Source organism: Aegilops tauschii, chromosome 2 (assembly GCF_002575655.3).
Source record: "Aegilops tauschii subsp. strangulata cultivar AL8/78 chromosome 2, Aet v6.0, whole genome shotgun sequence".
Taxonomy (NCBI): Eukaryota; Viridiplantae; Streptophyta; class Magnoliopsida; order Poales; family Poaceae; genus Aegilops; species Aegilops tauschii.
The window spans coordinates 58,379,788-58,451,876 of record NC_053036.3 but is presented as its reverse complement, the minus strand read 5'-3'; positions in this window follow the sequence as shown (position 1 = coordinate 58,451,876).

Here is a 72,089-nt window from a genome sequence, read left to right as displayed (position 1 = left end):
GAGAGGAAAATGGATATTTTTCTTTTATGAAAAATATTGATTTGATTATTTTGGGGATTTATCAGAGAAATAATGTTGAATGAGGAGAAGATAGTTCACTTGGGTGAAAGTCAAGGGTATGCCCAAGTGACAAGTCCATTTGAAATGATTCCAAAATCCAAATCAAGGCAAGGCAAAAACCAAGTCTGGAAACAGAGAGAAGGCAAGTCCGGAAAAAGAGAGAAGGCAAAATCCAGGCTATCACAAACCTCCCCCACTTAGGATGAATCTCGTCCTCGAGATTCGGTTCCTTGGGAAAACAATTCTGGGTATGCAGTCCTTAAAAATTCCTCTCTTTCCCAGGTTGCTTCCTCTTTGGTGTGATGCTCCCACTGAACCTTGTAAAACCTTATTTCTTTGCTGCGAGTGACCCTTTCTGTCTGATCCAATATTCTGATTGGCTTTTCCCCATAAGTCAATTCCTTAGCCAATTCTATCTCTGCCATATCAGTCCTTTTCTCCGGTGGTGAGATGCGTCTCCTTAGCTGCGAGATATGAAACACATTGTGTACTTCTGACAGTTCCGGTGGCAATTCCAACTGATATGCAACTGTTCCGACTCTGCCCATGACTGGAAACGGATCGATGTATCTGGGTGCCAATTTTCCGCGGGTCCGAAACCTCTTGACTCCTTTCATAGGGGTAAATCAGAGACATACGTGTTCTCCGGGTTCGAAGCTGATCTGACGGTGTTTGGCATCATAGTAGCTCTTCTATCGTGATTTGCCCAGCTGTACTCTGTCTCGGATTTCCTTGACTTGATTCTCCGCTTCGAGCATTAAATCAGTCCCGAAAATATGGCTATCTCCGGTTTGAGACCAGTTCAACGGAGTGCGGCATTTCCGGCCATACAGAGCTTCATAAGGTGACATCTTTAAGCTGGTCTGGAAACTGTTGTTGTAGGAAAACTCGGCGTAGGGCAGACAGTCTTCCCACTTGGTTCCTTGGGCCAATGCACATGCCCGGAGCATATCTTCGAGTATTTGATTTACTCGCTCAGTCTGTCCATCTGTCTGGGGATGATAAGCCGTGCTGTACTTCAGAGCATTCCCCAAGGCTTGATGTAGTCAGGACCGAAATGCGGAGGTGAAAGGGAGATCCCCAGTCAGAAGTGATAGTCTTGGGTACTCCATGCAGACTGACAATTTGTGACACATATAATTGTGCAAGTTGATTTGCACGGTAGGTGGTCCGGATGGGAAGGAAATGTGGCACCTTTGTTAAGGTGTCCACTATGACCCATATTGCGTTGTTTCCTCGATGAGACCTTGGTAATCTGGTGATGAAATCCATGCAGACATCGTCCCATTTCCATTGGGATAGTGACAGAGGTTGGAGGAGTCCGACGTGTTTTTGGTGTTCCGCCTTTACTTTGTTGTATATATCACAACAGGCCACAAAGTATGCGTTGTCATTCTTCATTCCATCCCACCAGAATACCTGATGAAGGTCTTCATACATTTTGGTACCACCTGGGTGAATTGAGTATGGTGCTTCATGTGCTTCTGCCAATATCTTCTTCTTCATACCTTTGAGGTTGGGTACGCAAATCCTTCCTCGGAACCTTAGCGTACTTTGTTGATCCCTAGAGAAATCTGGTGCATGCCCTTTGTGCATCTTCTGGACATATATTTTCAATAGTTTGTCATCTGCCTGAGCAATGCGGATTTCTTCTTCGAGAGTAGGGGCAACTTCCAATATGTTGGCAAGACGGACATTGGTGCTCACCAAATTGAGCTGAGTGATTTCTTCATAAAGCTTAGGAGGCAATGAATCCATGAGAGCATTAAGGTTGGCTGGTTTGTGGCTGAGGGCATCAGCCACTACATTAGCTTTGCCCGGGTGATAATTTATTCCGAGGTCGTAGTCCTTAACCAACTCGAGCCATCTTCGCCATCGAAGGTTCAAATCGGGCTGAGTGAATATATACTTGAGACTCTTGTGGTCGGTAAATATCTGGCACTTCTTTCCAACAAAAGGGTGTCTCCAGATCTTCAAAGCGTGCACCACCGCGGCCAATTCCAAATCATGAGTGGGATAGTTTCCTTCGTGTTGTCACAGTTGTCGGGATGCAAAAGCCACAACTTTGCCATCTTGCATGAGTACACATCCAAGCCTTTTTCTGGATCCGACGCAGTAGACATCAAAACTGCGGTAGATGTCTGGAAGAGTCAATACTGGTGCTGACGTCAGCCTGATTTTTAACTCACTGAAACTCCGTTCGCAGTCCTCAGTCCATTCAAACTTCTTATCCTTCTTTAGGAGCTCGGTCATTGGCTTGGCAATCTTGGAGAATCCTTCAATAAAATGGCGATAAGATCCGGCTAGTCCAAGGAAACTCCGGATTTCTGAGACTGTCGTGGGTGCGGACCAATCAATTACATCTTTCACCGTGCTAGGATCCACTGAGATTCCTTCTGCCGAGAGGACATGCCCGAGAAATCGAACTTGCTGGAGCCAAAACTCACATTTGCTGAACTTGGCATAAAGCTGATGGTCGCGAAGCCTTTGCAAAACTGCTCATAGATGTTCCATGTGTTTGTGTTTGCTCTTGGAGTAAATGAGGATGTCATCAACGAACACCACCCCACATTTTTCCAAGAAATCCATAAACACCTTGTTCATCATATGCATGAAGAAGGCTGGGGCGTTGGTGAGGCCGAAGGACATAACGGTATACTCATAAAGACCGTACCGAGTGGTGAACGCGGTCTTGGGAATATCCTCCTTCTTTATCTTGAGCTGATGATATCCGGTCCTCAAATCAATTTTGGAGAATACTTTGGCCCCACTGAGTTGATCAAACAGATCGTCAATCCTTGGCAGTGGATACTTGTTTTTGATGGTGACGTCATTCAGCTGTCGGTAGTCCACACACATTCGTAGACTGCCATCCTTTTTATCCACGAATATCGCTGGTGATCCCTGTCGGTGTCAAAACCGGCGGATCTCGGGTAGGGGGTCCCGAACTGTGCATTTAGGATCGATGGTAACAGGAGACGGGGGACACGGTTGTTGGTGTCAAAACCGGCGGATCTCGGGTAGGGGGTCCCGAACTGTGCGTCTAAGGCAGATGGTAACAGGAGGCGGGGGACACAATGTTTACCCTGGTTTGGGCCCTCTCGATGGAGGTAATACCCTACTTCCTGCTTGATTGATCTTGATGATATGAGTATTACAAGAGTTGATCTACCACGAGATCGTAGAGGCTAAACCCTAGAAGCTAGCCTATGGTATGATTGTTGTTGTCCTACGGGCTAAACCCTCCGGTTTATATAGACACGGAGGGGGCTAGGGTTACACAGAGTTGGTTACAAGGGAGGAGATCCACATATCCGTATTGCCAAGCTTGCCTTCCACGCACGGGAGAGTCCCATCCGGACACGGGACGAAGCCTTCAATCTTGTTCATCATAGTCCAATAGTCCGGCCAAAGGATATAGTCCGGCTGTCCGAGGACCCCCTAATCCAGGACTCCCTCAGTAACCCCTGAACCAGGCTTCAATGACGATGAGTCCGGCGTGCAGATTGTCTTCGGCATTGCAAGGCATGTTCCTCCTCCGAATACTCCATAGAAGATTTTGAACACAAATATAGTGTCCGGCTCTGCAAAACAAATTCCACATACCCCCACCGAGAGAATAATATTTCCACAAATCTAATCTGCTGACGCATTTTGTAGCATGACATGACACCACGGCCCGGTCATTAGTCGAACCGTTTTTTCACAACCAGCCTCTGCACATATTGCGAGGCGGTTTCCTTGGCACGTCTTGTCGAAGCAGAGATCGTGTCCCCTTATCACGGGATTATCATCAATACGGGTGTGGGTAACCCAACCACGCCATCAATTACGGCGCTTGGGGAATAAGAGATTTTACCAGGTAGGTGGGGAGGCGCACAGCTTCCTCCGCCCTTATAAAGGGACAAGGATTCACCCTTTTCACCCGCGCCTTCTTCCTCCTTGCCATCCATTCTTGCGCACTCGAGCTCGAGCGCCCAATTTTGCGTTTTTCTCCTCAAACCACTCCAAGCATGTCCGGAGTGGGAGGCAAGTGGATGGTCTCCTCTGTTATGGAGGAGAACATCACAAAGCTGCGAGGAGCCGGATACCTGGCCGCGGATATCGTGCACCGGCTGCCCGATGCGGGGCAGATCATCCCTACTCCAGAACCCCATGAGAGGGTGGTTTTCCTTACCCACTTCGTCCGCGGACTGGGATTTCCCCTCCACCCGTTTGTCCGCGGGCTCATGTACTACTACGGGCTGGACTTTGAAGACCTGGCCCCAAATTTCATCCTCAACATCTCGGCGTTTATCGTCGTGTGCGAGGCCTTCCTCCGCATCAAGCCACATTTCGGCCTGTGGCTGAAGACCTTCAATGTTAAACCGAAGGTGGTGGTCGGCCAGCAAGCGGAGTGCGGAGGCGCCATTGTGGGCAAAATGCCCAACGTCTCCTGGCTCGAAGGCTCCTATGTGGAGATCATAAAGGGGTGGCAATCGGGGTGGTTCTACATCACCGAGCCGCGCGACACCAACTGGGTGGCGGCCCCCGAATTCCGATCCGGAATTCCCACGTGGCTCACCTCCTGGAAAGAGATGGGCCTGTCCTGGGGTTCATCGGTAGAGCTGACCGGACTCCAGAAATGCATCAGAAACATGATGAGCAAGAAAATCAAGCTCGTCAACGTGGTCCAGGTCATGCTCTTCCACCGGATCCTCCCGTGTCAACGACGGGCATTAAATTTGTGGGAGTTCGACCCGGCCGAGCACCAGACGCTGCGAGAGCTCTTCGACATGACGCACAAGGACGTCTAGAAGGTGCTGTTCAAGGGCACCGAGGTACCTCCTCCCCTTACCAAGGACCGCGGACTCAGCGCAAAGCGCCCTGCCAATCCGGCAAGTTTTTCATATCTCATAGGATGTTTATTTTCCTCAGTCTAATCATGTGCGGGATCTAAGCCTCCATGCCATTTAATAGGACTGGGTAGAGACAGTGGAGCAGATCAATTGCCCAGCCCCCCTGCCTGAAGATCCTGCAGACGCTCTCCTAACGGAGGTGCTGGTTCCGGCGCCTTACGAGGTGCCTGTGAAGAAGGCCAAGAAGAAGGCCACGGGGACCCGAAAGGGTCTCCGGCGCAAGGTTATATCGGACTCATCGTCTGAAAACTCCGAGGCGCACTCCTCCGATAAAAACGAGGAGGAGGAAGAGGAAAGTTCTCCCACCCCAGCCCGGGGAGACAAGAAAAGGAAGGCCGCCCCAACCAGGGAGGCCGAAGGGTCCAAGAAGGGAAGGACCCTCCTCCCGGACTGCTCCACGACGGCCGCCTACAGCGACGATGAGTGGTTGCTCAGGGACAAGCCCCTGGCGAAGTCGTAAGTATCCGGATACCATAATAATTCATGGTATGTTTTATTGCACTGCTTCTCATCACGCCGAACATGATTATGCAATCCGTCCTGAGCCCATATCAGCGTATCTTCGTCGGATGGTTCTTTGGACCCGTCGGATATGAATAGCGATTCACTTCCGACCGCCCCCACCCCTCGCCCTATGGACAACGTCGAGGTGTTGTCTCAAAGGGCACCGAGCTGAGGGGAGGTAGTCCTGGAGGCGCCTCAACGTGACATCCCGGACCCTGGGCGCATGGGGGCAAGACTCCCATGGGCTCCGAATTCGGCCCCCAGCCGAACACTGTGCCGGAACCTCCAGTGGTTCCGGACACTGTCAGGCGACCCCCCGTTAAGAGGCGCAAGCAGCCTGTGCCGGTGGCCTCTTTCCATCCAGAGGCACCAGACAACTTGCTGGAAGCGCTTCGGGGCGCTTCCATCGACGAAGAGCACCGCACTATCATGAGTGCGGTGATCGAGAAGGCTCAGTCCGCCAAAAGCGGACTAACTGAAGCCTGTGCCAGCCTCCTAACGGGCTTTGAGGTAAGTAACCAAATTATAAGAGAATGTTACCGCATAGACACTAGCCCGTGATGCTCTGTTTGGCGTTTGCGAAGAAAGGCCGACTAGAGGATCAAATAATAACCGCAGGAGTCTAATCGATATATGTCTATGTGCATATGCAGGCTTCACTGCTAGCCGCTGCCGCACGTACTGCGGAGGTCGCCGCACTGAAGCGGGACCTTGAGCGGTCCAAGGAAGAGCTCGGCCTTGCCAAAAGGTAGCTCGAATAGAACAAAGGTAAGTTATACCCCGTCTGTATGTTGATAAGAAAAAACAAGGGTGGTTGCTTAGATCATGGGATCCTCATGAATTTTTCCAGGGGCCACGACCGAAGTGGCGACCCTGAAGAAGGCGCTGTCCGAGGCCATGGACAAGGTGGCCAAGGAGTGCATTGAGCAGGAAAAACAAGAGGACCGGGTGGGCGAGGTGCAGCAAGAGCTCCAGGCTCTCGTCAAGAAACACGAGTCCTTGGAGCTTGACTCTAAGACGCGAGAGTCCGAGCTTGCGAAGGCCCTCGAAAGCGCACAACATGCCAAGGCCGAAGCCCAAAAGGCCCTCCAGGAAATTGAGGCGGTTAAGAAGATAGCGACGGGTAAGGCACTCAGTATGCAAAGCAAGCATGTGAAAGAAAATTTCCTTTTACTTACCTGAGTTCGGAGCTCTCCAGGAGCGTTCGCAGATCTACCCCGCAGTGTGTCAGATGCCACGGAGTTCTACCGGACCGAGGAGGGGAGCTCAACGGAGAAGTTGTTCTGGTCTCAGTATACTGGGACCGAACACCCTATGCCCTTGAGCGATCAGCTGAAGCAACTGGTCGAGCTCCACAAGGCGGCCGAACAGGCCATGAAGGGTCTTATAGTCCGGATGTGGCCTGGCGATCCCCTGCTTGATAGCTACTTCGGCATGGTGAGGCGGCTTGTGAATGCCTGCCCACGGCTTGACGTCATAAAGCGGTATGTCTGCATCGAGGGCGCGCGCAAGGCTTTTGCCCGAGCAAAGGTGCACTGGGCGAAGCTGGACGCCGAGAAGCTGGTGAAGGAGGGGCCGCCGGAAGGCAAGGAGCATCGCCACCCCGAAATGTATTATAACAATGTCCTAAAGGGTTCTCGCCTTGTGGCGGAGGAAAGTACTAAGGATGTAACATTCGAATGAATGTACTCATGCGATCCTGTAATATGAAACGAGTTCATTTGCGCTATGCAACGCTTGTGAATTTAAAATATTACCTTCTGTGCGGCCGTTTACAAAATCTGAGAGTTGGCCAGTCGTCGGCTTCTGCCCCCATGTAACTAGTACTAAGGTGTTCGGGATAAATCTGAGCACTCTTTATCCAAATTTTGGGTCCTTAGACGGAGGTGTTCAGCACAACGAACCAGGCAATCGGACTATAAGGCTTTATCACTCTCACTTAGCCATAGAAGTCTACAATTTTAAATTTTGGCGAAGCCCCTAGTATTCGGAGGGCCGAATTTGGGGTGCTATATATGCCTAAGTCGGGCAAGGCCGACTCCTCACCCGAAGCGAAAAAAGTCTTTAGGGACTTGAGACCTCTCGAACAGCGACCAGCTCTCGCCTTATCATGTCAGTCAGTTTTCGGCTTTCTCTACTGAGGTGCTCGTTTGGAAGAACCAGGACACAATCGCAGTAGTTCTCCCAGCGCTACCTTAGCCGATATTGTGGAACATAAGGTACCAAAACATGGGAGCCGGGCAAACCCAACTATTGACCCAAGACATGATTCGGAGCTGATGCATATAATGCTATAAGTACAGGGTGCCGCACTGTCGAAAGTGTTCGGACTTCTCACGCCGTATTATGGGGTATATTGAAGCCCCTGGCATACTGGTCGTACCAGAATGTACGGGTGCAAGTTGTCGTAAATAAACAGACAAGGAAAAAAAGAAGGGTAATGCAATAATAGACTAATGCTATGCATTGTTATTTAAATAATACGTCGAAGCGTACTGATACAAGTAGTGCAATAAGCAAAAATAGGACTATTTGACATATCCTATCCAAGGGCAAGTTGCGTATGGGTATTTAAAACGGGTACTTCGATCGTTATTAGAGACCACCTGGGGATTCCCTTGTACGTCTTAGCTTCTTGCCTCCTTGGTTTTTCCTTCCCGTAATGTGTGCCCCAATCAGACTGCGGAAGAGGGGCTTCCAGAGAGTAAGGTCCTGAAAGGGAAAAAATGATAAAGGTATACAACCCCTGGGGCGGTTGAGCCACATTGTGGGACGTGCCCTGGTCGTGCCCCCGCCTATGCCCATGGTATTTTTAGTGCGTAATTATGTACGCGCGGCACAGATTTCATCGCTTGACTAGGACTAGGACGGGGGCCGAATTCCTAGGCGAGCTCTGAACGTGCCAGGCGATCCTGTTGCAGGTTACTCCGGACTCGCTTGAAGGTATCTGGGGGCTTTATCGCCGAATTGGCGGTTTGCCTTAAAAGGCTGCTTTGTGCTTCGGCTGCGAGGGCCGCAGTGTGCTCCTCCGTGTGGAGCGAGCGTTCTGTGTTTCCATTGACTGTTATAACCCCACGAGGTCCTGGCATTTTGAGCTTGAGGTATGCATAATGCAGTACCGCATTAAATATGGCAAATGCGGTTCGCCTGAGCAGTGCGTGATAGCCACTGCGGAACGGGACGATATCAAAGATTAACTCCTCGCTTCAGAAGTTGTCCGGAGATCCGAAGACCACTTCTAGTGTGATTGAGCCCGTGCAATGGGCCTCTACACCTGGGATGACACCTTTAAAGGTGGTTTTAGTGGGTTTGATCCTCGAGGGGTCTATACCCATTTTGCGCACTGTATCCTGATAGAGCAGGTTCAGGCTGCTGCCGCCGTCCATAAGGACTTGGGTGAGGTGAAATCCGTCGATGATGGGGTCAAGGACCAATGCGGCAGATCCGCCATGACGTATACCAGTGGGGTGGTCCCTGCGATCGAAGGTGATCGGACAAGAGGACCATGGGTTTAATTTTGGGGCGACTGGCTCCATCGCATAGACGTCCCTTAGTGCAGGCTTTTGTTCCCTCTTGGGAATGTGGGTTGCGTCTATCATCTTCACCGTTTTCTCTTGTGGAGGGAATCTCTTCTGTCCTCCTATGTTCGGCAGCCGAGGCTCTTCCTCGTCGTCGCTATGTAGCCCCTTGTCCCTGTTTTCGGCATTCAACTTGCCGGCCTGCCTGAACACCGAGCATTCTCTGTTGGTGTGATTGGCTGGCTAATCGGGGGTGCCGTGAATTTGACATGAGCGATCGAGTATGCGGTCCAAACTGGACGGGCCCGGATTGCTTCTTTTGAATGGCTTCTTCCGCTGACCGGATTGAGAGCCGTTGAATCCGGCATTGACTGTCGTGTCTTCGGCGTTGTCGCCGTTGTTGCGGCGCTTGTGTCTATTACGACGTGGTCTGCCGTTAGTATCCTTTGTATCTGAAGTGCCATGACTTCTTGATGTGTTGTTGCTGCGAGCCAGCCAGCTGTCTTCGCCCGCGCAAAAGCGGGTCATGAGCGCCGTGAGGGCTGCCATAGACTTTGGCTTCTCCTGGCCGAGGTGCCGGGTGAGCCACTCGTCACGGATGTTATGCTTAAATGCCGCTAAGGCCTCTGCATCCGGACAGTCGACAATTTGGTTTTTCTTAGTTAGGAACCAGGTCCAGAATTGCCTGGCCGATTCCCCTGGTTGCTGAGTTATATGGCTCAAGTCATAAGCATCCGGTGGTCGCACATAAGTGCCCTGGAAGTTGTCAAGAAATGCATCTTCCAAATCCTCCCAACTGCCAATGTAGTCTGCTGGCAGGCTATTCAGCCAATGCCGAGCTGGTCCTTTGAGTTTTAGTGGGAGGTACTTGATGGCATGTAGATCATCACCGCGAGCCTTGTGGATGTCGAGGAGGAAATCCTCGATCCATACCACGGGATTTGTTGTACCATCATATGATTCAATGTTTACGGGTTTAAAACCCTCTGGGAATTCGTGATCCATTACTTCATCAGTGAAGCATAGGGGGTGTGCGGCGCCTCTGTGCCGGGCTATATCACGACGCAGTTCATATGAGTCTTGTCTGCTATATTCGGCCCGGCCGGATTTGCTTTTAGTGTATCCGACGTGACGGTCATCGTCCCGCGTTGGTGCGCGCCCCCGTGATCTGTAGATTGATCTTGCATGTTTTGCCATGTTTTCCAATACGTCTCGCAAGTCCCACGTGTTGCCCCAGGCCTTGGTATTTTTCTTTGAGTGGCGGCGGGGTGCGGGCTGGACTTCAGGCTGAAATGCCTCTCTGTCTCGGCCACGAGGTGGCCGATCAGCCGCATCATACACTGGTGATGTAGGTTTCAATGCTTCCTCCTCGAGTTGAGGTAGCAACCTGCGCTTTGGATAACTCTTGGTTGGGTGCTCGAGTTCATATTCCTCGGCTGCCAAGACTTCGGTCCATCTATCCGCTAGCAGATCTTGATCAGCTCGAAGGTGTTGTTGCTTTTTCTTCACGCTGTTTGCTGTGGCTATAAGCTGGCGCTTGAAGCACTCCTGCTCTATGGGATCCTCAGGCACGACAAATTCTTCATCGCCGAGGCTCACTTCGTCTTCGGAGAGAGGCATGTAATTGTCATCCTCTAATTCTCCGTTTGCTGCCTGTTCCGGAGGGCTAGCTTGTTCGTCCTCCCGCTCGAGGTCTGGCTGGAGGGGATTATCGTCGTCTTCGGCACTATCCGGAGCGTTATTTTCTCTTGTGTCGGTATCACTGCTTTTGCTACGGCGAGACTTAGAGCGGCGCCGCTGACGTCGGTGCTTGGATTGCTTCTTGGAGGGGTTATCCTCCGTTGTCTTATCGTCATCCCCTTCTTTGGGGGTGTCCACCATGTATATGTCATACGATGAGGTGGTAGTCCACCGCCCTGTGGGTGGTGGTTCTTGTTCGTCTGCTGCTTCGTCGTCCATACCGTCGATGTCTTCGGAGCCGAAGTCAAGCACGTCGGTTAAATCGTCGACAGTGGCTACTAACTGGGTGGTGGGTGGGGCGCGAATTTCTTCATCGTCCGCATCCCATTCTAGCCGGACATAGTTCGGCCAAGGGTCTCCTGACAGGGAGAGAGACTTCAATGAGTTTAGTACGTCGCCAAAAGGCGAGTGCTGAAAGATATCCGCGGAGGTAAACTCCATGATCGGTGCCCAATCGGATTTGATGGGCACGGACACCAGCGGCTCGGAGTCCGTGGCCGGGGACGAATCCAACGGTTCGGCAACACGGGTCTCGTAGGAGGTGAAGTCAGTATTCGGCGCTATCGCCACTGAGTGTGGGGCCTCTGTGGAGGGGTCCATCCACCCGTCCATAGATGGCACAATTTGTTCCGGATTGATGGTCGGAGTAGTTGCAAGTGTGATCTCCCGAACACAGTCCGATGGCAGAGCTAAATCATGCTCGTCGTGATCGTGCACTGCACCTGACATGGGCTCGAATCCGTCGAAGATCAAGTCTCCGCGGATGTCGGCAGTATAGTTCAAGTTTCCAAACCTGACCTGATGGCCAGGGGCGTAGCTATCGATCTGCTCCAGATGGCCAAGCGAGTTAGCCCGCAGTATGAAGCCGCCGAATATGAAGATCTGTCCGGGGAGGAAAACCTCACCCTGGATCGCATCGTTGCCGATGATCGAAGGAGCCATCAAGCCTTATGGTGACGGCACAGTGGAACTCTCAATGAAAGCACCAATGTCGATGTCAAAACCGGCGGATCTCGGGTAGGGGGTCCCGAACTGTGCGTCTAAGGCGGATGGTAATAGGAGGCGGGGGACACAATGTTTACCCAGGTTCGGGCCCTCTCGATGGAGGTAATACCCTACTTCCTCCTTGATTGATCTTGATGATATGAGTATTACAAGAGTTGATCTACCACGAGATCATAGAGGCTAAATCATAGAAGCTAGCCTATGGTATGATTTTTGTTGTCCTACGGACTAAACCCTCCGATTTATATAGACACCGGAGGGGGCTAGGGTTAGACAGAGTCGGTTACAAGGGAGGAGATCCACATATCCGTATTGCCAAGCTTGCCTTCCACGCCAGGGAGGGTCCCATCCGGACACGGGACGAAGTCTTCAATCTTGTATCTTCATAGTCCAATAGTCCGGCCAAAGGATATAGTCCGACTGTCCGAGGACCCCCTAATCCAGGACTCCCTCAACGATGTTTACCCAGGTTCGGGACCTCTCTATGGAGGTAATACCCTACTTCCTTCTTGATTGATCTTGATGAATATGAGTGTTACAAGAGTTGATCTACCACGAGATCGTAATGGCTAAACCCTAGAAGTCTAGCCTATGTGAATATGGTAATGAGTATATCCTTTCGGGACTAACCCCTCTGGTTTATATACACCGGGGGGATCTACGGTTCACATGGAGTCGGTTACATAAGAAGGAATCTTCATAGTTGGTCACCAAGCTTGCCCTCCACGCCAAGTAGAGTCCAATCCGGACAGGGTGCAGTCTTCGGCCTTCAAGTCTTCACAGCCCATCAGTCCGGCCCATGGATAACAGGCCGGACACCCGAGGACCCCTTAGTCCAGGACTCCCTCAGTAGCCCCCGAACCAGTCTTCAATAGCGAGGTGCTCGGCACACATATTGTCTTCGGCATTGCAAGGCGGGTTCCCCCTTCAATGATCTCCAAGTAATGTATTCGGCCATTGATCAAATGTCGCCTCCTTGGCTTCTCCGCGTTAAATAATCTTCGTCCTCCACGTGTCGAGCGAATGTGGAAAGTCAGGGTATTTTTGCAAATAACACCCCATCCACGCGAGGAAGAACGCCTATTAAAGAGATTGGATCCCAGATCCGTTCAGCGCTACGCGGAAGAAATCCCCAAAGACTTCTTAGGAGAAACCATTCCAGCATGGCTAGTGTTCCCAGCTCCTCCGCTCGTCCCAGCCCAGAGAAAGGCGAGTGGGAGAGGTGTTCTGTGTCTCATAGTCGATTGACGAAGTTGCAAATGCAGGGATTCCTTCCCCATGCAGATCTAGTCCTTGTTCGAACGGGGCTAGCTTACTTCAATGAGGGGACTCAGGCGGAGGACTTCTCCAATCCGTCCGGGGGAGAGCGAGTGGGTTTTGTCCCCTACCTGCTAAGAAGCGTTGGATTTCCAATCCATCCGTTCCTCCGAGGGTTTCTGGAGTATTACAGCCTCCAACTGCACAACTTCACTCCGGCCTCTATTCTGCACATTGCAGGTTACGTCGCTTTATGCGAACTATTCTGGGCGTCGAGGCTCATTTCGAGTTGTGGAGAAAGTTGTTCTGCCTCGTCCCGTGCAATCACGAAGGGTCAATATTTGAAGTGGGCGGAGCCGAAGTATGGCGCCTCGGCGATACTGGATATCCATCCGGCACACCAAGGAAGGCACCTGATGAATGGCCCTCCGAATGGTTTTATATAGAGGACGTTGCGCTTCCCGACCCGGTTCAAAAGGGTCTTGCTGAGTTTGCACGCATCCCGTTGAAGAAACGCCACAGTTGGCGTCCCCGGAGTCTTGAAGAGGATGATGGCGCCGAGGTTCGTCAGCTGATGAGCAGAATAAAAGAGCTCACTCATTCCGGACTCACAGTAATCAAGGTTATGGCAATTTCCATAGCGTGAGGGGTTCAGCCGCTCCAATACAGAGGGCTCCCAATGTGGCACTACAATGGGGAGGACGACACCTCTCGTTGCGGCCGGAAAGGTCCGGATACCCCTGCCGCTTTGGCTAAGATATTAGCCGAACTGTTCAAATGGGAGGAAAAGGAATTTCTCCACATCAAATTTAGAGGTGGGTACTCTATGTATAACCCTCCTAGCTGGGTAAGGCCCTACCCATCGGTTTTAACTCCTTCTATCTCCGAATTGCCTTTGATAAACTTCTAGCTTGTTTGCTTATGTTAGCACTGGCGAAAGGTCACCGAGGGATTTTATATTCACGCTCCACAGCCGGAGGACCACAACCGAGAGCTCGATCCCGGGTTCGAAGAGGATCCGGATATATTTGTGGTGCTCGTGGAGGGGGTGTTTTACCAAGCGAGCTATGATGGCACAGAAGTGGCCATCATCGCTGACTACCCTAGTCTTCTTCCTGCTTCGTAGGTAAGTAATCGAGAAACACTTTCTCTGAAAGGGTGCTCTTACTCTGCCTCACCGACCGCATTGTCGCGTGTTCTATAGGGGAGGCGTTTGACGATACCGAGGAAACCGGTTCTTGCGCCGGGCAGGCCTTCGAATAGGAGGGCCGGTGAAGGCACCGTCGGGCCCTCATCGAGGAGGAACGAATAAATATATTTTTCAGCGGCCGTGTCCAACTGTGACCTATGCACCTGTTTGATTACAGGAGAAAGGTTCGCCGAACTGTGTCCGGGGGCGGCCGGCCGCGCTCCCAACAACCAAGATTTAGATCTAGTCGGGGAGACAGGGGCCGATGTAGGAACAAAGCCGGACTGCCCTTCGGGCCAGGGTTCAGACAATATGTCTGTTACCAACTCGGAAGTAGAGAGCGCCATGAATCGTCGGCGCTGCAGAGCTGTTTTACGAGACTCGAAGTTCTCGAACGAGGCATTTAATGCCTTTAGCTCGGGCAACGCATACATCCGAGCTGCTCGAGACGGGCTTAGAGAATCCATGAGTCAATATCCGATAGATGTGAAGGTAAGTTCTCTTTGTCAAAAAAGATAGCCATATACCCGTAGCCCCCAAGACTGAAAGCAGTTGGCACAACTGATTTGAGGATTGTTGAACAACTAGGTCCTCGCAGAGAAGAATAGTCTGCTAGCCCAAGAGCTGGAGCAGTGTCGGGCGCAGCTAAAAGCTGCTACCGCCGAACTGGGAGACTTGAAGAAGTCGTCCTCTGGTATTGTTCCCTTCCATCAAGGAAGAATAATTGTGTACCCACTGTGCTAATGTTGCTGCTGATTTCTCATAATAGGGCCGTCTGACCAACTTGAAGGGAAACTGAAGGTCGCCCAAGAGGGAGAAAAAGAGGCGAAAAGGCAACGCGCCACAGGCGAGCGTGTGCTGACCCGCGTTAGAGATGAGAAAAACAAGCTACAGGATTCCAACACTGCCTTGGGTGAAGAGTTGAAAGATGTCCAAGCCCAGTTAGCTGCTTCCGTGAAGGAGAACAAAAAACTGCGGGGCGGTATCTTCAGTATGTGTCCGAACTATTTGTGGATCAGCTCAGAGATAAATGGGACTGATATAGTCATGTTTGCAGGTGTACTGACGGGCTGTCCTGAAGAGGAGGTGTCCGGATCATCGAGTGATCTGCTACAGAGGTTGTCATAGGTGCACGAGCATGCTCGGCTAGCCATGCGGAGTGTGGCTAAGGCTTTATGGCCGTCCGACTCCCCTCCAGGAAGTATGGAGGAGCTTGTAGAGCTGTTCAAGGTAGCACGGCGGCGTATCCGGCTATGGAAGATATCGTCCTGCCGAGAGGGTGCGCGGGAAGCCTAGGCCATGGTGAAAACGCGATATACGAAGCTGGACCCGAATCACATGGCCAGGGTTGGACCCCTAGGGTCAAATGGGGAAGAAATTCCCGTTAGTTTTGTATATGACCAAGTAGAGGTGGCCGCCAAATATTCCCAACAGGATTGTAAGTTAGACCGCCTGTTGGATGGTATAGAGAGGGAAGTGTTTGAGTTCAAGTGACTATGTATTTTCCTTGCCCTGTGTAATTCTAGCTGAATTGTATAGCATTTGTCATGGCAGACCTTTTCGCTTCAACCTCCGGACTCGAGGGTGCAGAGTGTTTCCGGATACCCTCACGGCCGAGTAGGCCGGGGCATGCCTGGAAAACTAGGCATAGGGGTCATAATTGCTTGAACAGACAAGTTGTATTCTGCTAGTTGTGTTATATTACATTTGAGTCGTAAGAAACATCTTCTAGAGAGAATAGTTCCGTTAAGGGTTCATTTCCCTGGGTGCGCATGTATTAATGTACATGTCTGAGTTGTGGTGGAAAACATCACCGTTTCTGTAACTTCTGGGGGTTACCAATGGAGTCAGTGAAAAAACGTCTTTAATTCACCGACCGAATATTCCCTTAAGAACGCTAGCTTTCGGCTTCACCCAGTCTGAGGTACACATCCGGATGACCCGGTAGTAACAATCGTGGAGGTGCTCCCTTTATGCCCTAGCCGAACTAACGGGAACGAAGGGCATAAGCACAGGAGCCAGGCAGCCCTTGGCCAAAACTTAAGTCATATCGATGCATATAGTGGAGAAGAAAAGGTACATATGGAAGAACTCATATGTCGAAAGCTTGATGCTCGAAGAGTAATGATAAAAAGCTTTTGTCTAAGAAGGCCCCAGGTATAATGGACATACATATTTGAAATATGTATGTCTTAGTGGTGTGCGGTCTAGCCGTACCGAAACTTTAAGGTGAAGAGGAAAAAGGTAATCGGAAAACAGAGAAAAATAATGGAAACTACAGGGGAGAAGGAGACGAACAAGGAGTTCGACGCTAGGCATAGAATCTTCTGAGTCTGGCCGCGTTCCAGGGGTTCGGCTCGAGACGATTGTCTGATGCATCACGAAGACGGTACGCTCCTCCGGTGAGAACTTTATCGATTATGAAGGGACCCTCCCATTTGGGCTTGAGCTTGTCCTTTTTCTTCTCCGGCAGGCGTAGGACGAGTTCGCCAACATTGTAAGTCTTGGCCCGTACTTCTCTGCTTTGGTATCTTCGAGCCTGCTGTTGATAGAATGTTGAACGGGCTTTTGCAACATCGCGTTCCTCCTCCAAGGCATCTAGGCTGTCCTGCCGACCGAGCTCGGCTTCTCTCTCTTCGTACATATGCACTCGAGGTGAGTCGTGAATAATATCGCAGGGCAATACGGCCTCTACGCCATACACCATGAAAAAAGGTGTGTATCCGGTAGTTCGGTTGGGCGTGGTCTGCAGGCCCCAGAGTACGGAGTCGAGCTCCTCTACCCAGTGCTTGTCTGATTCTTTCAAGGACCGCACTAGTCTCGGCTTGATGCCGCTCATAATGAGACCATTGGCTCGTTCTACTTGACCGTTGGTTTGTGGGTGATAGACGGAGGCGTAATCGTGTTTAATACCCAGATTAGTACACCAGGTTTTTACCTCGTCAGCTGTGAAATTGGAGCCGTTGTCGGTTATGATGTTGTGTGGGACACCATAACGGTGCACAACACCTGATATGAAGTCAATCACCGGGCCAGACTCGGCCGTTTTGACCGGTTTAGCCTCTATCCACTTAGTGAATTTGTCCACCATAAGCAGCAGATATTTTTTCTTATGGCCTCCCCCCTTAAGGGGTCCGACCATATCCAGACCCCAGACCGCAAAAGGCCAGCTAATGGGGATGGTTTGTAAGGCAGTTGGGGGCATGTGGCTTTGGTTGGCGAAGAGCTGGCATCCGACGCAGCGTTGGACATGGTCCTGCGCGTCCGCTCGGGCTGTCAGCCAATAAAACCCAGTGGAAAAGGCTTTGCTAACGAGGGCCCGAGCTGCGGCGTGGTGTCCGCCGAGGCCAGCGTGAATTTTCGCTAACAGCTGCCGCCCTTCTTCTTCGGAGATACATCTTTGAAGTACTCCGGTAGTGCTTTTCTTGTAGAGCTCTCCGTCGTGGACCTTGTAGGCCTTCGAACGCCTGACAATGCGGCGAGCCTCATTCTGGTCATCGGGAAGCTCCGTCCTATTAATGAGGCCAAGAAGGGTTCGGTCCACGAGGCAGTGACTGCCATAATGAGATGGGCCGATGGTGTTATTTCAGTGGCTGAGCCCCCGGTACTGTCTGTATGTTTGGGATTTAATGTTGTGTTCGGATCTGAACTGTTGTTGTCGCCCTCCCCTTGTCACACCACGGATGGCTTAAAGAGCCTTTCCAGGAAGATGTTAGGTGGGACGGGGTCGCGCTTAGCACCGACGCGAGCTAGGACGTCCGCTTCCTGATTGCTTTCTCGGGCAATGGGGTGAAATTCAAGTCCTTCAAACCGAGCTGACATTTTCAATACAGTATTGCGATAAGCTGCCATCTTTGGATCTTTGGCGTCAAAGTCGCCGTTTATTTGAGATATCGCGAGGTTCGAGTCCCCGCGCACCTCCAGGCGTTGTATGACCATGGATGTGGCCATCCGAAGACCATGCAGTAGGGCCTCGTATTCGGCTGCGTTGTCGGAGTCTGTCTACAATATGTGGAGTACATACTGGACGACGTCTCCAGTAGGGGATGTTAAGACGACGCCCGCTCCTAATCCTGCCAACATTTTGGAACCATCAAAATACATAACCCAATTTGAGTATGCACCGTACTCTTTAGGGAGTTCGGCCTCTGTCCATTCGGCGATGAAGTCGGCCAGCACTTGTGATTTGATGGCTCGACGCGGCTTGTATATTATGTCGAATGGAAGTAGCTCTATGGCCCATTTGGCGATACGTCCCATGGCATCGCGGTTGTTTATTATGTCATTGAGTGGGACCTCGGAAGCCACCGTGATTAAACACTCCTGGAAGCAGTGTCGTAACTTGCGGGATGCCATGAAAACTGCGTATGCTATCTTTTGGTAGTGGGGGTACCGAGATTTGCATGGTGTGAGGACAGTGGATACATAGTATACTGGATTTTGAAGTGGGAATTTGTGTCCTTCATGTTCTCGTTCGACGACGAGCACGACGCTCACTACTTGTTTGTTGCCGATATGTATAGCAGCATGGGTTCACCTGCGTTTGGTGCGGCCAGGATTGGATTGCTTGCTAGGAGGGTCTGATACGTCCATTTTGCATCATGATTTTTTGTCGATATTTATTGCATTATGGGCTGTTATTACACATTATGTCACAATACTTATGCCTATTCTCTCTTATTTCACAAGGTTTACATAAGGAGGGAGAATGCCGGCAGCTGGAATTCTGGGCTGGAAAAGGAGCAAATATTAGAGACCTATTCTGCACAACTCCAAAAGTCCTGAAACTCCACGGAAGTTATTTTTGGAAATAATAAAAAATATTGAGCGGAAGAAATACGTCAGGGGGGCCTCCACCTGGCCACGAGGGTGGGGGCGCCCCCTGCCTCGTGGGCCCCTGTTGGCCCTCCGGTGCCCATCTTATGCTATATGAAGTCTTTAGTCCGAAGAAAAATAATAAGCAAGCTTTCGGGACGAGACTCCGCCGCCACGAGGCGGAACCTTGGCGGAACCAAGCTAGGGCTCCGGCAGAGCTGTTCTGCCGGGGACACTTCCCTCCGGGAGGGGGAAATCATCGCCATCCTCATCACCAACGCTTCTCTCATCGGGAGAGGGCAATCTCCATCAACATCTTCACCAGCACCATCTCCTCTCAAACCCTAGTTCATCTCTTGTATCCAATTCTTGTCTCTAAGTCTGGGATTGGTACCTGTACGTTGCTAGTAGTGTTGATTACTCCTTGTAGTTGATGCTAGTTGGTTTATTTGGTGGAAGATCATATGTTCAGATCCTATATACATATTAATACTCCTCTGATTATGAACATGAATATGCTTTGTGAGTAGTTACGTTTGTTCCTAAGGACATGGGAGAAGTCTTGCTATTAGTAGTCATGTGAATTTGGTATTCGTTCGATATTTTGATGAGATGTATGTTGTCTATCCTCTAGTGGTGTTATGTGAACGTCGACTAGATAACACTTTACCATTATTTGGTCCTAGAGGAAGGCATTGGGAAGTAATAAGTAGATGATGGGTTGCTAGAGTGACAGAAGCTTAAACCCTAGTTTATGCGTTGCTTCGTAAGGGGCTGATTTGGATCCATATGTTTCATGCTATTGTTAGGTTTACCTTAATACTTTTGTTGTAGTTGCGGATGCTTGCAATAGAGGTTAATCATAAGTGGGATGCTTGTTCAAGTAAGGACAGCACCCAAGAACCGGTCCACCCACATATAAAATTATCAAAGTACCGAACGCGAATCATATGAACGTGATGAAACCTAGCTTGATGATAATTCCCATGTGTCCTCGGGAGCGTTTTCCTTTATATAAGAGTTTGTCCAGGCTTGTCCTTTGCTACAAAAAGGATTGGGCCACCTTGCTGCACTTTATTTACTTTTGTTACTTGTTGCTCGTTACAAATTATCCTATCACAAAACTATCTGTTACCTATTATTTCAGTGCTTGCAGAGAATACCTTGCTGAAAACCGCTTATCATTTCCTTCTGCTCCTCGTTGGGTTCGACACTCTTACTTATCGAAAGGACTACGATAGATCCCCTATCCTTGTGGGTCATCAAGACTCTTTTCTGGCGCCGTTGCCGGGGAGTGAAGCGCCTTTGGTAGGTGGAATTTTGTAAGGAAAAATTTATATAGTGTGCTGAAATTTACTGTCACTTGGTACTATGAAAAGTAATCCTCTGGGGGGCTTGTTCGGGGTATCTTCACCCCGACCGGTAGAGCAAAGATTTTCTCCACAACCTAATTAAACTACTGAAAATGAAAATGTCAACTTTGAGATTCCTTCGGGTATGTTAGAAAAACTGCTAGCTAATCCTTATGCAGGAGACGGAACGAAGCATCCTGATGAGCACCTAATATATGTGGATGAAGTTTGTGGATTATTTAAGCTTGCAGGTATACCTGGTGATTTTATTAAGAAGAAGGTCTTCCCTTTATCTTTGAAGGGATATGCATTGACATGGTATAGGCTATGTGATGATACGGGATCATGGAACTACAAACGATTGAAATAGGAATTTCATCAGAAATTTTATCCTATGCATCTTGTTCATCGTGACCACAATTATATATATATAATTTTTGGCCTCGCGAAGGAGAAAGCATCGCTCAAGCTTGGGGGAGGCTTAAATCATTGTTATATTCATGCCCCAATCATGAGCTCCCAAGAGAAATCATTATTCAATTTTTTATGCTCGGCTTTCTGATAACAATCGCACCATGCTCGATACTTCTTGTGCTGGCTCTTTTTCTATGAAGACTATTGAATTCAAATGGGATTTATTGGATAGGATTAAACGCAACTCTGAAGAATGGAATCTCAACGAAGGTAAGGAGTCAGGTATGACACCTAAGTTTGATTGTGTTAAATCTTTTATGGATACTGATGTTTTCCGTAAATTTAGCACTAAATATGGACTTGACTCTGAGATAGTAGCTTCTTTCTGTGAATCTTTTGCTGCTCCCTAAGGAGAAGTGGTTTAAATATCATCCTCCCATAGAAGTAAAAGTAGCTGCACCTATTATAGTTGAAGAAAATACTATCACTTATAATGATCCTATTGTTCCTACTTCTTATGTTGAGAAACCACCTTTCCCTGTTAGGATAAAGGACCATGCTAAAGCTTCAACTGTGGTCCGTAAAAGCAATATTAGAACTTATACACCTCCTGAGCAAATTAAAGTTGAACCTAATATTGCTATTGTTAAAGATCTCTTGTCTGTTAATATCGATGGGCATGTTATTCATTTCCGTGATGAAACTGCTAGAATTGCCAAACCTTGTGCTAAAGATAAACATAGACCTGTGGTAGGCATGCCTGTTATTTCAGTTAAAATAGGAGATCATTGTTATCATGGCTTATGTGATAATGGTGCTAGCGCTAGTGCAATACCTTTTGACTTATACAAAGAAATTATACATGATATTGCACCTGCTGAGATAGAAGATATTGATGTCACAATTAAACTTGCCAATAGAGATACTATTTCACCAATGGGAATTGTTAGAGATGTTGAAGTCTTGTGTGGGAAAACTAAATATCCTGCTGATTTTCTTGTTCTTGGCTCCCCACAAGATAGCTTTTGCCCCATTATATTTGGTAGACCCTTCTTGAATACTGTTAATGCTAAGATAGACTGCAAAAAAGATGTCGTTACTATTGGTTTGGGTGATATGTCTCATGAGTTTAATTTCTCTAAATTCAGTAGACAACACCGTGAAGAGGAATTGCCTAGTAACGATGAAATAATTGGTCTTGCTTCTATTGCCATACCTCCTAGTGATCCTTTAAAATAATATTTTCTAGACCATGAAAATGATATGTTTATGAATGAAAGAAGGGAAATAGATGAAGTATTCTTTAAACATGAACCTATCTTGAAACACAATTTGCCTATTGAAATCCTAGGGGATCCTCCTCCACCCAAGGGTGATCCCGTGTTTGAGCTTAAACCGTTACCTGATACTCTTAAATATGCTTATCTTGATGAAAAGAAGATATATCATGTTATCATTAGTGCTAACCTTTCAGAGCATGAAGAAGAGAGATTATTGAAAACTCTGAAGAAGCACTGTGCTGCTATTGGATATACTCTTGATGATCTTAAGGGCATCAGTCCCACTCTATGTCAACACAAAATAAATTTGGAGAAAGATGCCAAACCAGTTCGTGATCATCAATGACGGCTGAATCCTAAAATGAAAGAAGTGGTAAGAAAGGAAATACTAAAGCTCCTTGAGGCAGGTATAATTTATCCCGTTGCTGATAGTCAGTGGGTAAGTCCTGTCCATTGTGTCCCTAAGAAGGGAGGTATTACCGTCGTTCCTAATGATAAAGATGAATTGATCCCACAAAGAATTATTACAGGTTATAGGATGGTAATTGATTTCCGCAAATTAAATAAAGCTACTAAAAAGGATCATTACCCCTTACCTTTTATCGATCAAATGCTAGAAAGATTATCTAAACATACACATTTTTGCTTTCTAGATGGTTATTCTGGTTTCTCTCAAATACCTGTGTCAGCCGATGATCGATCAAAGACCACTTTTACTTGCCCTTTTGGTACTTCTGCTTATAGACGTATGCCTTTTGGTTAATGTAATGCACCTGCCACCTTCCAAAGATGCATGATGGCTATATTCTTCGACTTTTGTGAAAAGATTTGTGAGGTTTTCATGGACGATTTCTCCGTCTATGGATCCTCTTTTGATGATTGCTTGAGCAACCTTGATCGAGTTTTGCACAGATGTGAAGAAACTAACCTTGTCTTGAATTGGGAAAAGTGCCACTTTATGGTTAATGAAGGTATTGTCTTGGGGCACAAAGTTTTGGAAAGAGGTATTGAAGTTGATAAAGCCAAGGTTGATGCTATTGAAAAGATGCCATCACTACAAAAAAATACACTTCCGTGATGATACGTGTTTGTCACAGTAGGTCGCGTTTTTTGTCATGCATGTACATCCATGATGATTTAATGACAGAATCAAGATAGTCATACCTGTGCTGTCGTAGAAGTGTTCCATGACATTACCAAAATTATCATCACGGAAGTGTCCACTTCCATGACGATAAATCGCGCGTCACAGAAGTGCTTTCGTCAAGGGTGACCGACACGTGGCATCCACCGTAACGGAGCGCCGTTAACCTATCGGGTAGGGTTTTGGATCCGATAACCCGTTAACAGCCCCGACCAATGGGGAATTTCCACGTGTAAAATTCTTATTGGCCGGACGAAACACGTGTCAGCTCGTCAGTGGGTCAGATAGGCGCCTATGATATGTCGACACGTGCCACGGCCCACCATTGGCCCATTTAGCTTACAAAGCCAGCCCGTTTGACTTGGTCAGAAGTTAACGGGCTGGCCCATGAAAAGCCTGTTAATGGTCTCTTCGCAAATAGCCCATTTAACGGCCCGTTAACTCATGGCCCATTAGGCCCTAAAGGAAATCGGCCCAACAACATCATGTGGACCATCGAATATAACACCCGCCCATTTCACTTTCGGCCCATGTATGGCCCACGACGTCTTTCGGCCCATATGAGGCCTTCGTATCTTTCGGCCCTTTACAGGCCCACGGTGACTCTAACCCATAATGAACAGTAATTTTCTTTATACCCGTTAACGGCCCGTGATTTACATGGGCCGTTTCCAGCCCGTGTTAGCTTTCGGCCTATTGACGGCCCATACGTTCTTGGGCTCCTTTTCGGCCCTCGATTACTTCTGGCCCGTTATTGGCATGTTCCCCTAATGGGCCAAATTCGGCCCATGGCAAGGGTCGGCCCGTTACTGGCCTGTTCCCCTAATGGGCCAAATTCGGCCCATGGCAAGAGTCGGCCCGTTACTGGCCTGTTACCCTAATGGGCCAAATTCGGCCCATGGCAAGAGTCGGCCTGTTTCTGGCCTGTTAATCCGCTGCGCCATTTCCAGCCCGTCCTATATTCTGGCCCATTAACGACCCGTTATGCCTGTGACCGAATTAAGCCTTTGCTGCCCTACGGCCTGTTAACGGCCTATTACCGTGCTGGGCCGGTACCAATTACGCCCGATTACGGCCCATGTAGACCCATTTATCCGATGGCCCAAGGCCCACCGATTATAGGCCCATTTATCGACGGCCCGTAGGAGACCCATGGATCCTACGGCCTGTATATGGCCCATGGTAGTTGCGGCCACTAGCAAACCAGGGAAAAAGAAGACTAGGAAATAAATAAGGCCGAAACTAACGCTAGGCTATTAAGGCGATTGCACAGATTACATCCACTTGGCATCAAAGATCGCCACCAGTGCAAATATAGGGAACACCCTACACTATACAAAAATGGCTTGCTGTTTTCTTCAGCCGGTGGCTGCACGTTAAGAATAAATTTTGTATCGCACCAAAACAAATTACAACTATATAACAAAAGGAAGGTTGGCATAAAACTTAACAGTCTAGCAGATAAATGCACCACCAGAAGTTCAGAAGCTCAGTTCATTTGACCTAACTGTTACGTTTTCATGCTGTATTGTCCGATGGAGCACCATAACCCTCGCCTTCATTTCCGCTAGGCTCCTGAACAACATAGCAAATGTCTGATAGTCTGCTTTCAAAACCATGCATATCTTGACGACATTGAGCAATGTTTCTCCTTGTTTCACAAAGGGTCTCTGTTAGGGAATGGACTTGTGTCTAGAGCCCAGATACAACATTGCTTTGAGCTTGCATATCTTGATCATGAGGCAGTTTGGACGATATTGCCTTAACAACCAACCCAGTATTACGCAGGAACGTGCTTTTGGCACTGTTAGTGGACAGGTACTGACCCACTGCAGTAAGAGCTGACTTTGCGGTTATAGTTGCCTCGCCACCTTCAGAAGGTGGCGGTTCCACCATTTTTTCCATAGCTCGCTGAAAAGTTGAGGTTTTTCATTAGTAGTACCAGAACAGAAGATATTAAGGAGGCAGCAAAACCAAACAAAATAGCTTTGGTCTATATACAGAACTTATTCTGGTGAACCCATGTAAAATATTAGTTGTATTTTATTCCAAAGTACATAATAAAACCAGGTTCCAAACATATGACCATGTACCATCGCTAATGTATTGTCTATTTCTTCACATTGTATTGAGGGCTAAGGATAAAGAGACGAAGTTTATAATACGGTAAGCATAGTATGACATCATTCATATCGCAAAACAACTGAGAACAGACAAACATGCAATTGTAACGTTGTGTGGGCAAGTCCAGCACGGAACTAGATTACGGGTCAAGATCAAAGGAACATCACTCCTCTCTTTTAAACCTTGTAAGGTGCAATGATACGCTAAGACAATTGTGTATAAAATTGAAAAGAGTAATAGAGATTGGCTGCAAACCATGCTGTTCAAGGCACAAGTCAGAGTAAGTAGTAGTTAAAAGGCATGAGGATTAAAGACTTACAACAGCGGCTTTGACTGGTGTAGTCATGCCCTTCTTCTTGCTGGTGTGACAGTCCTTGAAGATTTCCACAGCATTTGGTTCAGGTACTTTTTGGTCCTTGCGGGCTTTCCTCTGCATTTCAAACAAATCAATATAGATCTGATAATATGGTACAACGAAAAGACTGAAACACCAGCTAATTACAAGAGCCTCGCAGTGTGCAATATAGCTACGAGATCCTGTCGTCTGTTGGAATTTCACTTTCGTACGGTTGGCCTTGTTCTTTGAACAGTTCACCTACAAGAAGATAGATTTGTGTGGCACATGCGTAAATAGGACTTCAACATGTGATCTGATCACATATATATAATGTACCTGATACTTCGGATCAGACCAGTGTTTAACAAGGCCCCTCGAGTCTTTTCATCCGATATATTTTCCACTGGAGATGTTTGGGAAAGTTCACTGTTAGCCTTGCCTTCAAAGTGAGTTTTCCTCAAGTTATACCGATACTGTCGCAGAGCAGACTTGAAAACATGGGTGCAAGCTTGTCTGGTTGCATCATCTTGGCTATCCAACTTGAACCTCATCTGTTGAAAATTATGGGAGTCTCATTATCAGCAACCTAGAAAGTATGGGACAGAACAAGATGATATTACTAGTTTCCATACATAACCATACTTACAGATAAATGGTCGAGGAAGGTGTTGAACTGGGTTTCTTCTTTGTCATTCCTGTACTGAATCCATGTTGGGAGGATACGTACATGGCACCTAACGGCAACCGCTGCCTCTGATACTAACTTGGCTGACTCTGTAGCATCACGTGGCCTTTTTAAACCTGCCTCAAAATGGATCTCCATTCTTCCTCCTCTAGATTTAGTTAACCTATCGAGCTTTATCCCTGATGTTTGTTTCCTCTTGCGCCTAGGTGCTAGTCCAACAACGAACATAGGAAGTGTTAGTGTACATCAAACTGTGAGACTACATATAAAGAAGCATGCAACTGTAACTTGACTCCAGCAACTACCTTCTTGTTGTTGAAGCTCACAAGGTTCATCTGATATTGCCAACTCGTCTTGTGTCAAGAGTGCTTGGGAAGTAGTGTCAGGTGGCAAGGGAGCTTGGGAACGTGCTGCTAGCTCAGTTGACACACGAGTAAGTCGTGCAGCTGGTAGTATTGTGGTAGGTGTTGCAAGAACTAGGGTTGTCTCTGCTTGTTTGGTGGCAGCTATTTGTTTCTGTTTGGCTTTTTTTGCAACTCGTGTAGCATGGGATGCCGTGTTTGTAGAATTTTCCGCTGGACTTTGACCTTCTATTGCACCATCAGTACCAGCAGAATCTGCAGGATTCATCCGCTTCTCATTCCCTGCCATTCTGTGTTTCTTCCTCTTTCTCTGTGCCATGTTAAGTCAAGCCGACAAGAAAAACGAATAACAATTTAGTTCTTCAGAACAAATTGATGCGTGATGCAGACAAACTGAACTTTGATGTTAGACAACCACATGATAGGAGGATGTAATATGTATGAAAAACAGGACGGAAGAGATAACCAGAACTATGATGTGTAAACTAAGAAGAAGACATTTCACCAAATTAGAAGCAATGCAATGGAAGGTAGACACCATATGAAAGATGCTACAAATATCGCTCTGCCAAGTTAACAGTGTCTCATCATAAATGGCGTTTAAACAAATGTGAAGCAGTACAAGAAATAAATCATATGCAAGATGCAAACAACATCACACTACCATGTTAGAGGTCTCTCGTCATTAGTGCCATTGCATATTCACAGCATTGCATATTCACAGCTTATGATGTGTAAACTAAGGAGAAGGCATTTCAACAAATTAGAAGCAATGAAAGCTAGACACCATATGAAAGATGCAACGAATATCACTCTACCAAGTTAAAACTGTCTCGTCATAAGTGCCATTTCAACAAATTAGTAGTACAAGCTAGAAAAGAATGTGAGATGTAACCTATATCACACTCCGAAGTCAAATGTGTCTTATGATAAGTGATTGTTGCAGGTTACACAATAGTAGTAATTTGATGTAAGAACATGGTGTGATAGACAAATATAGTATGTTCTAGAAACAGGAACACGTGTCTTATTCAAGTATAATGTGTAAAGTAAGTAGATGGAATTCAACAAAATTAGAAGCAATACAAGCTAGACATCACACATAACATGCAACCACATATAGCACTGCCAAGTTAGAGGGAGCACCGGTGATGCTGCACTAGGGGAGACGTGCTCATCATAAACACAGCTTTGTTGAGTGTCTATGCATGTGTTGTCTTGGAAATCATCTTGGGGGTGTGGAGGAGTAGAAACTGTAGAGGCCCTCCGTTCGGAAGGAGGACCTTTATCCGCTGCCTTGCTAACTTCCTTCCGCTTTATTGATTTTGAATTGTCAAGTAAAACCGACAAGAAAAAGCAATAAAATTCTCTCTTCAGAACTCATTCATGCATGATACTGACAATCACTACTTTGATGTAAGGCAAACACATGATACCAGGATGGAATATGTACGAAAAACAGGACGGCATGGCATGTTCACAACTGTTTGCGTAAACTAAGCAGAAACCATTCCAGCAAATAAGAAGCAATGCAAGCTAGACACCACATGAAAGATGCAAGCAATATGACTGCCAAGTTAAAAGCGTCCCATCATAAATGGAATTTCAACAAATTAGAAGCAGCGCATGCTATAAATCATATGAAAGATGCAACTAATATCGCACTTCATATACTAAAGGTGTCTCGTCATGTTGATTCATGCGGGATACAAAAAAATAGTTTTATGTAAGGACATGCTTAATAGACAGATGTACTATGTACTAAATACAGGAAGGCATGTCACATTAACAGGTATAATGTATAAGCTAAGCAGACTAGCACATGCAGTTTAACCAGATTGGAAGAATTACAATCTAGACACCATATGCAACATGCAACCACATATCACGCTGCCAAGTTAGAGCAAGCACCTGCGATGCTAGTGTAGGGGAAATGCTGTAATCAACTACAGAGCTACGTTCACTATCTTCATCTAGCATTTCTGTTTCTTGAGAATCATGTCGGGAGGCTGACGTTGCATTCTTTAAATGAGGAGTCCCCTTGCCTGCCTGCCTCGTCATAAGTGATTGATGAGGGATACACAAGAACATTAGTTTGATGTAAGAACATGGTTAATACACAGATGTACTAGTATGTACCAAAACAGAAAGGTATGTCATATTCAAAGGTATAATGTGTAAGCTAAGCAGATGCAATTTAACCAAATTGGAAGCAATACAAGCTAGACATCCGGCAGGAGTGGTGAGCATGATCATCTAGGACCTGAGAGCCTGGTGGGAGGCGGGCTGCTTCGCCACCATTGCAGCTTTTTAGTTGGCTTCCACATGATGCCTGTCTTTGCTGGGCTTGTCACTGGCTCGGCCAGTGCCCTGACTAGCTATTTGTCTTTCTGGTGCTCACGGGATGGTGGTTCATGTAAAAAAATATCTTTCCTTATCTTACAGACTTCGGCCTTTCGAATACAAGCTAGACACCATATGGAACATGCAACCACATATGACACCGCGAAGTTAAAGCAAGCACCTGGGATGGTGGTTCATTGCGAGCGAGGTCATCAACTCCAGAGCTACGTTTACCGTCTCCATCTGCTAACACTGCACCCTTTATAGCGCTGTAACATGTCTTGCCTACCCGCATACGAAGCTGGAGCGACTTCTCTCTTTTCTTTTTGGCTTGTCTCATGGCAGCAGAGTCTGAAATACCCTTGCATAAAAACACAATAGTGAGAGTAAGGGTGAAGTGTGTGCAGAACTAGTGCACTGTAAAAGTAGCAGATAGCAGGTGGCTGAAAAATAAATGACAGGAGACATATGATAGCTCTACAACATTGCATGGCAAACAAAATTAGATTCTACTCCGTATGATTTTGTAATATATGAGCACAGGAAATGCAGGTACTCCTCCAGCACACCACCACATGTGGTCATATCTAAGATAACAGTCGACTGAAAATAAATAGGTCAGTCGATTTTTTTAATGAACCGTCCGATCTATAAGGAACGGGCAGATGGCCTTCGTCTACCTCCCGCCAGTCACTGTTGACGATCTTTCTCGAACCGCCAGCGACCACCGGCCCAGACCCCTGCCTCCGCCGCCCCGCCCTCCCATCGACCTCACACCACCGCCGTGCTTGGCAGCGCCCCCAGGCCATCCCTTTAATCCCGGCCGACCTCCAGATCAGGCGCCAGTAGCTCTAGGCCGCACACACCCCTAAGATAAACACGAAGGCAGTGCTTCCCAGGCGTAATAGGCGTACTAGCGCGTGTTACGCCGGGGAATGCTTCCGTTAATTGGGAATCAACTGGCCAGAAATTGAAATTCAGGGGGGCGACGGACCTCTAGCTAAGGTGAAATAGTATATGAGGAGAAACCTTGTGCATCGCGGGTTACTAGGAACATCTAGTATCAAGAAGAAGCGGTCAACTAGTGTTTTCTGTGGGATGAATACCGAGCAAGCAAAGACGTAAGATTTGCACGAATAAGGGAAGAGGAGTACCTTTTTCGGTTGCCGGTGTGGTCACCTCCACATGTCGCGCCGATCTTCTTCTTTTTATCGGGGAAACCGATGTTCTGGAGGGTGCAGGCTTGGACGAACCCATGGCCAAATTGTTGACTGTGTTGCCGTGGCCGTATGTTGGCGGAGGGGAAGCAGATCCGAGGCGGCGAAGGACGGCGTAGCAGGAACAGCTCCGGTGCGGTGGAGGGTGGCGAAGTTGGAGCGGCAGCGGTGAGGCGCAGGACGGCATGGTTGAACTGGCTCGGGTACGGACGGCTCGGCCTTGGCTTCAACTACTAGCCGTGCAGGGCGTTGCGGTTGAGGTTGCGGTGGACGACGACGTCGGGGTATCGGCTCCGGGGTGATGGAGGAGGGCGGCGGTTGATGGGTGGGATGGGGTGGCGAACGGAGGACGCCGGGGTTTCGCGGCTGGTGGAGAGGTAGTTTTGGCGCCCACGGAGTACGAATGGGGAATCAGACGGGTGGGGGGGAACCATGTTTCGGTCTGGGACGCGCTTGTTTTTGGCTTTTTTGAACATAAGATGGGACGCGCTTGTTTGAAATTTGGGGAAAGTACAAACTTTGCCCCCCTCTTAAATTTCGGACCTACTGCGGGTCGGGGGTAGGATGGTAATCCCAGGTGTCCCAAATAGTGGGCGGGAGCGATTTCGGCCGCGCGCATGTGTGCTTAGGCGGCCATTGTGTATGAATGTTTTTCGGATGCGGTTGCGTGGCGTCTAGATGAAGCTACAAACCTACCCCGGTTTAGACCTTTGGACGTCGGGCCGGTAGGTTTCACGGGTCGGAGTTATTAGAAAAGTAATTTCCTTGTACAACCAAACATTGGTCTCACGCGGTTTCGGGCGAATAGAGGCTCTTTTGGTGCTTCGTTCGAAATTTTGAAACACAAGCATTCACGTTTAGAGTACTCTTGAACTATGAGGATTGATCTAAATAGACAACGTTATATTTAACCTTGTATGTTTGAAAACCTCATTAAATTATCCGCTTCTTTTTGAAATTTTGACACTTGAAAATCCTATAACTACGATTATTTTGGAATGGAGGAGCTAAATCTGAATCTATTTTGTACACGACTACATATGCTATTATGTACAAAATCAGAGCAAAGATTGGTGCCCCCATAATTTAGGTATGGTTTACAAATGCCATGATATCAAATTCAAATAATTGAATGGACTTCATGTTGAATTCGATTTTTTTAAACCACCTTAAGTTGAATTCAAATGTATGCTAGTTCATAGGTAGCTATTTATAATGTCCATTGTGTAACTTCCGTATGTATAATGTGCTTTACACACACAACATGAAGTATACTCACGTTTATATTCGATTGCTAAAGCGATGCATTGTCTGGAGTTCAAAATACTAACTATGTGGATCAATTGTGTCGAATAATAACATAGACATGCTCAAATTCAATAGAATCTAGATGTCTGATGGATCAATGACCGCTCCTTACGCGAATTGCAAATATCATGATCCCATCCTAATATTTGGATACAATTTATATCTTTAATCAATGTGTAGAGCAGTCTTTTGCGTGTAGTTTCACTATCCATCGGTGCTCTCTCACACATGCTCACACACTCTCTCCCGAGGTGTCTTTCTGGCACACATGCTCTAGATATAACCCTCCCTCCCTCCCTCTCGTAACCATTTACAACTATTTTCACTAACCTTTATCACAGGCACTCTTCCTATCGCAAACATACACACGCACAATCCTCATCGGCCCTTTATATATGCATGGACCTGCCTACGTGTCTCATGTACGCACATTATCTTTACGCCTGTCTCTCACGCATTATCTCACACCTCTCTTCCTAATCGACGAGTACGATTCTAGCAGAGCATTCTATAGGATGCCCCTTAAAGTTAGGTTGGATGAATAGTAATATCAAAGATAAAGGGGTTACCTTAGTCCGAGAACCTAGGGTTACAAATCCTAGCCGGCTTTGTCAGTGGACACAGAGTCCTTCACAATTTTGCTATCTTTGTCTTGTACGACTAGTCATCCATGGGTCTTCCTAAATGCGTCACGGGCCGACCAACGTGGCGCAGGACGGAACCGAACGAAGGGCCTCACCTCGACCCACCGGACCTCACGCGGTGACACACCCTCTGCCCCCATGTCTCATTATCTTCTCACACTCACACATACCAACACAAACACCACACACACAGAAAATTTCTCCTGGTGCCTCTATTCCCTCCCCCCTTGCATATAAACACTCAAGGGAATGGAATATCTTGTCGTGACGTCATATTCGTCTCTCTCTCTAGACCACTCTCATTTCTCGTGCTATCTCTCCCAACCCCCCCCCCCCCTTCGGCCCCTCTATCCATGCCTCTCTCGAATACGTAATACACACACATACCTCTCTAGGCCCCGCCAAATGCATCAACTACACATTCACACATGATACATCACGTACCCCATTGATCTAAAAAGCCCTCTCTTCACGTTTATTTCGCATACAACATTCCTTTTGAACAAATTGTGGCCAAAAAATTATTTTAGAGTTTCTACATATATACAACATTTCAAAGTTATATGGAGGAGTACGAACGCTAATTTGCATTGCATGGTGCCCATAATGACATTTATTCCGCACTGTGAATTTGTATATTTTTATACTATATACAAATTTAGTCATAATAAAGAGAAACGAAGAGCATCTCTCTCTCCATCGCATACCCCCCTGTACGCCCCTTTCACGTATGCACACAAAACTATCTCCAGGTCCTCTAAAAGTAAGCCCCCAGAAAATTCACGCATGTTTCATCTTTCTCTTGCGTTATATGCAATGACAATCATTGTATTCGAAGCGAAAGCACGATACGTACATTGGACTTCAGAATCCACTCATTACGGTCACCATTTATGTTTAGTGGTTATTATACAGTCACGGGCTCACCGTACAACTCTGTATTTGCTTATGACATGACTAGTTGACCAGTTAAACGCTCCATGTGGCACCTCTAGTGTTGCATCACATTATCTCACTACCATCGTGCCCACCTGTCGACTTGTATCTACTCTACATCTACACTGTTATAAAATACATAAAATACACTCTTATAAAAACCAGAGTTGGTGATGATGGTGTGCCTGCCATCCTGCAATATAGGCCGTCCGATTTATATCTGATGGATAGGAAAGAAACTATGGCAATTTTGCAAAAAGGTACCCATACACCTCTCCACATTTGCAAATAAGGCCTTCCCTCATTCATCCTTTTCTCTCACAAGATAAACAAGTCATACAAATGCATCTTGATGTTACGTGCAACGCACGGGCATCTTGCTAGTAAGAATGAAAACAAACGACAAAAAAATATTTGGACGGCGGTTCCAAGTCATGACCGCGGGCACAACGGACAAGGTGGCCTTGTATTGGTATGCTGAGCCGTCTGTTTTAACACACAGGAGCTGGTGTGGTGATTATACACACACGCACGAATGCACACGAACTGCATCCACGCAACACTCACACAAACACATGCACCCACGCACGCACGCAACACTCAAACGTAAACACGCAGCCACGCACGCACGCAACACTCACACGCACGCACGCAACACTCACACGCACACACGCACGCATGCATGCACACACCAGTACACCACACGACCAACACACACTCTCACGCTCAAGTGCTCAACCTACACGTGCATGCGCACACATCAGGCCCTGACAGACACATACACAACCAGGTGATTCCCGCGCACGGGTTGGAGCCTTGTCGCGCCTGTGTAAATTTGTGTTTATCTGACCTTTTGCCTATGCGAACTGACAGGTGGGACCCACAAGGAATGTGGTCAATTTAACTAGTCAACATGGCGCCACGCAGACTATTTGGCCGGTCAACAGACTGCAATCCGATGCTGAACTGTGAGCAAGTGACCGTATAATCACCGCAAAACGTATATAGTGACCGTAATCAGCTCCTTCTGAAGTTCGGTGACCGTATTACGCTTTTCTCTCTGTAGGCCCTCCAAAACTACATCTCTACACGTTCTCGCATGTTACATCTAACAACTATGCAATACAGCACTACTACTACACTCTAACACAATAAATCATATGTGTTTTTAGTTTTACTAGATATCATATTGTTACTTATAATTATTCAGTTTGCATACATTAAAATTGCCTTTGAAATGTATGGCCAGTATCATCTACCGCGTGGGAAAAATCCCGCCCTTTCCTGTTTAATCGGGTTTGTATCGATGGATCGTGCGAAACAGCAAAACTATAGTACTATAGAGTACTACAAGCGACAGTTCACTTGGCCGTCGTGTCGTCTACTCCTCCGTCGTAAGAGTGGAGCGCTCGCTTTCATAAATCTTCCAGTCCCTTTCGCCGACATGTGGGACATCAAGCTACCGGGTCCATGTGCCATACCGGAATACAGTGCAGAGCAGCCGGGGTGAAGCACCCCATTCATGGCGCCGGCGTAGTAATGAGCAATGAGGCGTCAAATCACAAAGCTGCACCTTTCCCGAAGTTAAGTTGGAGGGACGAAGCAACCATCACATCATTTCACTCGTTGCTGAATCCTCTTCTCCCTCATCTTCTTCAACTTAACCACGTGTTGCTTCTGCCGTTGTTCTGCCTCATGTGGGACGCGGATCGGCTTGGTAAAGCACTGACACGTGGGACCGCATGTTAGTAAACCGCCAGGACAATGTCCTCCGAAAATAAGAAGCCTAATCCTAGACTTACAAAGGGCTACGTAGCTGCTACGTATACTTTCCATCTAATCTATATATGCCCCCTCTGATTTTCAGGTGGGGTGGGCCTAATCCTCTCCTTTAATCCAATCAAATAGTCCCACATCACATCAGTTCATAACTTTATGTAAACCATTACGTGGATGTAGCATTGCTCAAATAAGAAACCTCCCCCGCCATCCGCGCGGCAAAATCACCTCCTTTTTACTAATCTTGATTCTATAATTTTTTAGATCAATGTAATTGAGATTTGTATAGATAGCACACAGGAGCAAACCCAAGTGGTACGGTTAAGGGCATCCACAATGTGTAGCCAAATGTGAAAATAGCTTTTGGCATCGTGGGAACCATTGTGGACGGTGTTGCCAAAGCCAAAAAGATGGAACCGAAGCTCCCTGATTGATTGATTGAAGGAATAGAAAAATGCAACGTCTCTCCTCTTTCTCCCATGCTTGGACGCATGTAGTACAGTATAGAGCACAGAGTCTACTCCCCTGTCCCTTCGATCACAAATCACAAACCAGTGAGGCGTCAAATCACAAAAGCACGGACGAAGCAACCATCATTTCACTCTTCGCTGACTCCGCTTCTCCATCGTCTTCTTCGAGAAACAATCTCACCGCACTAGTACTCCTAGTAGTACTAGTAAAGGACTTCCTGGATGCAAATGAGGCGGCTGTCTCGGCTTGCAGGCGGCACTTGCGAACGACTTACCGTGGTCTCCCTCATTGGTGTTCTCCGTCGAACGCACTTCGCCAAACCACCAAAAAAAGATATCGTCGACGTCACCGCAATGGGGAAGGAAGTCAAATGTAGTTACTACCTCCATTTTTTTGTACACAAGGCCAGTATATCAAAATTACAATTTGCAAAGGGCCACTAACAGTAATCGAGGCAAAATTGATGGGGTTAGCAACCAAGGACATTAATATCCCCTGCATGCATGCGGAAGTGAGAAGGTTGGTTTGCATGGCGCTGCATTAATCAAGCGATGAGGAGTGAGATGGTTAGCTTTTTGGTGTTTGGAGAAAAAATATGCATTAATTGACACGTGAAACGAGGATTTGTATTGATTAAATCCCACGAAGGAAAACCCCGCCTTTCTTTTTTAACACTAGTACTCCTAGTACGTACGTACTTATCCTGTTTGGGTCTAGGCCTTGCATTGCCAAACTTCGCCACACATTTTTGCCAAGCTTGCCTAAAGTTTTCAAATTGAGAAGGAGGTACACTTGCGCACGGCTGTCGCGGTCGCATCGCACCCTCACACGGTCGCTCCTGCACGCCGCGGTCGCACCGCACCCTCACACCGTCGCTCCTGCACGCCGCAAACCCAACCAAGGGAACGCACCCTCACTGACACGTGATGTCGCATGCGAACAAACCAAACTCAGCCATCCTATCGCTGACACATAATTTTCGTTCATAGAGTATGTCTATCCAACCGCATGTTGGTGAGTATCCGTACGGCTCGTGCGGTGGTCTGTTGGGGAAGAAGAAGAGGTGAGGAAGAAGGAAAGAAGGGTTAGGAGACGTAGGATATTCATCCAACCACCTGAAATTGTAGACTGACCCAAGTCAGGCGACTTGCATAACGAATATATGTTTTTACACAGCAAAAGATCCATAAAAAAAACAACATAAAGAAAAACTATCACTGCTCGCGAAAAGAGACGGCATCATCGTCTTTGGCTGCCGGCGCGAACCAGCCGTCGCTGCTGACGTGTGTCTCCGCACCGTGGTTGTCCTCGGCCTCCAGCTACTCGTTCAAGCGGAGCGTGTGGGCGCTCTGCACGGACGAGAGCACAGCCCAGTTCAAGTCGAGGACGTCTGGTTCCGCCTGCAGGAGGGCCTCGATGGCAGCGGCGTCCGCGCGCTCCGCGTCGAGTCGAGCCACCGCCGCCCGGTTCAAGTCCAGGATGTCCGGTTCCGCCTACAAGAGCGCGTCGATGAGAACGGCATCCGCACGCTCTGCGTCGAGTCGAGCCTCTGCCGCCCGGTTCAAGTCCAGGACGTCCGGTTCCGCCTGCAGGAGAGCCTCGATGGCAGCGGCATGCGCGCGCTCCGCGTCGAGTTGAGCCTCCGCCGCCCGGTCCTCCTTTAGTATCGCCATGTTGAACCGCTGGTCCGCCTGTACCATGGGGGACTGGGACGCCGGCACGAAGTCGACGTCCATCGTCTCATACCCATCAGGGGCCTTCTGCACCGCGACCTCCGCCATGAACATTGGATCGGGTTCCTCCTCCTCGTAGCTTGGCTCCAGAGAACTCGGGGATTGGCCCGCCGCAAAGCGAGCTTGGGAACGGAGGAATGTGGCGCCGACCGCCGCCGTGATTTCTGCGCGGCCCTCCGGCATCAGCATCCTGTAGTAAGTGATCTCGCGGCGCACCATGGCTTTCCGGCGAGCTAGGGGACGCTTGATGCGGGCTAGGGGATCGAAAGGTGGGGGAATGGGCTGGAGATTTGGTGTGGTTTTAGGGCAGTGGCTGGCGTAGGCCGAGCAGCGAAGGTTCTGGTGTGAATAGTGGTTCCGGTGACGACCGGTTAATCGGTTTTGACTGTACATCGCTCTTGTCGCATTCACGTTTCAGCCTGGCACGCTGGACCCTCCACGTCGCTACCCGAATGGAACGCGCTTCATCTTGCGTTTTTCCCTCGCTTGTGGGACCGCAGTTGAGAGCAAACCGACGTCCCTCCCCCTCCCCCGCCCGCGTCATTTATTATACCACCACTCCCTCCATTTTATGCGGAGTAAATAAAAACAGAGGGACTATACTACGGATGAGGATCCCCTGACGTGGCCGAACCCATTGAGTTACTGACATGCGGGGCCTAGCAAGCAGGTCCGCCAGTAAGTGACCGAAAGGGAGGGTAAGGCAGGGATACCTACGTCAGAGGATCCACTTCCACTATACTACTTTGACCAAATGTTAGAGTAATAATATATGACATGCAACTTACACAAATGTTAGAGTAATAATATATGACATGCAACTTACACAAAGCATACAGGGTCTAATGCGTTTTTCGAGGCTAACTTTGACCAAATGTTAGAGTAATAATATATGACATGCAACTTACACAAATCATACGGTCAAATTCGTATGTGAAAGGAGTTTCGAATGATATAATTTTCACATTAGACATCTCATGTACTATTAATCTTGTCAATAGTCAAATTGGAAACCATCTCGAGTACAAATCTAGGAGTACGTACGAATCTAACAATATTGATTGGGCGTTGTTGAATGTTGATACCTTTTTTATCAAAGTAGAGATACTTTGACTACACATAAAACTTATATGTAAACTAGAAAGGATAGGGGGAGTATATTGTACGTTCAAAGACGAAACGAACATTGAATACCCTTTATATATGATTTGCGGATGCTATGATCACCGGTTCAAAATTTTGAATCCGCCTTAGGTATCACGTGCCCCCACTCGTTCCCTCTCGATTTCATCTCGGGGTCCGGAGATCTATTGAAAGAGGACTAGGGTGGGTACATGCGAATGATACTCGGCGGAATGTTCAAATGAGGCATGCGGGAGGATGGACTCGACTGGAGGGCGACATGATCGATGGAGAAGAGAGTTGGAGAGGAATGAGAAATAAGCAAACGCCACATGATTATACTTGAACGGCTCAAATAAAAAATAAGTTGTCTCGCTTGGCCTACATAGTGAAAGGCCTAATGTGCAACGCGGAGCACTGACGCTCGACTATGGCCGGGAAAACAGGGAAACCGACATGTGGGGCACACCCGTCGGGACGACGTAGCGCAGACTAGTACAATGGAGGAGCTGGCCCATGACCTCCTCGCCACCGACAACCGTTCATGTGGGTCGTTGGGGCCAACAACGGGGCGCAGCTCCAGCACCGCCTCTAGACACGGCGACCGCGGTGAGCGACAGGCTCATATCATCGCTAGACACGGTCGGTTTCAGTGTGCCGAGGGTGGCGTTAGTGCTGTGGCACGACCAACGGTATGTTTGGTTTGTGCCCAAGGTTGCCCCATCAAAGCATTGGGTAGCCAAAATTTTGGTTGAGGTATTGGTTGCCCATGATTTGGCCGACATTGGCAAGAAGAATGAACTAGAGTTGGCTAGAGTTCATGGGCATGCCAAAGAAATGGCAACCATCGAAACAAAGACCAATCTTTGGGTCATGACCAAAATTTTGGTTGAGGTATTGGTTGCCCATGATTTGGCCGACATTGGCAAGAAAAATGAACTAGAGTTGGCTAGAGTTCATTGGCATGCCAAAAAATGGCAGCCATCCAAACAATCACCAATCTTTGGGTCATGACTAAAATTTTGGTAAGGTGCACTTTGGCCACAATCCAAACACACCCCAACACTCGGCTCGTCGAGGATGCACGGGGCGCCGCGACGCGTCCGCGGAGTTGTGTAGCGCGACCAACTGCATCCTCTGGACCTGAGACCATGCCGGGTCGTCTTGCTTTTTCAATGACATGCGGGGATCGCATGTGAGCAAAGGGCATCTCCAACGTTTCCACGACCGCAGCTGACTACCCTGGCACACCAAAACCCTCGTCCCTCGCGTCGTCGCGCGGTGCGTTCCCAGCCGGCGCCAGCTGCCCGCATTCATGCCGTCCGTCCGTATGTCGTCGTTAAGAGGCTCGGTGCCCGAGGAACCAACTCCGGCGACTTAATGACGCACCCGGATGCTTGGCCTCACCGGAATGCGCTACTTAAAGCGGCAACGCCCAGCTAACCTCCACACCATAGCGCATCGTCCTCCTACCTGGCACCACATCTGCCATGACCGCAAGTGCGAACGCTCTACGGGAGAGCTTGTCTTCGGGGATGAAGCTCGAGGTCGCTGCCCTCGCTCAAGTCGCCTCTCGCGACGCAATAGCGTCGTAGCCGGACGCGGACGCGACCGCACAAGTGGTGGCCACGCTGGCGACCGACGACGGGAGCACCGTCAGCCACGCGTCCTACTTGCCGCCGTCCAACGTCCGGTACCGCCGAGGTCGTGGACTCCTCCGAGGATGAGTAGGGCATGGGAGGCGGCAGGGCATGGTGTGCCAACTGGCCGGTCTGTATCCCGTGTTCTACTCTTCCTCACCGGAGACCGCACCTTCACTTCTCGGGTCTTGAACCCCGCCCCCGTACATAGAGACCGCAGATGGAGGACGTCGGTCGCCGCCGTAGAATAGGTTTAGGGTCGGGTTTCTTTTATTTTTCTGTCCTATAAAAGTTTGAAATGTAATGAAAATCTACCGTGTTTGCATTAATCTCGGCCGGTGTATATGAACTTTCACAATAATATACATATTGTAAGAGTACTAGCAAGATGCCCGTGCGTTGCACGGAAGATCATGATCTTGTGGGAGAAAAGGATGAACCAGGGAAAGCCTTATCTGCAAATGTGGAGAGGAGTGCGGGTAAATTGTCATAGTTTCCTTCCTATCCGTTAGATATAGATCGGACGGCCTATATTGTAGGATGACAGGCACACCATCATCACCAACTCTGCTTTTTATTAAACCGAGACAAATCTAACATGCGAAGTAAAATAAACACATAGGGTCTATACATACACCAATTATCTTAGGCACTCCAATAGTACGTCCACTACACATTCACGCATTTCACATCTTTCTACATCTACAGGAACCTACGAAAGGGTTAACGTAAATTGCCTCTCTCTCTCCTCCCCTGATTTTCATGGTGGTGGGCCCCTCCCTCCCCCCAATCTACAATCACCAGCTCACACGTTTCAGATTACGTTAATTACGTAACTGGGATTATGTAGGTGTAGCATTACTCGTCCTAAAAACCCAACTAAGCCAACCTCCCAGCATATCGCGCGGGAAAAGACCCGGCCGCGCCGTTTTAGTCGGGATTACCAGATTACTAGTAGTAGTAACGATGGATCGCGCGAAGCAACAATTTTTTTTTTGAGAGGGCGAAGCACCTAGTTTAAAAGGAAAAAAGGCGGTACACTCACAGCACTCCTGTCGCGGTCGCATTGCACCCCACACACGTTCGGTCCTGCACACGGCTCACGCAAATGGAACGCGCTTCGGCTTGCCTCTTCACTTACACGTGGGACTACACTTGGAGAAACCGATCATGCGCCAAACTCCCCCCGCCCACCGCGCGAAAATCCTCCCCCCCCACACCCAAAAATTCCCCCCAAATCCGATTCAACCGCCCTTCGGCCAACTAGCCAAAAATACTCCCCAAACCCCCTCCCGCTGTCCCCCTCCACTCCATTCGCTCCGCTAAAGCTGCCCTCCCCGCCGCGCCGATACTTTGGCGCCGCGGTTCGGCGATCCTCTCGCTCCCATAGTACTCTCTCGTAGACTGTCGTCCTCTAGCCGCGCCACCACCTCTGGCTACGTTCTTGTGGAGGCGCACGGCGGTCAGCGCCGCCACCGATGGCGACGTTCGTGTGGAGACGCACGGCGGTCAGCTTCTCCCACGGTACGCGCATTCTAGACTAAGGCCCCGTTCATGTCGGTGTAGCGCTGAATGTTAGGTGATAGACGTTGTTAATCTCACTATTTGCCGAAGTAGTTTACTGTCAATATGCTCTGCTTAAGAAGGTTCCTTACCCTGTTCTGCACTCAATCTGCTTAGCTGAGATGGCATGCCAAGGCCGATTAGTTGCTAAAATATCCTGCCATATATTTATTGTGACGTAGATTGCCATGGTCTAGTAGCCAATCTGTTAGGTGAAATAGCTCTACATCGTTTTATACTCGATCTTTCTTGCTGCGATGGCCTTCGATAGTTCAATGGCTGTGTGCTCGGCCTCATTGACTGCTGAAACAGCCTACCATAATTTGGCACTCAAATCTGTTTGCTGAATTAGCTTTACATATATTTTGTTACTTACATCTGCTCGTCCAAATATCTTGCCATAGCTTTAGACATCGACCTAGGTATTTTTTTCTGGACTTCATAAAAAAGCATATATGTTTTTCCTGTAATATCTAGTAGAAGAACTAATTTGTATGTCTAACAGATGGGCAGGACTTGGATAACTTCTGCTCGAAGATTCTCCGCTGCATATGTCGAGGGATTGAAAACTTCATGAACTTTATTAGAGCTGAGTACGGTGGTCCAAAATCAGATGTGCTCTGCCGTGTAGCAGTTGTATGAATTCAGTTACAAGACCCCAGTCAATTGTGCAAAATCATCTACACTTGTATGGGATGTCGGTCACATATACTAGGTGGGTTCATCATGGTGAAGCTGTGAACGTCAATGTTATTGACTACGTGGAAGCAGCAGATCACCATCTTCATCTGCCTGATGCACAGGTGGAAGAGGAGGAGGAGGTGGTGGTGGCGGAGCCAGTGAGTTTGACCAACATTGAAACAATGCTACGAAATGCTCGTGCATTCCGTGAACTTTCACCTGCAGAAGAAAAACGGTGGGCCCGCATGTTGGAACAATGCAACGTTGCTGTCACCCCAGGAAATAAGCTGTCAGTATTCTCAGCTATGGTCACCTTTCTTCAGGTGAAGACATCTGAGCGGATGACCAACAAATCATTTGATGCGATGTTGGCTGCTTTCCGCAAATCTTTCCCAGATGCGTATGAGCTGCCACACACCTATAGTAAAATGAAGAATTTCCTTCGTGCAGTTGGAATTGGATATGATATGATCCATGTTTGTAAGAATAATTGTGTTCTGTTCCGGAAGGATTATGCCAACTTAAGTGAATGCCCGAAATGAAAATCATCAAGATGGAAAGATGGCGATGCAGTGAAGAGGATTCCTCGTAATGTTCTAAGACATTTTCCAATTACACCAAGATTGCAGAGGTTGTTTCATGATGCTGAAACAAGAGAGGATGTACTGTGGCATTCTAGGAACCAAGAGTACAGAGATCAGAATGTAATGAGCCATCCATCTCATGGTAGTGAGTGGAAAAGCTTCAATGATAAACACAAAGAGTTTGCTGCTGACCCGAGAAACATTAGACTTGGCTTAGCTTCAGATGGATTTAACCCATTTGGCCACCAGAGCGCCACATATAGCATGTGGCTAGTGCTTGTTATCCCTTACAACATGCCTCCAAATGTCTGCACCAAAGAATCAAACTACATGATGGCCTTGCTCATCCCAGGTCCAAAAAGTCCTGGAAAGGATTTTGATTTGTTCATGGAGCCTCTTGTGGAGGAACTTCAACAGCTATGGAAGGGTGTTCTCACTCGAGACCTATATAGCAGCCCACCAGCTGATTTCATTCTACGTGCTGTTATAATTTGGTGCATCCATGATTATCCGGCTTTGGGCACTATGTCAGGGCGAACGACACATGGTTACAATGCATCTGTTCGCTGTGACAGGAATCCGCTGTCATACGCAATACTTAGCAAGATCTGTTACATTGGACACCGCCGTTTCGTTGCCAAGGACAAGCCGCATCCTAGAATATACCAAAGACATGTGTTCAATGCAAAGCATGAAAACCGTGATGTGCCAAAGAGGCTCACCGTCGATGAGTTGCAAGTGGAATTAGAGAAGGTCAGGCATATTACACCAGGAAACCACCCTAGTAATGGTAGCGGGAAAAGGAAGCATTGTAGGGTAGAAGAGAGATTATTGTTTACCCGCAGGTCCACTTTGTGGGACATGGAGTATTGGAAAGATTTGGATCTGCGGCATAATCTTGATGTGATGCACATCGAGAAAAATATATGTGACAACATTATTGGCACACTTCTTAATATTGAAGGCATGACGAAAGATACCTTAAAATCTAGGATTGATTTGACACACCTGGGTATCAGAAAGGATTGGCAGGTGCAAGATGAAGGTAAACCACGGGATATGGCACTAGTTGTGTACGTCTTGGACAAGGTAAAAAGAAAAGAATTCTGCGAGGTCCTGTCACGTGTGAGATTCCCACATGGATTTGCTTCCAACCCTGAAAGGAGAGTCAGTGCAGATGGAAACAAGGTACAAGGGTTGAAAACTTATGACTGCCACGTCCTACTTCAAAGGGTTTTACCTGTTATCCTTAGAGGATTGGGCCGCCCTGACTTATACAGAGCAGTTGCAGAGTTGGGACAATTCTTCAGGGAACTCTGCAGTAGGAATATCAGGATAGATGCTTTGGAGCGTCTTAGAGACAAGATACCAACTATCCTATGCGACCTTGAGAAGATACATCCTCCAGCCTTCTTTGATGTGATGGTGCATTTGGCTGTTCATCTACCTGATGAGGCACTACTTAGAGGTCCAATACAGTATGGTTGGATGTACCCTATTGAAAGGCGGCTAGGCACTTTCAAGGGCTATGTTAGAAACAGAGCTAAACCCGAGGGTTCCATTGCAGAGGCCTACATTGCTACAGAAGCGTTGACATTCTGCTCAAAATACATTGAAACAGCTGATCAGCATAGCAAAGAGGTGGGTGAAGACAATCCCGGGCTCAATGTTTTCGATTATTCTGTTCGAATTACAGGGAAGAGTCGACAAGAGGACAAACCTAAAGATTTGGACAAAATGGTTTCGTATGTGTTGAATAACTGTCCTGAGATACTACCTTATATCAAGTAAGTGCAGTACTGCAGCTTATACATCGTAATCTACTAAAGTTGCAGCACATTCTTATATATTTAGATGTTTGACATGATCACTATGTTGTGCGGCATCTAAAAAGAGGAGTTACTGCCGCAAAATCCAAGAAACATTGACAAACTGGTTATGGCAGGATTTCCGAAATGGTTCAAGAACCATGTAAGCTTTTGAAGTGCACTGTCAGTTTTTTAATATATTGAGTACATAAGATGATCAGCTTGTCTATTTTCTAACCATAGGTTAAGAATATGCGGGAGGATGGGCAGGCAGTTGATGATGCCCTTTACTCACTAGCAATGGGTCCTGATACTCGGGTAAGACATTATGAATCTTGCGTTTTTGGAGATGTGCGCTACAACATCCTTGCACGAGACGAAGGCAGGAAGACACAAAACAGTGCCATCATGAGCACAGATACGTATGACAAAGAAACAACTGAAATGTATGCTAACATAACAGACATTGTTCAGTTGCAGTATATCTCCAGTTTTGAGGATAATCGGTGTGTGGTTCTGTTGTGCTATCATTGGTATAACCTGTTTTCCAGGATCGCAAAACCCAGAGTTGATGACTATTTCAAATCCATCAATGTCAAGGCGGCGTACCAGACCAATGAGCCTTTTGTTTTGGCAAATCAAGCAACACAGATATTTTTCTTGGAAGGCATATTTGCACGTAGCGATGACTGGAGAGTATTGCAAAGGTTTGAGCAGAGGAATTCGTTTAATGAAGTTGCACAACAAGATGATGCTTACACTGCTCCTGATGTACAAGATAACACAGATGTTCCTAATATCTTTGAGAACCATCACGTCAATGACGCCGGCGAAAAGATTGCCTGTCGTGCTATGGACATACAAGAGTTGATCAAGAAGAAGCCAACGTTCGAGGATGTTGAGGACGAAGAAGAAGATGACACCGTGGGGAATTACGATTCAGACTGATACACATGGCGAAGATGTTGACGCTGCTGCTGCGGATGATGATTACATTGCTTTTGTCGTATTTTCCTGTCAGAAGACGTTTTTTTTATCTACTATGTGAAATTGTGTTTGCTATGACAACTGAAACCTGATGAACATGTTGTTTAGTATTTTGCTATGAGAACATCACTTGTTATGTATGTTGATTTGTGTTTGGTGATTGTATGACAACTAAAACATGATGACATTGTTGTTTAGTTGTACTCATATTTGGCTGTGAAACTTGAATTTGATGACATAGTTTACTGTTGGACTGCAATTTGCTCGACGTCTTCGAATGAGAACAAAGCAGACCCGACAGGGCCTCTGCTATTTATTTATTTATATGAGCAAAAGGGGATACCCCCTGATTTCCGTTAATACAAATCATTAGATGTTCACAACACTACGCCCAGCCTGCTACACAGGTTTCATTCATTACTAGTTTCAGCAAAGTGCTCATGTCGTAGCCACTGAATACATCACGAGTGCTACATACACTGCTAATAAAGAGACAATCATCCTACAGAGCACATCGATTTTGCCCATTATCTTCACAAGCTCTTTCATCTCCTCATTGCTGTCAAGGCCGTTCAGCAGCTATTGCTTGGCCATGATCAGAGGAACTGCATCTTTAACCTTCTGCTCTGCATCTTCCTCTTCTGCCGTTCCTTCAGTTACTTGTCCAACACCCCAACCTGCTGGTATTGGGATTCCTCGGCTAACCAAATAATCAGCGTAGTTGCATTCCCCCACATCAGCAACTTCCCAGAAATACAAATCACATGAATCTTCCCTTTTCTGCACGAATCAAATTGGAAGATCATCAACCAAACTATTAAAAAAATCAGCAACTGAAAGCAGCAGAACAACACTTAAACATATTATTACCCCATGATTCGGGCATTTGTAGAAGACTCGGCCAGGGTTGCGGATTGTGGTTGAGACGCTACGGATGACTCTGCGTGATTTGCAGCAGTGGCACCACACCAACGGCAGCGGGTTGCAGTGAGCAATCGGCTGCGGTGCGCGTGCCGGCGGGGGTGTGATGAGACCCACATGCGATGGTACGGGTGGCGAATTGGCGCATATCTGGTTGTTGCCTGCTGAAGAGCAGGTGGACGAGCAGTCGGCGGACATGGTTGTTGCGGCCAGAGCTTCTGATGCTAGGCAGAGTAAGTAGAGAAGAGGAGAAGCAAACATCGGATATGTCAGTTTCATTACTTCCAGAGTAGCATAGCACCATATATAGTCATATTCTAGGTTTGGATTCGAACCAGCTACAGGAGCACGTCTTTCTTTTTTCTAAAACTCGGCAACGTCTCTTTACTGGTACACTAGCTTGTTCTGTACGCCTTCCCAAGTCTTTGATTTTCTTTCCCTTTTTTGCGAGGAAGGAAGGAGGACAAAATTGAGAGTTCCTGGGACTCGAACCCAAGACCTCTCGGTTGAAAACCAAGGGTGCTAGTCACTTATGTGGCGAACGTTCCCTGTGAGGAGGACGGCAGATGAACGCATTTTCCTCGCAGTTTTCTTCCTATATATAAAAAAGTATGCTACTTGGTGTCCGCTTAGTCAACAAACGATTGTGTCAACCTTGACCGTTGGATTGACATTCAACGTCTGTCGCATTTCTTCAGTCTCTTCTTCCTCGAGCCGCCAAAGCCAAATCAGCGCCGGCGGGACCGCCTGCTCCCGCCTCCCACGGCTGGCTGTGATCTTCCCCGGCTCCTGTTTGTTCCCGTCCAAGGCCTCACCATTGTCCTCCGCCTTGGTTCGCTCACCGCGACGCCTCCCTCCGGCGTTGTCAACATGGTCAACAACCGAGAGGAATAAGGAAATGACTGTACATGGTGAGGATGACAGTAGGGACCCAGCAGCGCGCGCAGTAATTTTGTTTTTTTGGGACGGAGAAGGGTATCAACTGGGTTGTGCGGGACCCGTAGCCTATCTAGCCCAGGCTTTTATTTCATATGTTTAGCACATGACCAGCCCATTTTGTTTTTTTCCTTTCTGAAAATGGCTAGCCAGCTATTTTGCTTTTTGCAGAATAACCAACGTAGGCCTACTTGCTTTTCTATGCCCTGCTGGGCCGGAAATCTTTCAAGACGAGGAGGGATGCATTTTGCCTAGAAAATGGGCTATAAGTAATAAGAAATGGGCTATAAGTAATAATAAATGGGCTGTGAAATGAAAAAATACAGCAAACACGCAATTAGTTCCAAAATACTGTTTTCTTTCGGATTTTGATATTTTAAATTTCATTATTTTTGTGCGGGAAAATTTCATTGAATTTAAATTAAGGTATATTTAGATTTAAAATTAATTTGAATCTGGCTAGAAATTTCGGGCTGTATGCTGTTTGGGACAGATTTGGAGGCTGACTTGTGGGTCTACTAGGTTAACGTGTACTTTGGCTATGTCAACTTAGTCCACAAACGATTCTAGCAGCAGTGACCGTTGGATGTTAATCCAACGGCCCTGCTGCTTCTTCAATATCTGATCTTCTTGCTCCAGCCGCCCAAACCAGCTCCGGTGGGACTGCCTGCTCCCGCCTCCCGTGGCCGGCTGTGCTGCCGCACACGCCGCACCGCCCCACCCTACTTCATTGCTGGCCAGGCCATTCCTCTACTCACCCACACCACCTGTTATTTTCCGGCGACGACAGCCGGACCAGTAAATCCTCGTACTCCCCACCGCGTGGGCAACCATTGCTGAGTCTTCCCCGGCTCCGTGTCGTTCCCTTCCTAGGCCTCGCCGTCGTCCACAGCCATGGTGCTCTCAGCGCGGCCTGGTCAATGTGGTCAACGAACGACATCCATCGGCCGTGGACTGTACGCGCAAAATAATGATTCCTCCACCTGACAGCTGGGACCCACCGGAAGGGCCTCTGTATTTCGCGAAAAAACGTTCCCCCCGCTGAGATGTCGGACCCACCAGTTATATCTTCGCATGCAAGGAAGTGCCTCCTTATTACGCACACAAAAAATGAATACCCCCCTGCTAGCTGGGACCCACCATAGTGGGAGGATGACTTGTGGGCCAACTAAGTTGACGGGGACGGAGGGCTTTGTCAACTTAGTCAATATGAACGATTCTAGCTCCAGTGACCGTACGGTGTCCATCCAACGAGGCCGTAGTGCTTCTTCAACCTCTGGTCTTCTTGCTCCAGCCGCCCAAAGCAGCGTCGGTCGTGCCGCATGCTCCTGCCTCCCGTGGTCGGCTGTGCTGCCGCAGAGGCCTCACCGCCCCCTACTATTCCCACCGCTGGCCAGGTCCTGCGGCGGCGGCACCCTCACACCACGGCCGAACCAGTGAACCCTCGTACTCCTCTCCGCGCGGGCTTCCACTACCGCGTCTTCCCCGGCTCCGCGTCGTCCCCTTCCTAGGCCTCGCCATCGTCCACCGCCGTGGTGCTCTCGGCGCGGCCTGGTCAACGTGGTCAAGGAACGACTTCCATCGGACGTGGAATGTACGTGGAGAGGCTGACAGCTGGGTCCACGGCCGCAGCTAGGAACTGCCTCCTTATTACGCGGAAAATAATGATTCCCCCACCTGACAGCTGGGACCCACCGGACGGGCCACTATATTTCGCGGAAAAAACGTTTCCCCCTGACTGCTGGGACCCACCAGCTTCATCTTCGCATGCAAGGAAGTGCGTCCGGGCAAAAAAACGATTCGCCCCCCTGACTGCTGGGACCCACCAGCTACACCTTCGCACGCAAGGAAGTGCGTCCGGGAAAAAAAAACGATTCACCCCCCTGACTGCTGGGACCCACCGGCTACATCTTCGCACGCAAGGAAGTGCGTTCGGGCAAAAAAAAATGATTCGCCCCCTCACTGCTGGGACCCACCAGCTACATCTTCGCAGGCAAGGAAGTGCCTGACAGTCGGGACCCACCTGGTTGAAGCGTACGTAGCGTTGTCATTCTGGTCGCGAACGTGTACGTACATACTGGTCGATGTAGAGGCACGCACGTGTCGTAGTAGAGGCGCGCACGTTTCGTAGTAGAGGCGCGCATGTAGCATGTACACGTACATCCATCGGCCAGGGTGCAAGAAAGAAAATACGGCCACGTATGTGTACATACGGGCGGGGTCTCGAACGCCTACTCGCGCATACGTACGACCAGGGCTCGTGTACATGGCTGGGTCGGAACGGAGAAACAGCGTCGTTGTCGTGTTCATGGGGAGGCAACGGAATGCGTCGTGTTCATGGGGAGGCAACGGAACGCGTCGTGTTCATGGGGAGGCAACGGAATGCATCGTGTTCATCGGGAGGCAACGGAACGCGTGGGAGCCAACCGGCTGGGTCGGAACGGAATGCGTGGTCGTGTTCATCGGGAGGGCTTGGACGAAACAGGCTATGGAAACGAGGCCTGGCGTACTGGGAGGGGTGTGGCGTACCGCAAAATGGAGGAAACGGACCTCCTACGTTCGGAACGGGGTCCTGTTGATCGGGAGGGGTGTGGCGTACCGCAAAACGGAGGAACGGACCTCCTACGGTTGAAACGGGGGTCCTGTTGATCGGGAGGGGTGTGGCGTACCGCAAAACGGACGAAACGGACCTCCTACGGTCGAAACGGGGGTCCTGTTGATCGGGAGGGGTGTGGCGTACCGCAAAACGGACGAAACGGACCTCCTACGGTCGAAACGGGGGTCCTGTTGATCGGGAGGGGTGTGGCGTACCGCAAAACGGACGAAACGGACCTCCTACGTTTGAAACGGGGGTCCTGTTCATCGGGAGGGGTGTGGCGTACCGCAAAACGGGAGTCCACGGGATACTGTTCATACTCCACCGTCAACCTCCTCCAGCCTCCACGGACACCTGTTCATCCAGCCTCCACCGCTCGCTACTCCACCGGCTACTGTTCAACCACCCCTCCACGGGTACCCTCCACCGTCTACTGTTCATCCAGCCCTCCACACAACGGGGTCCTGTTCAACCACCCCTCCACGGGCACCCCTCCACCGTCTACTGTTCATCCAGCCCTCCACACCACGGGGTCCTGTTCATCCAGAGGCAACGCCACTGCTCACTGTTCATCCAACCCCCCCCCCCCCCCCCCCCCGCAACCTCACAGTTCATCCAATCGATCGGCTTCAGTTGGCAGCAGTAGCAAAGGAATTGCTCGATCGTGTTCAGTTAACAGCCATCGATTGATCGCTCGAGTTCAGTAACGCGTAGCCTGCAGTGCAATCGCTCGGGTTCAGTTAGAGCCCAACGCCTCGCTCGGGTTCAGTTAGAGACAACGCCTCGCACACACGCGCGTACGTGTACAAGAGAAACGCGCATCGCTCGGCCCTCGACCTCCCACCGTAACCGGGAACTCCCCGAAATTTTCCTCCCCCTCGCTTCTACCACGGTTTTTTCCGTCATGGACGGCCCAAAGAATGTCATGCAGCTGCGTCTCCGGCCCGCGCAGGACGAAAAGCCCATTTTCGGTCATGATTTTTTGTCATAGAAGTAGGAGCCCACCACATCTAGGATGATACCGGGTTTTGTCACAATTATCGTCTTAGAAGTGTCATATGTATGACAGAAAAAAAAATTTCGTTCGGCCCAATATGTCACGGATGTGTCTTTTTTTGTAGTGCATGTCCCAAGGACATCAAAGGTATAAGAAGTTTCCTTGGTCACGCCGGTTTTTATAGGAGGTTCATTAAGGACTTCTCAAAAATTTCTCGGCCTCTGACAAATTTATTACAAAAATATATACCATTTGTCTTTGATGATGATTGTGTAGAAGCATTTGAAATACTTAAGAAAGCATTGATCTCTGCACCTATTGTTCAGCCACCTGATTGGAATTTACCCTTTGAAATTATGTGTGATGCTAGTGATTATGCTGTAGGTGTTGTTCTAGGGCAAAGAGTTGATAAGAAATTAAATGTTCTTCAATATGCTAGTAAGACTCTAGACAATGCTCAAAGAAATTATGCTACTACTGAAAAAGAATTCTTAGCAGTTGTGTTTGCTTGTGATAAGTTTAGGCCTTATATTGTTGATTCTAAAGTAATTATTCACACTGATCATGCTGCTATTAAATATCTTATGGAAAAGAAAGATGCTAAGCCTAGACTTATTAGATGGGTTCTCTTGCTACAAGAATTGTATTTGCATATTATTGATAGAAAGGGAGCTGAGAACCCCGTTGCGGACAACTTGTCTAGGTTAGAAAATGTTCTTGATGACCCACTACCTATCGATGATAGCTTTCCTGATGAGCAATTAAATGTCATAAATACTTCTCGTACTGCTCCATGGTATGCCGATTATGCTAATTATATTGTTGCTAAATTTATACCACCTAGTTTCACATACCAGCAAAAGAAAAGGTTTTTCTATGATTTGAGACATTACTTTTGGGATGACCCACATCTTTATAAAGAAGGAGTACACGGTGTTATTAGACGTTGTGTACCTGAGCATGAACAAGAACAGATCCTATGCAAGTGTCACTCCGAGGCTTATGGAGGACACCACGCTGGAGATACAACTGCACATAAAGTATTGCAATCCGGTTTTTATTGGCCTACTCTCTTCAAGGATGCCCGTAAGATTGTCTTATCTTGTGACGAATGTCAAAGGATTGGTAATATTAGTAGACGTCAAGAAATGCCTATGAACTATTCACTCGTTATTGAACCATTTGATGTTTGGGGCTTTGATTATATGGGACCTTTTCCTACCTCTAATGGTTACACACATAGTTTAGTTGATGTTGATTATGTTACTAAGTGGGTAGAAGCTATCCCAACTAGTAGTGCTGATCATAAAACTTCTATTAAAATGCTTAAAGAAGTTATTTTCCCGAGGTTTGGAGTCCCTAGATATTTAATGACTGATGGTGGTTCACATTTTATTCATGGTGCTTTTCATAAAATGCTTGCTAAATATGATGTTAATCATAGAATTGCATCTCCTTATCACCCGCAGTCTAGTGGTCAAGTAGAGTTGAGCAATAGAGAGCTCAAATTAATTTTGCAAAAAGACTGTTAATAGATCTAGAAAGAATTAGTCCAGTAAACTTGATGATGCATTATGGGCCTATAGAACTGCATATAAAAATCCTATGGGTATGTCTCCGTATAAAATGGTTTATGGAAAAGCATGTCACTTACCTCTCGAACTAGAACATAAGGCTTATTGGGCTATTAAAGAGCTCAATTATGATTTCAAACTTGCCGGTGAGAAGAGGTTATTTGACATTAGCTCACTTGATGAATGGAGAACCCAAGCTTATGAAAATGCCAAATTGTTTAAAGAAAAAGTTAAAAGATGGCATGACAAAAGAATACAAAAGCGTGAGTTTAATGTAGGTGATTATGTATTGCTATACAACTCTCGTTTAATATTTTTTGCAGGAAAACTTCTCTCTAAATGGGAAGTCCCTTACGTTATCGAGGAGGTCTATCATTCCGGTGCCATAAAAATCAACAACTTCGAAGGCACAAATCCGAAGGTGGTGAACGGTCAAAGAATTAAACACTATATCGCAGGTAATCCTATAAATGTTGAAACTAATTTTATTGAAACCATAACCCCGGAGGAATACATAAGGGACACTTTCCGGAACGTTTCAGACTCCGAAAAGGAATAGGTATGTGGTACGGTAAGTAAACCGACTCCAAAACAGCTTTTCTGGCAATATTTCTCCGTTTTGGAATATTTAGAAAAATAGAAAAATAAGAAGCAGTCCGGAAAGGACACGAGGGCTCCACGAGGGTGGAGGGCGCGCCCTACCCTACTGGGCGTGCCCCCTACCTCGTGAGCACCTCGTGTGCTCTCCGGGCTCCATTTTCTTGCACGATACGTATTTTGGTCTGTAAAAATTCATTATATAATCTCCCGAAGGTTTTGACTCCTGTATCACGCAATTGTCCTCTGTTCTTGTTTCGAGCTGTTTTCTGTCAGGGTTGTCAAGGCCAGGCATCATGTCGTCCCCCTCCTCCAACAATGGTGACAATGATGCTTGGCTAATGAAGATAGTGCTGAAGAGGGAAGAACCCGTGGAGATCAACAAGGATGAAGGGATCAAGAAGGCCACGGAGGACCAAGTTCCGGCAGCAGGAGACACCCTTCAACTTGATCACAATCTTCTTACCCCAACTGAGATCGAAGCTTTCAAGATGATTGAATTTGCTCGTATACAAAACAAGTATCTCACACGTGAAAATATTTTATTGAAGGAGCACATCGTCGCACTCAAGGGCATTATCCGCAAGTTGGAGGATCTCTTACGCTCGATGTGCGATTACCCATCATCAACAACTCCACCTTCTTCACCAGCAAAGGAGACATAATCACATGGGTATGGGCACTTCCCTTGGCAACTGCCAAGCTTGGGGGAGGTGCCCCGGTATCGTATCACAACCACATCTCCTATCTTTACCGTTTTTCTTAGTTCGATCCTTTTAATAGTATCTTGATCTAGTAGAATAAAGTTTTGGTATGATCTAGTTTTGAGTTTTACTTTATGATCCCTCTATGTAATCGAGTCTGTAAGCTATATAATAAAGATTAGTGTTGAGTCAAGGGCTTGATTATCTTGCTATGATCTTGAGTGAATAAAAGAAAAGAGAAAAGAATAAAAAGAAATAAAGAGATCATATTGATCTTATTGAGAGTAATGACTTCACATCGAAAGAGTATGATGATTAAAAATTGTTGAGAGTTGAAAAACATAGCCTTGGTCATCGTTGCAATTAATAGGAAGTAATAAACAAAGAGAGGTTTCACATATAAATATACTATCTTGGACATCTTTTATGATTGGGAGCACTCATTAAAATATGACATTCTAAAGAGTTGATGTTGGACAAGGAAGACAACGTACTGGGTTATGTTTTCTTATATCTGAGATAAAGTATATTGTCATGGATCATCCAATATGTTTGAGCTTGCCTTTCCCCCTCATGCCAGCCAAATCCTTTGCCCTAATTAGAGATACTACTTGTGCTTCCAAATACCCTTAAAACCAGTTTTGCCATGAGAGTCCACCATACCTACCTATGGATTGAGTAAGATCCTTCAAGTAAGTTGTCATCGGTGCAAGCAATAAAAATTGCTCTCTAAATATGCATGATTGATTGGTGTGGAGGAAATAAGCTTTATACGATCTTGTGATGTGGAAGAAATAAAAGCGACGGACTGCATAATAAAGGTTCATATCACAAGTGGCAATATAAAGTGACGTTCTTTCGCATTAAGATTTTGTGCATCCAACCCTGAAAGCGCATGGCAACCTCTGCTTCCCTCTGCGAAGGGCCTATCTTTTATTATTATCTTCTACCTTATGCAAGAGTCTTGGTGATCTTCACCTTTCCTTTTTATATTTTATCCTTCGGCAAGCACAGGATGTTGGAAAGATCCTGATAGATATATCTAACTGGATGTAAGTTAGCATGAACTATTATTGTTGACATTACCCTTGAGGTAAAAGGTTGGGAGGCGAAACTATAAGCCCCTATCTTTCTCTGTGTCCGGTTAAAACTCCGTAACCACAACTATTGCGTGAGTGTTAGCAATTATGAAAGACTAAATGATAGTTGAGTATGTGGACTTGCTAGAAAGCTCTGACATAGACTCTTTCTGATGTTATGATAAATTGCAATTGCTTCAATGACTGAGATTATAGTTTGTTAGTTCTCAATAAAGTTTCGGATTCATACTTTGCATTGTGAATAGATTATTACTCGAGCATAAGAAATCATGCGACAATATCTATATATGTTGCTGTTATGAGAATAATCATGATGCCCTCATGTCCGTATTTTATTTTTTCGACACCTCTACCTCTAAACATGTGGACATATTTATCGTTATCGGCTTTCGCTTGAGGAAAAGTGAGGTCTAAGCTTGGGGGAGTTGATACGTCCATTTTGCATCATGCTTTTACGTCGATATTTATTGCATTATGGGTTGTTGTTACACATTATGTCATAATAATACTTATGCCTATTCTCTCTTATTTTACAAGGTTTACATAAGGAGGGAGAATGCCCGCAGCTGGAATTCTGGGCTGGAAAAGGAGCAAATATTAGAGACCTATTCCGCACAACTCCGAAAGTCCTGAAACTCCAAGAAAGTTATTTTTGGAAATAATAAAAAATATTGAGCGGAAGAAATACGTCAGGGGGGCCTCCACCTGGCCACGAGGGTGGGGGCGCACCCTACCCCCTGGGCGCGAACCCTGCCTCATGGGCCCCCTGTTGGCCCTCCGGTGCCCATCTTCTGCTATATGAAGTCTTTCGTCCGAAGAAAAATAACAAGCAAGCTTTCGAGATGAGACTCCGCCGCCACGAGGGGGAACCTTGGTGGAACCAATCTAGGGCTCCGGCAGAGCTGTTCTGCCGTGGACACTTCCCTCCGGGAGGGGGAAATCATCGCCATCGTCATCACCAACGCTGCTCTCATCTGGAGAGGGCAATATCCATCAACATCTTCACCAGCACCATCTCCTCACAAACCCTAGTTCATCTCTTGTATCCAATTCTTGTCTCTAAGTCTGGGATTGGTACCTGTAGGTTGCTAGTAGTGTTGATTACTCCTTGTAGTTGATGCTAGTTGGTTTATTTGGTGGAAGATCATATGTTCAGATCCTATATACATGTTAATACTCCTCTGATTATGAACATGAATATGCTTTGTGAGTAGTTACGTTTGTTCCTGAGGACATGGGACAAGTCTTCCTATTAGTAGTCATGTGAATTTGGTATTCGTTCGATATTTTGATGAGATGTATGTTGTCTATCCTCTAGTGGTGTTATGTGAACGTCGACTACATAACACTTTACCATTATTTGGGCCTAGAGGTAGGCATTGGAAGTAATAAGTAGATGATGGGTTGCTAGAGTGACAGAAGCTTAAACCCTAGTTTATGAGTTGCTTCGTAAGGAGCTGATTTGGATCCATATGTTTCATGCTATGGTTAGGTTTACCTTAATACCTTTGTTGTAGTTGCGGATGCTTGCAATAGAGGTTAATCATAAGTGGGATGCTTGTTCAAGTAAGGACAGCACCCAAGCACCGGTCCACCCACATATCAAATTATCAAAGTACCGAATGCGAATCATATGAACGTGATGAAACCTAGCTTGACGATAATTCCCATGTGTCCTCGGGAGCGTTTTCCTTTATATAAGAGTTTGTCCAGGCTTGTCCATTGCTACAAAAAGGATTGGGCCACCTTGCTGCACTTTATTTACTTTTGTTACTTGTTGCTCGTTACAAATTATCCTATCACAAAACTATCGGTTACCTATTATTTCAGTGCTTGCGGAGAATACCTTGCTGAAAACCGCTTATCAATTCCTTCTGCTCCTCGTTGGGTTCGACACTCTTACTTATCGAAAGGACTACGATAGATCCCCTATACTTGTGGGTCATCAGGGTCTTTATTTCCTCCAGTCCGGCAGTCGCCGCGTCTGTCCATTCAAAGTTATCCGTGCGCCGCAAGAGGCGATAGAGTGGTACTGCCTTTTCTCCTAGTCTGGGGATAAAGCGGCTTAGTGCTGCCACGCGTCCTGCCAGTTTTTGGACCTGTTTGAGGTCTGTTGGTGTAGCCAACTGTGATAGAGCTCGGATTTTAGCCGGATTTCCTTCGATTCCTCTATTGGAAACTATGAAGCCCAACAGTTTTCCAGCGGGAACGCCGAAGACACACTTCTCCGGGTTGAGCTTAATGTCATATGCCCGGAGGTTGTCAAACGTAAGACGTATGTCGTCTATTAGTGTTTCGACATACCTAGTCTTGATGACGACGTCATCAACGTAAGCTTCTACCGTCTTGCCGATCTGTTTCTCCAGGCATGTTTGGATCATGCGTTGGTATGTCGCGCCGGCGTTCTTGAGCCCGAAGGGCATAGTATTGAAGCAGAATGGCCCGTATGGGGTAATAAATGCTGTCGCAGCTTGATCGGATTCCTTCATTTTGATTTGATAGTATCCGGAGTATGCATCGAGGAAACACAGTGAGTCGTGTCCTGCAGTGGCGTCAATGATTTGATCAATGCGGGGAAGGTGAAAAGGATCCTTAGGGAAAGCCTTGTTGAGATTCTTGAAATCGACACATAGGCGCCAGGATTTATCTTTCTTTGGTACCATTACCAGGTTTGCCAGCCAGTCCGGATGCTTGATTTCTCTAATGAATCTGGCCTCGATGAGCTTGGCCAGCTTCTCCCCCATGGCTTGTCGCTTGGGTTCGGAAAAGCGCCACAGTGTTTGCTTGACTGGTTTAAATCCCTTTAATATGTTGAGGCTATGTTCGGCCAACTTGTGTGGGATGCCTGGCATATCCGAAGGGTGCCAGGAAAATATGTCCCAGTTTTCGCGCAGGAACTCTCGTAGTGCGGCGTCAACTGTTGGGTTCAGTTGAGCTCCGATAGATGTTGTCTTCTTAGGGTCCATTGGGTGGACCTGGAATTTGACTATTTCTTCTGCCGGTTTGAACGAGGTGGATTTGGGGCGTTTGTCGAGGATCACATCGTCCCTGTCCATTGTGGAGCGTAGTGCGGTTAATTCTTCGGCCGCGAGGGCTTCGGATAGTGCTTCCAGGGCCAGGGATGCGGTTTTGTTTTCAGCGCGGAGTGCTATGTACGGATCACTGACGAGAGTGATTATACCATTTGGTCCGGGCATTTTGAGCTTCATATATCTGTAGTGAGGTATAGCTTGGAAGCGTGTAAAAGCATCCCGCCCCAACAGGGCGTGATATCCGCTGCTGAAAGGAGCCACTTGGAAGGTTATTTCTTCGGACCGATAGTTCTCCGGCGTGCCGAATACCACGTCAAGTGTGATTTTGCCCGCACCGCGCCTCCCGACTAGGAATAATTCCCTAGAAGGTTCTATTACTTTGTTTGATGCGGCTCCTGTCTATTTCCATTTTATGGAGTGTGTCCTCATAAATGAGGTTTAGTCCGCTGCCGCCGTCCATGAGGACCTTGGTGAGTCGAAACCCATCCACGATGGGGCTGAGGACTAACGCGGCTGGTGCTTGTACTGTTCTATACTTTGGTTCCTCACCGGCGTTGAATGTTATAGCCGTGTCGTTCCATGGGTTTATTACAGCGATTTGGCAGACTTCGTCGAGCTCGCGAAGTGCCCTTTTGCACTTGTTATTTGAAGCGAATGTCTTGAAGACTGTCAATACTCTAGGGTCGTCGTCTTCTGGGGGGTGTTGTTCCGGGGCGTCCTTGATAAGGATGTCCTCGCCGCTCTTGGCTACCTGTCGTAGTATCCAACATGCTCTAAGGCTGTGGGTTGCCACGGTATCTGTTGTTGTATGTATTTTACATGGGCCATCGAGCCACCCTTCCAGAACGGTGTCGTGCTGTATAGTGGCTTTGTGTTTTTTGACTAATGGACTGGGCGTGCCACGAGGGTATGCCCTTTTCGCCCGTAGGGGAAGTTGGGTTGGGGCTTGTGGTTCCCAGCGAGCTGCACGAGTTTCCCAGGCGCTTTCCATCGCGCAGTATTTTTGTACGATGGTTGCTAAGTCAGCAAATTTTAGTATGCGGCGGCGATTGATGGCGTTGAGGATTCCTTCGTCCGCGCAATTTTTGCAGAACGCTGATATTGCGTCCTCGTCACGGCAATCTTTTACCTTGTCCTTGACAAGGAGGAATCTGGCCCAGAAGTGGTGGACCTTTTCCTGAGATTGTTGTTTTATGCTCATGAGAGCCTATATGTCCGGGTGGGTGGGTGGAATTAAATCCGAACCCCGACCTAACCGATTGTCCGGAGTCCAACAACCTTCCGGACTAGACAGTCCGGGTTCCGGAATATCTTCGTATTGTTTGGAACCGCCGTCCGATGCTATGTTTGGAGGGCTGGTTGCATCCTTTCACGGGTGAGTATCCAGCTCTTCATGAACGGCGATCCGAACATAGTCCGTCTTCAATATAGAAGAAGACTCGCCGTCCTGCTCCACGACTACCGTGATCTGGTGGGTGACCGATGGAGTTTCGGTTTCTCCCTGATCGGTTTTAGGCCCGATCTGATCGTAATTTGTGGCGATTCCCAAAGCAGTGATGCGATCTAGGAGCTCGTTTAAGGATGAAAACTCAACTGAATCTATCTGCTTGGAGTGCTCAGAGTTGATGCGAAGGGGATTTTCGATGGCCCGAGAGCTCATCGTCGGCTCCGCGGCCGAACGGGCATTCATAGTAAAGTCGCCCAGCCGGAGGGTTTGGCCCGGGGCCAGAACTACCCCTGCGGTAATGTTGTCTTTAATGACAAGGCGAGCCATCGAGCCTTTCATCGACGGCACAGTGGAACTCTCAATGAAAGCACCAATGTCGGTGTCAAAACCGGCGGATCTCGGGTAGGGGTCCCGAACTGTGCGTCTAGGATCGATGGTAACAGGAGACGGGGGACACGATGTTTACCCAGGTTCGGGCCCTCTCTATGGAGGTAATACCCTACTTCCTGCTTGATTGATCTTGATGAATATGAGTGTTACAAGAGTTGATCTACCACGAGATCGTAATGGCTAAACCCTAGAAGTCTAGCCTATGTGTATATGGTAATGAGTATATCCTTTCCGGACTAACCCCTCTGGTTTATATAGACACCGGGGGGATCTAGGGTTTACATGGAGTCGGTTACATAAGAAGGAATCTTCATAGTTAGTCGCCAAGCTTGCCCTCCACGCCAAGTATAGTCCAATCCGGACACGGTGCAGTCTTCGGCCTTCATGTCTTCACAGCCCATCAGTCCAGCCCATGGATAATAGGCCGGACGCCCAAGGACCCCTTAGTCCAGGACTCCCTCAATCCCCATGGTGAAGAGCTTGGGCGGATGTATCCTTTCTGTAGCATCTCATCCAGCTGTTTATTTAATTCAACCAATTCTGAGGAAGGCATCCGATAATATTTCTTGTGGATTGGTGCGGTTCCAGGCACCAAGTCAATTGCAAACTCCAGTTCTATGTCTGGCGGCATGCCTGGTAATTCTTCAGGAAATACATGTGGATACTCACTGACCACTGGAATTAGTTCCACCTCTTCTGCCACGGCTGTGAAAATCATATCCTTCTTGGGGATGCTCTTGCGGGCATAAAAACTTGTGGTGCGACCTTCCGTATTTGTCATGGTAACTTCTCTGGTCGCACAGTTGATGCATGCTTGGTATTGGGTTAACCAATTCATGCCCGGAATAATACCCAATTTGCTAGAATCGATGATTATCGGAGATGTTGGAAACTTGGCGCCCTTGATGACAATTTCCAAATTGCGGCAGACCAGATTGCTTCTGAGCAGGGATCCCGGGGATTGTACCAGCATGTGTTTTCCCAAAATCAAGCAAGGAAATTTGTTTTAGGCAGCAAAACTCCGTGAAATAAAAGAGTGGGAAGCCCTAGAGTCAAATAAAATTACGGCGGGTATATTATTAACAAGGAACATACCAATGATGACTTCCGGGTCCTCTTCGGCTTCGTCTGCGGAGATATGATGGATTTGCCCTTGGATGGTACTTGGGGCGGAATACGGCTCTAGGTAGTTGACTTGCGGATGGAATGGAGCTGTTGCTTTGTTGTTCTTGGGGCACTGCCTAGTGTAATGTCCTGTTTTCCCACAGCTGAAACAAGAATTGTTGCGCTGACAATCTTTGCGCACCGGGCTGGTCACAATATTCTTGACTTGGATGGTGGTCCTGTTGACATTTTGCTGCCAGTTGGGTTTGTACTCAACCTGAGTCTGTTGCAAAGTACGAGCCTTCTGCACTGATTGCATATCCTTCTTCGGCTCGAATTTGCGCTTGTGGTCATTAATAGCTGGCTTGTTGTCGTGTAGGAGCGTGTGTTCCCTTTCTGCGATGAGGGCCTTGTTCACCAGAGTCAGAAAGTCTGGAAAATCAAACATGCTGAGGGTGCACCTGAGATGCTGATTCAGTCCTCCAAGAAATCTGTTGACCTTCCGTTCTTCTGTGGCCACATTGTAGAGAGAATAGCGTGCCAAATGGTTGAATTTATTCAGGTACTCGTTGACTGTCATGCTGCCTTGAGTGAGGGCGAGGAATTCGCGCTGCTTGATTTTCATAATCCCGGTGGGAATATGATACTTGCGGAAATAATCCTTGATTTTAGTCCAAGTAATTTCCTCGTTCGTGGGCCATATGGCCTTAGCATTATCCCACCATATAGCGGCAGCTCCTTTGAGATAATGCATGGCGAAGGGAACCTTGTCTCCCTCTTCAGTGCGAGCAATCTCTAGTTTCCTCTCAATAGTCCTTAACCAATCATCGGCGTCCAATGGATCAATAACTTGGCTAAAGCTGGGAAGCTTGGCTTGCTGAAAATCTGATAGCTTGGAGTGACGACCATTCTGGTTTCCATTCTGCCCAACCATAACTTGCACACTTTTCAATATTTGCAGCAGATCGTTGGTCCTTCTTTCTTCAAACATTCGCAGGATTTGCTCTGTGGAAGGCAGATGTGGCGGTGCAGACGGAGGTGGCTGGTATGGCTCGGGGGAATGTCCTACCTGTCTTGCGGAGCGACGGACAGGGACATCCTCACAAGCTTGGCTGCTGCTGCCTCCACGCGTCATCCTATTATTCATTTTCCCAATACATAGAAACCATGATGAGAAAATTCCAAAATGGGAGGAAAGCCATCGACAAATCTCGGAAGAAAACAGCAAGTGAAAACCAAAGCAAATAAAAGATTCCAACATAATTATACATAGACTCAACATGAAAGTAACATCACAACGGGTCTACTACCCTCATACATGAAACTAAGCATCATGACACGTGCGATTACACCCATACATCATACTCATGACGAAAGAGATGCTCTAACGGTCTACTGCTCGGGCTGTGCTGCTGCAGGCTCCTCTCCTGAGCCGGACCCAGATCCTGAACTGATAGTAGAGACCTCCAGGTTAAGAGAGACGCGAGCGGCGCTGCCTCGAGGGCTCTCCCTCAGGGGCAGGCGCGGGATGGAATCTAATCATAGGAGCGGTAGGAGTAGCGACAAGGGAAGCCCATGCAGCAAGAGCACTGCAAGGGGTCACCGTTAGAGGGTTAACGGTACCCTGCGAAGTCACCGGGGGAACGGAGGCAGAAGGAACTGGAGTAGTGTAGATGACAGTGGGAAGAGGGTTCCTAGTACGAGCAGCAGCGAGAGCTGTCCGGGCGCGTGACAGCTCCCAAGCTAACTCGTAGTTCAGGAGATAACTGGCAGTGATGTAGCGGGAAAGGTGGCTAGTGGGACGATCGCACGCCGGATTAATCAAAGGAAAGCGGATACGGCCATTCTCGTGTAGAGATGGGTAGTAGAAGAGACCTGGGTGGGTGTGCATGCGAACCTCGTTGTAGCGCAAGTCTACAAGAGCCTCGATAGCAGCAAACTGAACCGCCTGAGATGGCGTAGAAGCAAGACCACCCTTAGTAGAACGAGTGAAAGCACCGGAAGGGGAACTGTGGTGTAGAGTGACCTCAGCATAATACTCATACAATACACCGGCCAGATGCTCCCGATACACCCGATACTCTGGATCAGCACCCTCTGGGTAGAGTCGTCGCCACACGTTCTGAAGCAGGTGCGGCGATGTATACGGAGCTGGCTCAGGATGGTACAAGATCGGTACTGGAGCCATCTACACTCACAAACCATATGGTTAGTAATAACAACAAATAATCATGCATGTAATGCAGCAACCAATTTCTATGACTACCGGCACTCAGACGAAGCTATCTACCGTTCCACTAATGCACTAACGGTCTAGCGTGTCCTACAATCAGCGTGGCTCTCATACCAAGCGTAGTGGCACCCCGGCTCAGAGCAACCGGTTTACCTTGCATTCCCAGCCCAGAGATCAAGTCTTCTGGCAATACCCAACAACATGGTACAGAGACAACCGCTTTATTGATGCTAGCGGATTACATAAGTCGGATATTACATCGAGATACGAGGCCAAGCGGCACATATGGTGCTGCTGAATAGTATGTACATTATTTAATGAACAAGGCGAGGGCCTCGATCACACGAACTACGCGACAGCGGAAGAACGACGAACTAGAAACTCCATAGCACAGGGACACCGACGTGGACATGGCCTAGACGCGAGATGTGCTCCGATGCGAACCGACTTGCCTGAAAGCTGGCATGACACGCCAGGTCAGTACATTGAATGTACTTGCAAGCTCACAACAAACATAAGCACGATGACAGACAATATCGTGACAATTAATCAAATTAATGCAAAGCAAGAAGTACTAAAGATGCAATGAAACCAATACGTGCACCGAGTCTCACAGACTCACTTACCAGACGGTTACCTCGTAACCAAACGGTGACCATACCTGGGTCACAACTGAAACCAACCACTCATGAACAACTAAAGAGTTCATGAATCGCCACGAAACAAAATGCATCGCTACAATCATTTAGTTTGCAAGATTAATTATAAAATTTGATCCATGGTGTGACTTACTTCCGAGCTATGCCCATAACCGAGGACGCGGCTATCGATAGATTAAATACACTCTGCAGAGGTAGCGCACTTTACCCACACTACGGAACCCCTGGCCTCGCACTCCCATTCGGGTGGACCAAAGCGTTCCGACGAAACCCTCCCTTTGTCATGGCACTCTCCCGGCCACTCCGACCAAATCCCTCTCAGGGCTAGGTCTTGGGTGGCCCCGTGAGTACCAAAGGCACCAACGGCCACCGTCGTGGCAAAACGGTCCCAAACGGGGACAAGGTACCATAACAACAAAAACGAGCACACAAGGTTATGTCTGCTTACCGGGCCAGGGTATGCACGCCCATAACCTTCCCTCACGGGAGGCACGGCAAAGGACCGAATTAAGACCTTCCCACAAGGTAAATGTGGTCGCACTGAATAAAAACCCGATTAAGTGGCACCAAGATGTGATCAACATCATATTCAAGTTGAACTTAATCAAGTTTAACTTTGACAAACACTTTTTATAAATAACAATGATACTTTGACATAATCAAACAACTAATCGACATGCAAAGCAAACAACAAATGGATATGGATCAAACTTATCAACATAATTATCTTGCAATACTCAGGATCAAAAACTTCACTGGTCCTAGCTAATTCATTTCTATTATCAAGCAATATTTTTATTAGCTCATTATTTATATGGAAATATCACTTAATAAAAGAACTATCGTTATCTACCATAGCAATATAACTAATGCAAAAAAAATTCTACTTGACCAAACAAGTTCATGCAATTGACCAGTAACTAAAACAAGCATATCAAGCATGATAAAGTAAATAGCAATTAACAAAATTTGTTTATCAAATTTTAAATGCAAATAAAAATCATATTCAAGTAGAAAATCATAGACATTGAAATAACACCATCCAATGCTGGTGTGGCATGCCTTAGTGTAGAGGAGGATCACAGCCCTCTTGGTTTGCTTCAAGACAAGCTTCTCCTTCTAAAAATAATTAAAAACCACAATAACAAATATCAAAAACATCTCTGAATAGCACCAGAAATTCTAGGCAGCAAGGAAAAATCCACCTTTTGGTGTGGTGCTAGAGATTTCTGACACAAAGACAATGCAAAAAGAATCAAACCATTTGGACTTATGCTTTAGAAATGGTGGCTGGTCAAAGTTTCGGTCAATTTCTGATTAAATTTGAACTAAACAGAAATTCCTGGGGGGCTGACGTCGAAGGCGTAAAGGAGAAATACGCCTCCACTCATACCGCTTCGGGCACGAGTGGCGAGGCTGATGTACGGGGCCCACCCATCAGGAGAGAGAGAGAGAGAGAGAGAGAGAGGGGGGAGTGAGATCCGAGCGCAACGGCGCTTCGCCGGAGCTCCCGCCGGTAAGGGGGGGGTTTGGGGCTAGATGAGAGGGATAGAAAAATGAAGGTGGGTTCACGGCGCACCTGCCCGTACCCGCGGCTTGCCGTGGGATGGCCGGAGCTGCTCGCGGTCAAGCTCCCAAGCTGCGATGGTAGACGGGATTCGCCGGAGCGGAAGAAGATGACGGCTAGAGGCAGCTCCGGGGGCACAGCGGCATCCAGGCAGCACCAAGGGACCTCCAATGCCACGCCCGAGTAGTTGGTCGAGCTTGAGAGGCACCGGAGCGAGGTGGCCGAGCTGCGGAGGTCGCCGAAGTTCTCTGGTCGGGGCAGACGGCTAAAGGCCTGCCCGACCGGACTGTGGCCCTTCTACGTGTTCGTGGAGGTGGTGAGGAGTGGTGCGTCGCTAGGAATCGAGGAGGGAGGCCCTATTTATAGCCGGAATGAGGGGGGTATCATGTCGCCACCGGAGTTCTCTGGAAGCCGGCGAACGGCAACGAAATGCTTCAGTGCGAGGGGGCAGGCATGCAGCATCAATGCGGAAGCTGTCCATGCTCGTGGACGAGCACAGGACGCAGGGGGAAGAGGACAAGGGCACTGTTGCTTTTGGCCGCGACGTGCCCGTGCTCGTTGTGGCGTCTCCAGCGTCGGCGAGCACCAGGGAGGGGTCATGGGTGATGGGTCGGGGCTGGTGGCGCGGCGCGGCAGTCGTCTGCGAGCTCTGGCTCGAGCACGCGCTGAACAGAGGCGTTGGCTCTACCCACAGCGCGTCGAACGCATGCCAGGCGCCGTGTCCTCACGCGGTCACCGCCCTGGCATGGTCAAGACGATGTCGAAGCACTGCCTTGTCTACGTTCTAGTCCATGCAGTGTTTAGTCTAGGAACATTGAGAACACATAGCCAGGTCGACCAAACTTGACGCAACCAAGTTGGCAAGTTTCTGACCAGAGACTTGGTCGCCAAGTTAAGCTGGCTTCTAGATGGCCATTTGGGCTGATCTCGTGGGGTTTAGGTTTTCCTAGGAGGGTAATTAAGCTCAAGAACGATCAGGGCCAAAAGATCAAGGAAAAATGCACTTGCTGCACAAAGTGCATTTCAGGTCGAGAATAGAAATGATTTTCTGTAGCAAAAATATTACAAAAAGTCATGCAATATTTTTTCTTGGGAAGGTGTGCCAAGGTCCAAAGAATATTCCAGAATTATTTCAGAATTTTTGGAGCAAGAAAAATGGATGTTGCTTTGGAGCACAAGTTTCTGAAAAGAGTTTCAGAGAGGAAAATGAATATTTTTCTTTTATGAAAAATATTCATTTGATTATTTTGGGGATTTATCTGAGAAATAATGTTTAATGAGGAGAAGATAGGTCACTTGGGTGAAAGTCAAGGGTATGCCCAAGTGACAAGTCCATTTGAAATGATTCCAAAATCCAAATCAAGGCAAGGCAAAAACCAAGTCCGAAAACAGAGAGAAGGCAAGTCCGGAAAAGGAGAGAAGGCAAAATCCAGGCCGTCACACTCTCCTCCAACTTGATCTCCCTCTGCTTGGCCTGCCTTTTTGCCTCCTCCAAAAGCTCCTGGGCCCTAGCCTCGATGGCGAGTTCCACTGGCCGTGGTCGAGGCGGTATCTCAGGAAGAGACCTCGCGTGGTGCTTCTTGATCTCCGTGAGACTTCAAGGACAAAGTATCAGTCCATCCCCAATGGCTACTGAGCCATGTTTACTCCGCTCACTAGATAGCATCATGAGCTCTGGATCAAAAGGACTCTGGCTCGGGTTGAAGTCATCCCCTTTCGTCGCCTTCAAAGTCTCCGTACCTCACGAGCTTGTTGTGGGAGGAGATGTTGGTGAAGCTCTCTGGATGATCGAGGTCATCCTTAGAGAATGCCTTGGCCTTCTTGAACGGGGCACTATGGGCCATGGCATAGAGGTCATACAGCGGTGGCACGTCCTTGTTGTGTTTCGCCTAAAAGAGAGGAACAACATATTAGTTAACGGCTGAAGCTAGCATGAAGAATGAAATTGCATGAATCGTTAAGGGCTCAAACAACATACCCAGTGATCCCCGTACTCAAACAGGTTGGAGCTCCCTTGATGGTGTGGAACACCTCGCATTTGGGCACACTTATCCCTGGCCTTGATGTGTTCGGCTAGCCATTGGGGAGAGCACCACTCATCCACCAGCGCCTCCCAACAGTCCATCATATCCGCACACCATCTCGTGGGCACCTAAGTTTGGCGAAGAGAAATTTCAGCGGTACGCCTATGAATGAAATCAAGGAAACTAAGTACAAGGCCTTAAGAATAGGTATTACCTTCATGTACTTCTCCTTACTCAGATACTTGCGGCGGCACTTCTTCTTGGCCCTCCTAATGTTAGTCGAGGCGTACTACTCTAGAACAGGCTGCACCCTAGCTTCGAGAACCCTAGCCGCCTCCGCCTCATCTTCCTCAGAACACCTGTAGAAGGTCTACAATCGAACAAGAAAACATTGATTAGTACAATCACTAGGTAATGTTCATTTTTAATTCTGTAAAGCAGAAATTACCCAAAATCACCGCCTCACACAAGACACCGTCGACCCACGCCTCCGGCGGGGCCACCATCTCGCACAAGACACCGTCGACCCACGCCTCCGGCGGGGCCGAGGCAGCCATGTACAGCTCCCAGCTCAGTGCTAGCTGTGGAACCTGACCCTCACCGGGCAACGTGACCCACCCCGGGAAGTGGTGCCGGCAAAGCACACCAAGGACCTGGTTGGGCCTGCGGACACCATGGGCGTGTATCCAACCCCTGCAGTATTACAAGGCCAATACATTAGATATTAATTTGAAGAAACATGAAGCACAAAGGTTAAAAAGAGTAAATGCACTTACTTCTCCCCGTTAGGATGAACGAACCACCTCTGATCGCGGGTCGCCGGCACGGCCGGGAGCTTCGTACCACCACGCTGGTAGACCTTCTTGCCCTGCTCATCCAACTCGCCCTCACTAAAACTATCGTCAGACCAGGTCTCCTTGCCATCAGCATGGCCACTAGTCTCCGGAGTTAAGTGGGACGAAGACTCTGGGACCAGAGTCTCGTGGGACGAAGACTCTGGGTCCCGAGTCTCATGGGACGAAGGCTTGGTGACCCGAGGCTCATCGGCCCGAGGCTCGTGGACCGGAGTCCGAGATGGCTCCGAGTCTGATGAGTCCACCTGAGAAGGAGCACTCTGGTGGTCCGAAAAATCAGCTGGGGGTGGCGGCAAGGAAGGCACAACAGCCTTCCTACCTCTTCCGCCGCCACGCCCACCTCTAGCTGCACCCCTCTTCGTCTTCCCCCGACCTCTCCCGGCCGAAGAAGAAGTGACCGCCGGTGTCTGCATGCTATCTACCAGCGCTTCTGAAAGCGCTGGGGTGGAATAACAGCACCCCTCCAAGCACACGCCGAGGAAGAAGGAGGCTCGGAGCGCTGTCGACCCGTGCCCAGCATCTGTCAGCACCTGCAATGACAAAGAGTAAACGAAATTAGTACAACATAACCATAATAAAAAAATTGGTGGGTGAAAACAACACCTAAACAAATTAACTAACTAGCTAAGTAATTAACCTAAAAAATAACTAACTAACTAATTAAACACTTTTTCTTAAGGCCAGAAAAGGTCTTTAATAGGTTAAAATTATTTTAGTGTTTCCAAAATATTTGAGAAAAAATAGGGAAGCTCATTGGACATATATTGTCCATATATAAGAGTTTCAACACACGATCATGCTCAAAATATTGGTCAAATCCATCAAAAACCATTTTCTAATATTTCAAGCTTTTGGAATATTTACAAAGGAAATATTCTCTAGAAATTCCAAGAAAATTCTAGCATGTAAAAAATGCCATATTTGGTTATCTTGCCAAGTATCATCTCTTGGAGAACAAGATGACATCACCAAGACCCCTCAAAACCATTTATGTCTATTGCCAAACATGTCCAAATGCTCTCATGGCAAGGAGTTTTCATTTACTTGCCGAAAACATCATCAAACACCTTCTGTAATATTACCAAAACCACTGTTTTTACCCCTTCCACTGTTCTAACTGAGTATTTGCATAGACAAGCTATAAAAGAGGGCAAGAGAATTGTTATCACCACATGCATTGCACATTGGCTCTCTTTTTCCTGCTACAAGTTCCAATGCATGGATAAGATGCTTAACAACACATGCAAAGCAAGTAAGAATCCAACCCCTGGCCTTGCTATTCCTACCAACCCCGTAAATTTGGGAAAGAGATAGAGTATACTCCTAGTTGAACAAGGTAAACAAGACTGGCCGCAGTTCGGAAGCCATAGCACGCTAGAGGATGAAGTGAAGTGGTCGATGGCGTGGGGACTAGGGAGAGCATAAAGAGTCACACTTTTCAGCTGCCAAATTAACAATGGTACTACTATCAACCTCTCCATGGCGTCAAGTGCTTACTACAAATAATGTTTTGTCTAAAAAAAATTACTCCAAAGAAGAAACTAACAGCATCAGCCACTTTGAAAAACCAAGAAACATGGGTTGCAGCATGAGCCACTTTGAACTGTATATGATTTGAACATGGTTCGCAGCATCAGCCACGAAAAAAATTACCCATGGAACATGGTGATTGGTTTTCCTTTCATTTTCTTTCCAACTTATACTATCAAAAGACTTGGAAGTTAGCTGTGGCACTGGTTAACAAAACTAACCTACAAACTAATTAACCCAACTAACCTAGAAACTAACCTAACAAACCTAGTCTAAAGATAACTAACCTAACTAACCTCGAAAATCAAACTAACCTAACTAACAGTACTAACTAACCTAATTAGTAGCAGCAGAAATAAAGAAACTAACAGTACTAACTAACCGAATTACTACCAGTAGAAAAAATAAAGAAAAAAACAAGGGGGGAGCTCACCGGACTGGGTCGGCAGGGCACCGGGGCGGCTAGGGCGTTGGGGTGGCGCGGGCGGCGAGGGCGTCGGGGAGGCGGGGCAGCGAGGGCGTCGGGGCGGCGAGGGGCGTCGGGGTGGCTAGGGAAGCGGGGTGTCGGGGCGGCTAGGGCGTCGGGGTGGCGCGGGCGGCGAGGGCGTCGGGGTGGTGCGGGCGGCGAGGGCGTCCCGGAGGCGGGGCGGTGGGGCGGCGAGGGCTTCGGGGTGTCGGGGTGGCGCGGGTGGCAAGGGCGTCGGGGTGGCGCGGGCGTCGGGGCGGCGGGGGTCGGGGCGGCGCCGGTGAGGTGAGGGAGAGAGAGAGGGGTGGGGCGCGGGGCCGACCGTTTTTTAGTTAGGTTTAATTTCTTTGCCAGCTAGCAGACGACAAAGAGCGTAGCTTGTGGGGTGGGCCAGGGGAAACGACCGTTAGGTTGTTATTCTCTTTGCCGTCTGCTCGCGGACGGCAAAGAAGCTTTTTCGTCAGCTAGCAGACGGCAAAGAAAGTGACCGTTAGGTGGTTATCACTAGTGGGACACCCTCCCTCTTTGCCGTTTTCTAGCAGACGGCAAAGCTTCTATGCCGTCCGCTAGCAGACGGCAAAGAGCTGGCTGACAGCAAACACGATCTTTGTCGTCCGCTCTTTCTTTGCCGTCAGCTTTATGTACGCTAATGGCAAAGACCTTCTTTGCCATCAGCTAGCAGTCGGCAAAGAGCTGGCTGATGGCAAAGATCTTGATTCCAGTAGTGAATCTTTACTTTCGGACCATTCTGGAGCTCCTCATCATGTCTGTGATGTCATCCGGGACTCCGAACAACATTCGGCGACCAAATCATATAACACTATATCGTCAACGAACGTTAAGCGTGCAGACCCTACGGGTTCGAGAACTATGTAGACATGACCGAGACACCTCCCCTGTCAATAACCAATAGCGGAACATGGACACCCATATTGGCTCCTACATATTATACGAAGATCTTCATGGGTCGAACCTTATGACATCATACGTAATTCCCTTTGTCCAATGGTATGTCACTTGCCCAAGATTTGATCGTCGGTATCTTCATACCTAGTTCAATATCGTTACTGGCAAGTCTCATTCATCTTGCAACTAACTCCTTAGTCACTTTGCTTGCAAGGCTTCTTGTGATGTGTATTACCGAGAGGGCTCAGAGATACCTTTCCGATATTCTGAGTGACAAATCCTAATCTCGATCTATTCCAACTCAACAAACACCTTCGGAGATATCTGTAGAGCATCTTTATGATCACCCATTTATGTATTGATGTTTGATAGCACACAAGGTATTCCTCCAGTTTCCGGGAGTTGCATAATCTCATAGTCGAAGGAATATGTATTTGTCATCAAGAAAGCAATAGCAATAAACTGAATGATCAATATGCTAAGCTAACGGATGGGTCTTGTCCGTCACATCATTCTCCTAATGATGTGATCCCGTTATCAAATGACAACACATGTCTATTGATACGTCTCCCACGTATCTATATTTTTTGATTGTTCCATGCTATTAAATTATCTGTTTTGGATGTTTTATATTCATTAATATGCTATTTTATATTATTTTCGGGACTAACCTATTAACCTAGATCCCAGTGCCAGTTTCTAATTTTCCCTTGTTTTTGAGTTTTACAGAAAAGGAATATCAAACGGAGTCCAAACGAACTGAAAAATTACGGTGATTTTTTATGGACCAGAAGAAGCCCACGGAGCATCGAAGTTGGGCTAGAGGAGTCTTGAGGCAACCACTAGGGTGGAGGGCCCCCTAGGGCGCGCACCCCTAGCTTGTGGGTCCCTCGGGACCCCCTTGACGTGAAACCGACGCCAAAAATGCCTATAAATCGCGAAACCTCCAGAA